Consider the following 72089-nt stretch of genomic DNA (forward strand, 5'->3'; position numbering starts at 1 on the left):
ATGAAGAAGTGTGGTAGTAACTAGATTATGTAACAACCATGAAGCTAAAGATATTTTATTGTATTAGTCAAATGATCAGCTCAGCCAATGACACATTTGATTTGTTATTAACAATAAGTTACTTGTAAATGAAGGAAAAGATTAAAATACGGAATTCAGAGCATCTTATAAACAAGAGAGACAGACAGAATGTTTGGTTGTGTATATTAGTAAAGGTAACCCTAGATGTCATTATAAATAGTCTCCACATTTTTAGTGCATCAATATCATAGAAGATTATTTAGGTCTCATGTGTCAGGATGGGTGTCTTTCTTCCATGTAGTGACTCAAGAACCCTGGTTTCACCCATCTTTTGGCTATGCCATCCTCTTCTGCATCTACGTAGCTAAGGAGAAAAGAGTGAATAGAGAAGACATACCCACTAACTCAATAATCTGTACGTATACTATTAGTAGGAACTAGTCTTAGGGCCAAGGTTGGATTCAAGGTACCCTGACTGGGAAATGTTTATAGATGACACTATAGAAACAGGGTCATTATATGACAGTAGTTTTCTACCAATGAAGAGCTGTTAAAATCGTACTGATTCACATGAAAGCAAAACCTATAGTCTTAGCACCTTAACATGAGAATGCTAGAATGTAGTGAGAGGAGAATATATTCTAATTTAAAATAACTTCATCCTAAAATATACAATTTCCAGTTTCCACAAACCATGAAACTGAACAGGTCTGCCCTTAGAGTTCAATATAAGATGGCCAATTTCAAAAAATGACTTCTAGGATTATATTACAAATGTTTCTTTTAATTTTGACTTGTAACTCTGAATTGCAAATGAAAGGAGTCATTTCTAAATCAATCGAGCAAGCATCTTTTACCTGTATCAGATTTACTTTATAAGCATCATCAAATAATCTTACATTTATAGACCGTTTTTATCCTTCTTGGACTTTGAAAAACTTTAATGGATTGTTTTTGATTAAATATTGAAAATATTGAAATCTGGACCCTGGATGACATTTAGCAAAGGGATAGATAAAATTGAATTTTTAAGCATATTTAGTTAACATGTGGAAATACTTATTTCCCAACCCCTAAACTGAGCATAATAATGTATACCTTACCTATCTCATAAGGTTGTTGTTACAAGATTCAAGTGAAAAAAAGATGTGAAAGTTGTTAGGACATTAAAAATGCTTCAGGGGCACCTGGCTGGCTAAGTCAATAGAGCATGTCACTCTTGATCTCAGGGTTATGAGTTCGAGCCCCACATTGGGCACAAAGTTTACCTTTATAAATACAATATCTATCTGTCATGGATCTGTGTGCGTGCGCACACATGTGTGTGTAGTTTGTATGTATACACACATACATGCACAGGCATACCTAAATTACATGTAGTATGGTAATAGAACATAACAGAAGAATCTATTAAGTAAATTGGAAGAAAGTCCAATTTTTTCTTTTTTAAATGAGTCTTGACATCCCTCTGTTCTGTATCATCAGCTGTTTAGTTGCCTAAAGGCAAATATTACACCCAGTGATCCCTCAGGGTGCCATCAACCTCCATTATTCTGTGCAAAAGTACAATGGAAATGATATGGAATTCCATTTCACACACAGAATTGCAATTCACCCTTTCCAGTCTCAGCTTCCACTTTTTCAGCTTTGGTTCTGCACCTCCATTTGTGGTGTTCCTTGCCATTCTTCCTAATCACTCTCTTGTATACCTACATTGGCCTTTCTTATCCTCAGCCTGTTGTTAGGAAGTGCAGTTGTTTTCTGCTGTGGTTCTCTATGTTAGCTTTCATTTGGGCTTTCCAGAAAAGGTCTTGTGTAAGCACTATTCCGAAATCTAAGTTAATCTACCCCAGTTGGACACAGGGTACAGCATTAGAACAGGATACACAATGACTGACTTCTCAACCAAGGACTTATGGCGTGACCCTGAATGAATCACTTAATCTCATCAGGCTTCAGCTAAGGGAATTACATTAGTTACTCACTCCAAGATAGAGATATTGAAAGATCAATGGGATAATATATGCAAAGTGGTCTTTGCAAGGAAGCAGAGGGGTAAACAAGACTTCTTCACATCCTTTCCTTGCTTTTAGAAAGGAGCCATTCTAATGTGCTTTGTTATGATCGCCATGTAAATTGTTCCCTTTCAAACACTGCCACAAATCCTAGAAAAGGGATTGTTCAGCATGTTATAATAACAATCCTAGGAATCATTCTAATAGGCCAGAAAGGGTAAATAAAAGTCATGAATATTCAGATTCTTTATGTTTCAAATCCCCAATTTGATAGAGTTTGTTGGGTTGTTGTTGTTGTTGTTGTCATTGTTGTTGTTGTTTTTAATAATGTTAGGCAAATACAGTGTGACAAGTCTCAGGTTCTGTGTCTCCGAAATCTGGTAAATTTAGTGCTCGTTTCATGAATAATAAAGCTAATCTCTATAAAGTGCTCATTTTATGGAAATACTAAATAATGAAGGGAATCCTCGTATTCTGCCAATTTTCCATAATGCTTCTTGCCTTTGTTCCTTAGACATACCTGTCTTTTTTATTCTTATTTTGAATTCATAGTATTTTTCACTAGATTATTCCGAAATTGTAGTAACCAGAGATAGAAAACCCAGAGCCTGTGTATGTGAATGATACAGATGACGAGGGTAAAAGTGTCTTCAATCCATCAGATGCTGTAGTATCAGGAAATGCCTTTAAAATGCAGGCTGTGTGCATAAATGCGTTTAAGACGTAAAGCCACATGCAAAGCGGAGGGAAGCCAAACCGTCCCTACCCTAACCTGGCAGGGCTTGGATTCCTGGAGCCACAAAACCGTCAGAGAGACTTGGAATATTTTCACATGCTGTATCAGACTGGACTATGAAAAAATAATTTATTGGCAGGGACAATCCAAAGGGTGGAGAGCAGCCCCTCATTACCTCGAGGATGTCAAGAACCCTTGCAAATCTTGCAACAGATACACAGTTCAGAAGGTTTGCTACTATCTATTTCTCCCCTCTTCATCAGCTAAGTTGGTGGGATCATAAACCTAATCATTTATGCTAATTTATTTCCCCTGCCTGCACAGCTGCACTTTTGTAAGTCTTGACACAGAAAGTGATTTGAGTATGTATGGATTTCACAGATCTGTCTAATCAAGGATACTACGATGTAAACTGTAGCTTTAAAGTCTATTTGAACCTTTATTTTCAGCTCTTAAATCTTTAAAGATACCAATTCATTATACGCCTGCTAATTTCATATGGGTATTTAAATGTTTGTAAGTAACCAAGTGGATTAGGAAGTTATCCCTGTATGTATGGGGCACCTGGGTGGCTCAGTCGTTAAGCGTCTGCCTTCAGCTCAGGGCATGATCTGGAGTCCTGGGATTGAGCCCCATGTCAGGCTGTTCCGCTGGGAGCCTGCTTCTTCCTCTCCCAATCCCCCTGCCTGTGTTCCCTCTTGCTGGCGCGCTCTCTCTGTGTCAAATAAATAAATAAATAAAATCTTTAAAAAAAAAAAAAAGAAGTTATCCCTGTATGTAAATTTGAGCTGTCTGGATACAAGGAGAATGTAGGTGCAAACCCTAGCTCTCATTCAAAATCACCTCAAATGCCAGGTCCTCAAATGCCGGAGTTAAGACGTCTCTTATTCATCTGGGGAAAGAAATGGCTTGCTTAGAACTGCCATAGTTCTCCGATGAAGCAACAAACTTCCCGTTTCTTCCTACAGTTACTGCATTCAGGTCCGATCTCTCCCACTGGTCTATAAGGTTCTAAAAGTTAAGTGCTACAATTTATTCATCTCTGACTCAAAAACCAGATTGTTGCTTCCTACTGCATATAGGATAACAACCAAGTCTTTACTGTAGCTTCTGAGTAGAGAAAGTATTTATCTCACCTTTTTGTGTTGCTAATTACTTTTGTGCCGATCAGCGTAAACTGCTCTTGTCCTAGGCAAACTGGGGTGTATGGTTATTGTAGTTAGACAGACTTGTCATGATTTGACCATTACCTCAGTTTCTGGCTTCATTTGCCCATCAGGCTCTCATACCCACACTAAGCTAAATGAGCCATGCTAAATTCTTTGAAGTGCCCACAAGTGTGATGAGCTTGTTCCTGTCTAAACCTCTGTGCAAGACTCAGCCAAAAGAGCAGTTCTCCGTAATTCTTTCTTCAACTCTCAGAGAAGACATTAGCCCTACAGAACTGTGTGCAGGTTCTGATCATTTTTTTCCCCAAAAAAGTTTTTGACTTGCTGTAAGTACACAATTAATGATGGTGTTCAGTAAAAGAATTATTTTAGAAAATTAATCCAAACTGGACCCAAACATTATATTCTGATCTGAACATAAAACTAGAACATTAAATTATATGGCATCAGGACACCTACGTGGCTCAGTCGGTTAAACGTCCAACTCTTGATTTTGGCTCAGGTCATGATCTCAGGGTCATGGGATTGAGCCCTGAGTTGGGCTCCATGCTCAGCATGGAGTCTGCTTGGGATTCTCTCTGCCTCTCCCTGCCGTGCTCTCTCTCTCTCTCCGAGATAAATAAATCAATCTTTAAAAAAATTATATGGCATCAAATTTGGCTTCAAACTGTCTTGAAAGTGACCCATTCATGACCTTTATACCCTGAATCACCAATAATGTTTAATAATTTGTTAAAAGATAAGCAATGTGGGGTGCCTGGCTGCTTCAGTTGGTGGGGCCTGTGACTCTTGATCTCAAGGTTGTGGATTCAAGCCCCTCATTGGGTGTAGAGATTGTGTAAAAATAAAATCTAAAATACAATAAAATAAGAGATAAGCAATGAGATACTTGGAGAAGGTCACCACCTGTTGTATACATGAGCCCATCGCATTTCGCTTGTGGTGAACAGTATTGTGATGGTGCTGTTTCCACTATCCATGTTCAGGTACCTTCTTCAGTTACTAGAAGCTAAGTTCTTTAAGATGACCACTCTATTCTACCTGTGCTTCCTGTCATGAAAAAGTATTGTGCAAAAATCCATGGAGACAAAAAAATTCTACATATGCCCCCAAAAATGAAAATTCCAAGACATACTAGTCTTATCATTTTTAAAGTAAATAAATGTTTACAATACTGAGGATTTTATTTGAGTGTGTAGTAGTCTGTGTATGTTTATATATCTTTACACGGACAGACAACTTAGGGTTTAAATGGATTCTTGGTAAGCTGACATGATTTTTACATAAAAATGATCATGAGCCAGAGCATACCAATTCCACATTGTGAAACATCTCAATGAGAAGTGGAAACATTTCTGTTCTTGGCAAGCCAAAAAAATTGTTTGATCAATAGAGGTGAAATATGAGAAGTAGAGACGTTTCCTGAGAAAATTTTTGCAAATCAATGCTTCTTGAATTACAAAACCGAGAGTGAGCTAATGTCCTAAAAAGGCCAAAGTCAGAGAGAACTAATGAGATGTACTAAGAATAATAGGGCAGCAGGGCTTGAGAAATAAGAGTAGAGTGTGGCAGTAAAATAAAATGTGCAACTATTACGTTGCTTTTTAAAGTTTTTGCTTCAATTTCTTGCTAGCTTTTAAAATGTAACCTAAAATGCCTTTCCTTTGGCATTTAGTCTTCAGGCAGTACTAAATATGAACATAACCTTCATTTGTTTAGAAATGTAATTTCATTTTCCATAATTACCATCCTAACTGCTATTACGGTAGGGCTTTGTTAATTCACGCTAATGACAGGGAGACAATTGCTGAATTTTGCAAATTACTAAGTATGTGAACAAATACAATAAAAGTCACGGATATTTTATCTCAGGATGTACTTTATTCATTTATTTTGACAATTTTAGTTTAGCTCTTCATTATTCTGATAATGCTGGGACTAGTCAATATTCTAATGCATATTCTGTGAAACTTAAAATACTCACGAGATGCCTTTTTGCCAACAAATTGCTTGGGTTAGCTAGTTTAGAATACCAAATATTCCGAAGGGATAATTAATAAGGTTTACCTTCTTGCGAGTGTATTCAACATTTAGGATAGCAAAGCTGTTGTACGCTATACCTGGATAGTGTGACTCGAAACTTGTATTTCTTTTTAAATACTCAGCAATCTTCACTTATTCCTGATTCCCTTCTTTAGTCGTTCTGAATTAATGAAGTATTATCATAATTTATCTTGAACTGTATTTTAGGCTAAATGACTTCTATCTTATGTTAGTTATTGTTATGATTATTGTCAGTTTTAGATAGGATAAATTTTTGATGCCAGTCTTTGATGCCTATTAATTCTTTTCCCAATTGTTTATTTGCTTTTCTTAAATTCAAGTTGTCAACCACTTGAGAAATAACTTGAAAATTATATCTACCAACTATGACTTGGGGAAGAAGTTTTTTTAAAGGCTAGAGCTCCAGAATGAAGATTGAGATTTTTTAGATTCCAAAACTGAGTCATAAAATGTACCGAGGCATGAGATCTACCCCCTCTGAGTATCTGGAATTTTAGTTTCTGAATACTTACACTGCTACTTTCTGGGATTGTTTTTATTTAATTTTAGGGCACCAACTTGTATTCAGAATACTATGACTGTATAGTCTTAAATCAGCATAATAGAAGCGGGTGTAAGTGAAATAAATTCAGACTTCCTGTTTACTAGTCTGAGGGCACAAAGTATCTAGCAGGAAATCCCTGTCTTTCCCCAGGTGGCTACATACTTGGTGAATTCATGCCTTTGCAAGGGTTGAAAGGACTCACACATCTTTTTACACCCTTCATATAACTCTCCAACATTAACATTATACAATCTTTTACTTATGAATGCAAGCAAACACCATCTGCCTCTGTAATGCCATTTATTCTTTCAGTAATCATTTGCAAAATTAATGAGTGAAAAAAGAAAACCTATCATAAATGCTCAGTTGACCTCAGCAAAGCCAAATTGAGACTTCTTATATTTATTTCTATGCCCTCAATCTTGCCTAAATTCTCCTTTAGAAATACAATCAATTTTCCCATATTAATAACCTCATTGTATCCTAATTTTTTTTTAAATTTCAATTCAATTAGCCAACATATAGTACATCATTAGTTTCAGATGTAGTGTTCAATGGTTCATCAGTTGGGTATATACCCTCAGTGCTTGTCACATCATGTGCCCTCCTCAATGCCCTAATTATTTACTGTGAATTTCTAATACTCACAGTCTGGCCAAGCTTGTTTTTCTTCTCCTTTAACAAATGATAATCTCCCTCCATAATTCTGGGATTTCCCTCCATCTCTAAAATCTTCCCCACAGGAGAATGGAAGTCCCTGGCTTTTATCTTGATGCAAAACGTTCTCACCACGTCATACTCCTTACCATACTGACAAATGAGGGTGTTCTATACATTCTCTTTTATGAATTTTTCTCTACAATTCACTAGACATTACTTTTTGATTCTGATTCAGTTCAGAATTTAATCAATATTGATTGCGCATTTCAGAAAGATGGCAGAGTGTAGAAGAAGGAGAAATGGAACTTAAATCAACGTTTGGGATGAATCCCAAGTATGAAATTTATGTGGCTTTGGGGAGGAATAATTCCATTAAACTCTCCTGAGGTTGTCTCCTCATATAGAGAAGGAAGATTGTACTTGAAGGTAAAAATGTAATGATGTAAGCTTTATCTACAATAAACTTCTTAAGGAAGTTTCTAATTACCTTCTTTTGTTCTAGTTGTACCTAACAAAAAATTTCAAATATAGTTCTCAGTACCCCATGTACCCACAAAGAAAACAGATTGAATTAGTTTCAGAAACTTGACAAACGGAACCTGGTATTTTGTTGATTTGTTCATTTTTTAATGTATCAGGCATCCAATAATCGAACAAAATAACTGAGCAATGAAACTTATTGGGGGGAATTAAATCTTAAGGATCAAGTTTCGATAATTACCCATTATATAAAATATTTATCTAAATTTGTAATGGTTCTAATACTGATTTTTTTTAAATGTCAGGATATTCATGCTAGATATACTTTCAACACAGAGAACTCTGACGTTTTTCAATCTTTCAGTTTCTATTGACATTTCATTCATCATCAGAAGTACAGTAAGCTGAACCCCCAAATAAGCATCCAGAATCAATTTTGAGAAGAAGGTAATATGTCTTTCCTATACCTGAGAGCGCATGAAATATTTGACTTTAATTCAATAATAACAACAATGGATCATTTTAACTTTTGTAACCAATAGAGCTCGTGATAATATAATGAAGTACATCAGATTCACTGGGTAATTATGGTGGCACTTTATCAGATCTGTACAATGTGCTGGCTGAGGAGTCACATCAATATATTTACCCTAATGTATATTGTTGCACAGTATATAATAAATTCTCTATTTTATGGTCTTCTGGGAACCGAGGGAAATGATTCAATTAGCAAGAACACGTGAACTGAGGGAAATTAAATCAACTTTAATAAAAACATCTATAAAACATGTTGCAAGTGAAGTATAGTGGTGATTAGGGACCTCATTCCTGGAAATCAATAAAACATTTGAAGGGTCATATCTTTTTATAACTTCTTGCATGTTAGTTGGACTCAGCTCAAGGGCATCCCTAAAACTGCCAAACACCTGAAGACTCCTAACTTTAGGGACACCACATCTCTAATGAGGTTGTCGGGGATGCATTAGCCCTATATATTAAATTGGGCCTGAGAAAGCTTCACAGCAGGGCACTGGGTAGCTCAGTCGGTTGAGTGTCTGCCTTCAGCTCAGGTCATGATCCCAGGACCCTGGGATGGAGCCCTGCATCAGGCTCTCTGCTCAGTGGAGAGACTGCTTCTCCCTCTGTCCTTCCCCCTGCTCGTGCTTTCTCTCTCTCAAATAAATAAGTAGTTTTTTAAAAAGAAAGCTTCATGGCAAGTGATGTGTGAATTTAACATATCATTGGTAGGAAATGCATGCAGAAAGATCAAACTTAGGAAACTTCTTGTTTTCCCGAAATACTTAAGGTTTCCCTGGCTAGAAATGGTTTTCATCCATTTTACATATCCAGATCCTGCTTTTCATTCATGATTGGGGGAGTGTAGATGGTTTCTATTGCTTCTGTATGCATTTATATATTTTTTCAACTTTTCTAAAATAGCTATGTTTTAATTTAATGTTTTTAATTAATTGTTTTTAATATGTTTTTAAATAAATAAATCATGCACATTTAAAACAAAGCAAAACTCCAAGTATAATGTCTTCACTGCTCCCACCCTCCCCCAACCTCCTTTTTCAATTTTACCCTCTTGGGTAATTGCAATTTATGGTTTATTATGTATTCTCTAGAAATATGTCTGTTGACTTATGTGGAGAGAGAATGTATATATATTCTATGTCACTACATATGTATTCTCCATTATCTGGTATTATATTATACTGATTATTCTGATGATTTTTTTTAACTTAATAATATATATACCATGTCTTTAGAAAAGTTCCATTTTATTGCCTAGAATGAATATGCTGTTACATAATTTAACCACTGTTTTTGGTGAATGGTTTGGTTGTTTATTCTAATCTCAAGATTATACATAATTTATCTATAATTCCCTGTGTATTTATAGATTATTCTTTTTAAGTTTACATTTTTTAACAATCAGACTTTTTTTTTTTTAATGTAATGAGATTGCCTCGGCATTAGCCTACTTCGGTATTCCAAGACATTTAGTTAATAATTCAGAAAAAAGCCCATGGTCTTTTTCACTTTTTTTTTTCTACCAACTGCCCCCAGCCCATTCTCCCAGGCTATGAACTTCATTTTTTTTTTTTAAAGATTTTATGTATTTATTTGAGAGAGAGCAGGAGAGCCAGCTTGGGCAGGATGGTGGGGATGGGGCTGAAGGAGAGGGAGAAGTAGACTCCCTGTTGAGCAGGGAGCCTGATTCCTGGCTCAATCCGAGGACCCTGAGATTAGGACCTGAGCCAAAAGCAGACACTTAACTGACTGAGCTGCCCAGGCATCCCTGAACTTCAATATTGAGGTTTCTTCAGGTAACTCAAAATGTTGAGTCTTGATTTTCCTGTGTGGATCTGCAGGTTTCTTAACTCTGATGGACTTAGCCAATTTGTTCCCACTGGTATGATGTCTTCCAGAAACCCCTCATAGACTCCCTTGTTGAAGGCATATCCTCCCCACCCTATCAGAAATTAGGAAGAAACTGGCCAACACAACATAAATAAACCATAACAGCTCTTCTATAGATTTACTTTTATATTTCTTCTGCCATTTCAGAGCTTTTGGAAGAAAAGATGTTTAATCAGCCATCTTGAACCAATAGCTCGTATTACCTTTATAGTTGATACAGGCTATAAAAATTTTAAAAGGTTCTATGCATCTTTTAAGACCCAGCTTAGGGAACTAGCTACCTGCCCCTAAAGTACTTTTTTAATCTTCCTCCTGGTCAAATTTACTTCTTTCTTTGTGTTCCCATTGTTCTTTGCTTAAAGTTCTACCACAGCATTCATTGCACTCTGCATTGTTTATAATCGTATGCGTATGAGTCTCTTTTTCCACACTGGGCCCTTGGTTAATTAAAGATCAGGACAATGACTAATCCATCTTTACATGGAAATCTATGCTCACAGGAAATACAAGGAAGTATGTATTAAATGAATAAATGGATGAATGTATGTATATCTGTGAAATAGAGTAACTACTGTCTACGAAAGAGCAGACAGGGTGTAGAGCAGGGATATTTATCCATCTGTTTTGATCACAAAGAGTTGCTGTGACCTAATTGTGGAAAGTGGTAAAATAAATACATTTTTAAAATGTAGCTGTGATTTTTGTTATTGTGCTATGCAATAATGTATTACAACAATTCAGATATACTTACTTTTTCTCTGTGATTTTATTACTTTTCTGCTACAAAGACAAACATTGTTCCGATACTCTCAGACCCTCAGGGAAGGAAGAATGATTTTCACAGTAGTTTATACAAACACTGCTTTTTAAATTGAATCAGGAAAGCTTCTTTAAAAATGACAGCAGTCATAGAATTTAGACTCTCGATTGCAATATAAAATTAAATTTTCAGTTTTTCCTAGCTGTGGGGAATGATTTAGAGGTTAGATTGCCAAGGAAAACTTGTTACATGTGTAGAAGAGGTTTTGTAAGTGATAAATTATTAAAAAAACAAAAAAAAAAACAAAAAAACAAAAAACAAATTGATGACGTTTTAGAAGGTCACTTAGCAATGAGCTATTCTAATTTAGAGTTCTTGAATCAATCTAATTAAATATACAATTTGGACAAAATGTTAATTTATGGTCATGTAAGGTATTTTATGTCATTTAAAAGTAAACTAAAGTAACACTAAATTAAGACAAGAGTAAATATTTTCTATATTTTTGGACTCTGTCCATCCTCATGTACTCAAGCTAACCAGCACCTTCCAGAACATGGAACACAAATTGGCTAACTTGTAGAGATAACCCAAGTAAATGAAACACAAAAGTGACACAAACTTCCCCTGCAACAATTACACTCTTTACAGCCATGGCTACAGCGTCACAGAATTTTTCAACTCCATACTGAGGTTAGCTCTTTCCCAGTCATGTGTAGTGATAACTCTTGTTCTAATTTGACCACTTTTCTCAGCTTCACTGTCCTTAATTTCAATCCATTGACCAATGGGGCACACTAGAGGATAAAGCTATAGCATTTGGGGGACCTCCAAATTAACAAACCTGTTTATAAACCTCTGTAACTAATTACTTCCTACAATTTTTTCCACTAGCAACTAATACAGGATTCAGCACAGAAAAGGTAGGTATGATGTGTTGATGTCTCTTAAAAACGATACTTAGAAAATTTTTTTGCTTTATATTTTTCCTCCTTGGTTGTTGGTAGCCTTCACTACTAAGGAAGTCTAGTGAAGGTAGTATACAGCAAATGTGTGTGGTGAGTGCTTATCTGGGAGCACATGGACCCGTTTTGAAACTAAGTCTAGGGCATACTTCCTGTCTCCTTAATTCCCTGTCCCTCTTAGGCTCCCATAATGCCAGCTGTATTAAGGTTTGACATTAGGTAGTGCCTAAGTTTGAGTTTAAGTGAGAAAGATACTCTCCTAGTGGCTTTTTCGGCAATGAAACTAAGTATCTGAATTATTAGAATGTAAACGATGACAGCATTTCAGATATACTTGGGCCATTTCACCTTCGCCCTCTTCTCTTCTAGAAAGCTTTTCATGGCAGCCCTCCAGCCGCTTTTCTTCCAGTTGAATTTGAAATGCTGCATTACCTTGGCTAAATTTCAACTATGTCAGTAAAATCCCAAAGAGCAAATCAAGCTAGTAGCAAAAGTGCCTTTCCTAAATAAATAGACTGCTAACCCGCAATATGAGAAGAGACACCCTACCACCAGGATTATTTCATAGACAGTTTTAATGAATGCAGTCATTTTCTTGTGCAGATGCGTTCAATTGTTTAAGTCAAGTTGGAACGCAGTTTAAATGACCTGCCTGTCTTTTTGGACTGAACACGGTTCACAGCAGCACGCTCCATATGCTTCCAGTATGACCAACACTACTGTATTCACCACTGTGAACTGCTGGAGACTAGCCTCAAAAAGGAGGCTATCCATTTTCCCTGAAGAAGTGATCAGTACTAAATCCACCGTGTCATACATCCTTGATTACTCTGGCTTCTATTAGAAACCCGTTACTTTCTCTTCTGAAGCAGATGATTCCAAGCATGTGGTTGTTGATGATTACGTCTGCCCCCCTGCTTTGTAGTAGCTAGGTAACATTATTTTCACTTCCAAAGGCAGCTCATTGAAAAGTTAATATCTGTTCTCTTTCACCATCCTTGGTGAGTCCGTGAAGGTCTTCCATCTAACATTCAGATGCATAGTCGTCTCTTCAAACTAGCTTCTCTTCCATCCCACCTTCTGTACCTGTTCCCAGGGTGCCCCAGACCTGGTCAATACCACTCATCATAGGCGACGTATCTAAAATCCCAATATCAAATATTCCTAGACCAATTTCAAACATTATTTAATTCTACAGGTTCCTGCAATTTATTGATGCTACCAATTTTCTTACTATCCCTCACCCCATTTAACCTTAGCCACTGCCCTTTTATATAACGTAGATTACATGATTCATCATCATAATCATTACTCCTTTGCATATACTTCATGTTCTTTGCCTGTTTTTTCCTTATCAAATTCACTTGTCAGACCCCAGCTTGGGCTAAAAATCTAGCTCTCCTCCTGCTACCAGCCTGCCTGTGACCCTGAACATAGCTGGAGAAAACTAACAGTTGTACTTATTGATGTTAAATTGATGGCCACGGATTTTTGACTCTGCATTGCCCAGAAATCCTACTGTATTTCTGCGCTCAATTCATACTCCCATATTCTGAAATAACTATTTGATACCTTCTCTTCTGCTCAAACCTCAAGTGTCTCCTCCCCCATCCTACCTCTCTCAAGGGTTTTACCTTGATTTTTATATCCCTTTAAAAAAGGCATTCTGTTGATAATTTTCTAATTCTTTCACCACCAGATCTACCAACCTGCCTTTACCTTTACCCATATACTTCCCTTTACTCCTGTTTCAATGGAAGAACTCTCTGGAAGCTATTGAATTCCAGCAGTTTAAATGGCATCCCACCTCTTCTCATGCACTCAAAGTCCTGGCTCTTGTCATTAATTTTCTCTTTCTTCTATACTGATTGATCCTTCCCATCACCATATACACTTTCTGTAATACCCCCACCTTAGGGAAAAAACCTCTTGATCAAATATCCCTCTCCAGCTGTCACCCTTTATGGAAAAACTTCTCAAAAGAGTGTTTCTATTATTACCTTCTTCCTTGATATTTTTTCCAATCAGGCTTTCAAACCCGCTTTCTCCCTGGAGGTTCTCTTTTCTGGGTCACCAGTAACATCAAGGCTGCTTACTCTAGCGGCCAATTCTCAAGCCCCTTGTATTTGATAATTTCTTTTGACATAGTTAATTACCAGCTCCTCTACAGAAGACTTTTTATACATGGCTTCCGTGCCACAACACCTTTCTGGTTTTCATCTTATTTGAATAGCTACTCTTTTAGTCTCATTTCTTGGTTATTTTTCCCATTCCAAGAAATGTTGGAGTTCTGCAGCTACCTGACCTTGGGCCTCATCTCTCTTTAATCTGCACTTACTCTCTAGGTGATCTTATCCAGTCTTCTGGCTTTAAATATTGCATAAATGCTCAGCCTCAAGCTTCAGATTCTCCTCAGTGTTCTGCTCTGCTGTCCAATAGGCATATCAAACAGAACTCTTGATGTATGAGGTGTGGGGATTAAATCATAATTTTAAATTTTATTTTTTAAAATCAGAAACAAATCAAGGAAAATGGTGATTCTTGTTAATCTATGCAGTGATTGCACCAATATCAATTACATTCTAAAATGTTCTCTGTGGTTTGAATGCATCTTTATTATTTCTTCTAAATTAAAATTAAATCCATGGCAATGTTCTTTAAAAATATCAATCAAACATCAATACCTGTGAACATGTGAAAAGGCTACAGAGAAATAAATCAATAAATAAGCTCACATCTAAGTAAGATTTAAAGTATAGACAAGAAATCTCAAAAATCACTTAAACCTAAGCTAAATAGTTATTTTTTAAAGATTCATTTATTTGAGAGAGAGAGAGAGCACAAGTGGGGGAGGGGGTAGAGGGAAAGAAACGTAAGCAGACTCCCTCCTAATCGGAGAGCCAGGGCTCCCGTGACCTATGAGATCATGACCTGAGCCGAAATTACTAGTCAGACACTTAACCACTGAGCCACCCAGGTGCCCCCAATGGTTATTTTTAATATCCTAAGAAAATCAATGTTATAATATTTAAATTGTTATATCCTAATTTTAAAACTCTGTGTTTTATTTTTTATTATATTTTTAAAATTTTACTTTTTATTTAAATTCAAATAATTAACATACAATGTATTATTGGTTTCAGAGGTAGAGGTCAGTGACTCATCAGTCTTATGTAATACCCCATGCTTATTACATCATATGCCCTCCTTAATGTCCATTACCCAGCTACCATTTCCCCCTACCACATCCCACCCCCCCGTATTTTAATTTTTAAAAAGATATTCAGAGTTAATTGTGACATATACAATTTGAGAAAATCAGGATTAAGTACTAACTACAGAAAATGAAAGTATCCCTAGCTGAAATTTAAAAATCATATATTCCTCTCAAATCATTGCAAAAACAAAAGATAAGCAAAAAAACCCTAAAATTTAATGGAAGAATGATACAGAAAAGCAGTAGAATAGGAAAAACATGATAAAAATGTAAGATGGACTATATCAGTTATGAAATAAACAAATGGAATAAAATATCTAATTTTAAAAATATATGCCTTTTACAAGAGTCATATTTAAGACAAAAGAACTTTAATTATGAAAAGTCAGAATAGAGGAAAATTCTCACAGGCAATCTAAAATGAAGACATAGGATAAGCTACTATATAGTCATATTATTGTAATGTCTTATATGTAAGCATACACAGCACACACACCCTCTCCTGGGAGGCTATAAAGTAAATGTTTTTAGTAGTTCTCTGGTGGAAAGTTGACAAGTGATTTTACTCTCTTCTCTTTACTTCTTTATATTTTAGTCAGTAAGTATTCTTGATTTTAATACCAGCAAAAGTTAATGTCAATATATTATTTAAATAAATCATCATCCATCTTTAAAAGCTTTAATCTCAATCCATTTATAACTCATTTCCCCTTAAATTCAAGGGGATGTCTACTTCATTTTTCAGTTGAAAAGTCATTTTTAACTTTTACCAGTCATTTTTCTGTCCTCTCTGTTACGTGAACACTATTCCAACCAAAGAGTTCTACCTTCTGATATTAGGCACTGTACGTGTTCTTACCTTTAGCCAAAGCCTTCAAGGTCCAGCTCACATTTTATTTCCCCCGGGAGGTCCTTGAAATCATCCTACCTTTTAGAAATTTTTCTCTCCATAGATTCTCATAGCATTTTCTGTATTGTTCATCTCACACTTGATAAAATATTTCTGGCATAGTTTTTAATTTCAGTAATTATGTTCCCTCCCTACAAGAGATAGGATTTTAGAAACAGGGAAATACCCTACATCTAACTCAGAGCTCTACCTACAAAGGTCCTTAACAAGTTTTGGTATTGCTCTTAGTAATGATGGCATGTGTGTGAACTAACATAAATCCTTTACTAATATTTGAAAATAATTTCTATTAAACTAAGTCATATATATGTTTACTCTCAGATAAATGGGAAATATGTTGGTTTTACGGGAAATCAGTATAGGTCATATTAATTGGATAACTGGATCTGCAACATCCCACTCTTACCACATCTTGCCAAGATCTGTCCATTGTTCCCTCCATTTTGACATATAAATATTTCCACAGATTTCTCTTTGGGGTCTTTCAGCCACAGTAAGTAAAGGGAGTTAATACTTTGAATATCAGTTACATAAGATGACCTGGTTAAATAATAATTGGTACAGAATAAGTAAGAAACTGACCAGGTTAAAGAAGCATTGACAGTTATCCCAGTAATAAAAGTGGAATGGGAAGGCCAAGAAAAATTCTCTAACTCCCTAGTGCACTATGATATCCATAGCTCAAGGATTTGGAGGGAAAAAAAATAAAATCTTTGTTTTTTTTGCAACATTTCATGATAGTCTGGAAAATGGATATTAGAAATGTCTTTTGTATGACTCTCTTACATAGAAGATAACCAAGTTATTTATGTAGATACTCTCCATACAAGAAGGTGAAATGTAACTCCCACTCCTTGAGTGTAGCTGTGTTTGGTGATATGTTATCTAGGAGTAGAGTATGGAAGGAGCAGGAGCAGAGAATAACTTTACATTTGAGGAGACCTGAAAAACACTACTTCAGCCATGTGATCATCAGTATAAGTCCTATTGATAGCATGAGCCATTGTATTATGAGCTAAGAATGGTGTTTTCCCTCTGCGGTCTTACCCCCCAAACCCCTAACTTCAGTCTCACCACAAGAAAAACAACGGACAAACCCAAATTGAGAGACACTCTCCAAAATATTCAGTTAATATTCCTCAAAACTGTCGAGGTCATCCAAACAAGGAAAATCTGAGAAACTGCCCCTGCCTAGAGGACCCAAAGGATACATGATGACTAAATGTATGGTGTATTCTGGAACATAAAATAGACATGAGGGGAAAACTAATAAGATCTGAACAAAGTGTGGACTTCCATTAATAGCAACGTACCAATGTTGGTTTCTTAATTTATGACAATGTGTTATAGTAGTGCAGCCTGTTAACAATAGTAGAAACTGGGTATAGGGTATATAGGACCTCTCTGTACTATCCTTGCAACTTTTCTATAAATCTAAATCTATTTTAAATCAAAATCTAAGGGTTATTTAAATTTAAAAATGTCTCTTGTACTGTCCACTACAAGATAATATTTAATGTTTATAGAAAATACTCCACATACCACATCAAATAGACTGGAAAAGAAATAATTTTTGATCTTTGATGTGTAATATTCTTTAAATGAAAAGTGTGCTGGTTGAAGAAGAATATAGTCTAGAAAGTCGTTCTATCACTCCAAGATAGTGTTTTATGTATGATCTTTAGTTTTAAAGAGTTGTAACTGCTACAAATACTGTTGAAATACATGTCTCCATAAATAAGAGGGAAAGTGGTTGAATCCCAATAAAACCTTACTATTACAGCAATCTTATGGAGAATTATGGGCTATTCTGTATCCTTTGAATGTCTTCATTCTGCTGTAGCTAAAGTATGACTTAGTTCTGTTATTATTCTCTTTCACAAATAACAATATATACACATTCTATGTGCTTTTCTCATCTGACATGCACAGTGCAACAATGCAAGTTTACTTCTGATTTGTACACTTTCAGTCATAGATGGTTTAATATTATTTTCTCTCTATAGTTACATTACAGTTTCTGGTTTCTTCAGAAAAAAAAACCTACCTTACAAACTTTAATGAGTATTTTGTGCAATATTTAGATGAGGACATGTCCTTTGTTACTAGGAAAGCTTATTTTGGAGGTGGAAGGTAATGTAGACTCTTCACTTGCTACAAAAATCTTTATTCTTCAAAGGAAGAAACTGAGGTAGAGAGGGTTAAATCATTTACCTAAGAGCACATACTTAATTGCAAAGCAGGTCCTTGGAAACCTGACTCCTACTATTCTAACAGACTTCTCACAAAGTAGTATTTACAACAATGATTTTCCCAATGTTTTGGATTTTAATAAAATTATTTGAAATTCTAGTTCTCATAATTTCCAACAGAATATTTGGTGTTAATGTTTTGACAAATGGAGCAACCATTTTAAAATTGTACTGTCATTTGTGGATGATGATAGGAAATAAATGACTGTGCTATCTGCAGCAGGATAAAGGGATCCAGCTGGAGAATAGTCCATGATCCCCAGAAGGCCCTTCAGCATGGTCTGTCGTGCTGAATTACTCATGTGTATATGTGCGCGTACGGGGAGAGGGCACATATGAAAGATAATTGAAAAGAAAATGCAGTCCACTAATTCTTGTCATTTACTTGTTTTTGTCCTAGAAATCTCTAGGTAATTTGGTCACTAGTTAAGCTAGTCATCCATTTGAATTATTTTTAAAATAGACAATAATTACATATAATATACTAATATTTATATATTAATATGCATTAATATATTAATATATATTTAAAATATGTATGTATTATGGGTAGATAAATCCATATATAAGATATCTTATAGGCAAGAACAGAAGGGGAGATTATTACCAAAAAGTCAAATAAATAGATAATCAATTGATAGATATTACAGATGGATATAAGTATATCTTTATCTTTATCCTTCCTCAGAAGCACTGAAATCCTAGCATCATTGTCTGTGTCTGTTAATTGGCATATTTGCCTTAGGAGTTCAGGGGTATTTATGGCAACTATCTGGATTTGGTTGCCCAAAGCCTCCAAACTCATAACCAAAGTCACTGAAGAGAAGGCTCTGAAGAGAGCTTTGGGACTTATAATCAGTTTGCTGATTCCTTACAGGGATATCAATGTCTGCAAAGCATTTGATAGAAAAGCAGGGTGCTCACTTGGAGCTCGCTAAGCAACAGAGAGCACAGGGCAGCAGAACCCTGGAAGGAAGATTGGAACGTGAGGCTCTTAGAGATGCTAATTGGCATCCCCCATGTAATTCCTGAGGTGATGACTCAAGCATCACCCAGAATGGAGCCCACTGATGAAGACCCAGAAACAAGCTTTGGCTCTTAAGTCTTAACCTGATAATATCTACAGCAGCTAGAAATCCCTTTAACTCTGAAGTCTTCATGTCACAGCTCCAGTGATGTGTGGCACTACATAGATGAAACCAAGAAAAGGTGGGGCCCTGCTTCTTTCTTGGAAGAAAATTTTCTTCTAAAGAAGGGCAAGCCTTTACCATGGTGAACCCTATAAGATGAGAATTAGAAAAGGAAGTAGCTAGGACATCAAATGAAATAAGATGTACTTGTAAAATGTTTTAGCAGTAGGTGGTAGGTATTACATAACAAGGAAAATGCTATTTAAGCTTACCTTATGATATAAAATTGTCAGTCGCTTTAAGGTTATTTGTATAAATTTTTGTAGAAATTGTAATGTGAGTAATCAGACCTTGATACATCTATACATTTATGATATATTTTTCATATAGGCGTAGTCTCATGTCCTAATATAGTTACTTAAATATTCTCCAGCTGGTTTGAGAAGACCCATATATAGCATTGTCATACCTTGTTGATAGCACTAGTTTTGACTGTGTTTTTAAAACATGTCAAAATTTAAGAGTGACATTACAGTTTTTCTTAATTAGTCTTGGACATTTGAATGATGCCAAAGACTTAGATAAATATTCATATACAGAGTAATGCTCAAATTTCACACACTTCTTAAGCAGGTCAACTACGAAAGAAGTTGTACCCAATAAAGCTGCCTTCTCAGAGAATGACTGTTAACCCACACATGCAACTTTCAACTACTGTAGTAAAGTCAATCAAAATATCATCAAATTCATCAAAATAATGTGTTGACTTTCTTGACTGATTTTCCTGCATGGGATTGATTCTGTTTCACTAGAAAAGAAATGATAACAGCTTTCACTGATGAATGGCTGAGTGAGTTAGTCTCTGACCACATAACTCAAAAATATTTTGTAAGAGCAAAGTGGTTAATTTACCAACTTGATAGTTTCAGATTGATCTGACTATTCCTTTGTAACCTCTCTTCAATTTATTGAAAAATTTTTTTTAATTAAAAGTCATTAGGGATGGCAGAACTTTGAACAATTTTGTTCATTTATCTTCTGTCTACCCTATTCTCTCTTTCAGTTTTCCCCCAATACTTTTTAAAATGTAGTGGAAAAAATTACTAGAAATATAAACAAAGACATATAGAATGCTACCTATTATTAGATTCAAAAATCATAAACATACTCATCAAATTGCTATTAAATTTTTAAACCTGTACTCTCCATTTCTGTCCTTTTCTCAACCTAAATGGGAGGGAAGGAGTGAACCCTAGTTCCTTTGAGTACCACTGCTATAGAAGAGATCCCTTGTTCCCAAATCTGGCTGATCAGCAGAATCACCACTGGTGAAGCTTTCTAAGATCCAAAGATGAGGAGATAGAAATAATTTCCCGTATAGACTAGGGTGGGGAATACATCATCTACCCACACTAAAAATAGCTGCAACAGTACCTCTTAGAATATAGAAAGACCACAGAGCTTACAAGTCCTAAGCCCAGAATCTTCAGTCTGAAAAAGGATTTTCTTTGCTCATGAATGAGTCATGCGTCATCTAAGCATGGAAGTCCTTTCAGTTGGCTGCAACCAAGACAGGTCAGAGTCTGTTTACTTTGCAGCTGTCTTTGGCCACAAGCCTGGAAGCACCAGATGATGTGAGAGCGAGAGGAGTGTCTTGGCCATAGGGGTTTGTATAAACATGGTGTCATGATTCTTCTGGTCAGGAAGAAAGAGAAATGGACCATATTATATTATTAATCATCAAAATGGACCGTATTATATCATTAATCATCAAAATTGTATGTACATGTGTATATTTGATAATAAATTCACATGCATCCAGAGCAATTCATTAGAAAGTATTTAATAACCAATGTCATCTTGGGTCCTTTCTTCAGCATCTTTCTTTATGATGAAGGAATAGATCATTTTAATGTTTGACTTAGGCACATACCACTTTACAATCATTTGTTTGTTTAATGTGATGTTTCTGTGACCTATTTTATTAAATACTTTTTAATGCTTTAGTATCAGGAACATGAGTCAATTATTTGCTTACTACAACTTGGTGAATTAATGGAGCTAGAAATAGATCCTGAAATTTCAAATCCTCAAGACTCAGCTCTCTGGATTGAAAGGCAATAAATAAATCAAAGACAGTGTCAGTCTCAATTGTCAAACAACAATATCAATATATTGGATTAGAGTCCAATTCATTGCAGTAAGCACTTACCATACATTGGGTAATTTTATTTCATTTTTGAGTGCCAACACCTCTTAAGTGTTTTTAAATCAGTTTTATAACTGGTTTTGGGAGAAACAGTCACAACACTTGACAGTGTTTACTTGGCTAATTATCATGTTGTATTATTAGGATAAAGCAGTTTTAAAGAAATTGACTCATGTTATTCCTTCCCAAATAGCACAGGATTTCTAATGTATTGATTCTGCATTACTGTGAGGAAAATAATAAAATTACCCTGAAAAGTGGCCCAACTTCCAGCACAGCAACAACATTTAGTGAATCAGACCTAATGCTAACATTGTTCTCATTGAAATGCCCAAATCATTCCTCCATGTTCTATTCAGTTCACTTCAGCATGTTTCCTTTTTTTTCCCCCTCAATGAAATGTGTCCTGTAAGTGACTGACCCCTCCAAGAGCCAGTGGAATTTATTCCTAAATAATAGTAGCAATATCTTTACCTTTCCAATAATCTATTGATAGCATCTGATACAATTTGGAAGCCTGAGCACTGTGGCTTGGAAAGCATGGCTAATTTTGAAATGATGTTTGTTGTAGCAACTCTTTGCATTAGGATGCAGCAAATAGCTACTATTTATTGCTCACTTGCTATGTGTCAGGCAATGTAATAAATAATTCTAGATGTTATAACAGTCCTGCAAGGCAAGGGTTATCCTTGTTAACTGGGCCATTTGATCCTACTTGCTCTTCAGAAAGTCAATTTTACTATTTTGCATCCAGAAAAAGATAACATACACAACCATGCCCACACCCACACACAAACACACACACGTGTACCACTCATCCTGGTCTCTGAAAGTACTGAGAAATATTGTATATATTCATTAAAGTTTTTGTGCAGAATATAGATGGTTTCCAATGCATGTGTCACAGAAATTCTTCTTAAAATAAATCTAAGCAATGTTATCTCCATAACTTCCAGTCCAGCCTCTTTCTTTATTTTTCCAGCATCGGTCCCTCTGGCTTTGCTCTGTTCTGTCCACTCCCCTCTCTGGCTGCTTCAACTGTCTCCTTCTCAGTCTGCTTTCATACTCTCCAAGATTTCCTCAGTTTTCTCAAGGAGAGCGAAACGTTCCTTGTCTTCTCCAGTTGTTATCTCTTTACATATCCTTTTCCAGTTCAACAAAGGACTAGCAACTTTTCTGGTTTAGAAGATAGGAGAAGGAGAGGATTCAAACTCTTACAATATAAAATGCTTTGTCACGTTGCCATATCACAGATAAGAAAAATGAAGTTAAAAATGAGGTTCTGGGGGGGGGCCTGGGTGGCTCAGTCGTTAAGCATCTGCCTTCGGCTCAGGTCATGATCCCGCTGTTCTGGGATTGAGCCCCGCATCAAGCTCCCTGCTCAGTGGGAAGCCTGCTTCTCCCTCTCCGACTCCCCCTGCTTGTGTTCCCTCTTTCTCTGCCTCTCTCTCTGTCAAATAAATAAATAAAATCTTTTTTAAAAAATGAGGTTCTGGGGCACCTTAATCAGTCGATTAAGCACCTGCCTTTGGCTCAGGTCATGATCCCAGGGTCCTTGGATGGAGCCTCCCCACCCCGACCACCAGGTCCAGGCTCCCTGCTCCATCGGGAATCTGCTTCTCCCTCTCCCTCTGCCCCTACCCTTCCTTGTATGCTCTCTCTCTCTCTCTCTAAAATAAATAAAATCTTTTTTAAAAATGAGGTTCTGATAGGTGAGGTACCTTGTTCAGCTGCTTAAGTAGTTAAAATACTACTCAGTATTTTAGTACTAATACTGAGTAATATTTTAATAAGATTTTGAATAAAGTAGTTAGATTTCTAAAAATTATGGTTTTTTTCCCCACTGTGTAGCACTATCTTATTGTGGTAGAAATTATATCTAAATCAGTGAGCTTTAAAAGCCAAAGATAGTTGTCTTACATACAGGATGTATCTTTTATTTGAAACTCCTGTTGATTCTCAAAAATCTATCTGTCCCTTTTATCTTCCTTTTTAAGCCATTGTTGCATTGCTCATCTAAACATCTAATTTGCAAAGAAGCTGGAAATTTTTTTCTCAGCCAATCTGCCCTCTGAATGATAGATATTATTGAACACAGCCAACTCTTACCCATTTCTGATGGATGCCTGCATTTAGGGAATTATAATCTTCTAAAAAACGGTGTCACCTTATAGGACCTTCCTGGCTATTTGTGTAGTTGGAATAGACCACCACACTAACCAGTTAATCTGAGAAACTGGCAGAGAATGGACAAGGAAGTGATGATCACGTGACTCTTGAGAAAGCAGATATTACTGTCTACTCCATGACCAATTTGAATTATATGTTTGACACGTAAAAAGATTAGAATTCATATGAAAATGTTTATTCCTCTCTGAACTGGCTACTCCCCAGAAAGATAGATTTGGTTTTTTTTTAAGATTTTATTTTTAAGTAATCTCTACACCCAACACAGGGCTCAAAGTCACAACCCCAAGATCAAGAGTTGCATGCTCTACCTACTGAGCCAGCCAGGCATACCCCAAGAAAGATACGTTCTAATTGAGGAAGGAGTATATTGTGGAAAAACAATTTTGTGAAAGGGATAATGTTCTATATTAAGGCAAATTATACTAGGTTATGAGCAGTGGGAAACAAAAAAGCAGGAAAACTACAGCTGGGAGGATTAGCAGGAATTCTAAGGAATGGTTCGTACTTGGATTCCATTGTATAATATAGGTACAACTTATCTCATACACAATTGGAAGCAAAGAAGTAATTTAATTTAGATGTGTGCTTTAATATTTTTCTTTATGATGGAATTATAAAAAGTAGGATCATCATTAAAATATCTTATTTGGGGGCACCTGGGTGGCTCAGTCATTAAGCGTCTGCCTTTGGCTCAGGGCGTGATCCCAGTGTTCTGGGATTGAGCCCCACATCAGGCTCCTCTGCTGGGAGCCTGCTTCTTCCTCTCCCATTCCCCCTGCTTTGTGTTCCCTCTCTCGCTGGCTGTCTGTCTCTGCCAAATAAATAAATAAAATAAAAGAAAAGAAAAGAAAAGAAAAGAAAAATAAAAAAATAAAATATCTTATTTGTTTTATCCCAAAGTGAATTTTATCTAAGGCAACATTTTAAAATTTGTTACCACTCACAAGAATCTGAAAACAATTTCATGAAGGATTAAAATCAACCTGAAGTTAGCAGTGGTCTCTTGACCTTAGCTTTGCAGTTGTTTGAGCTTTAAAAAAAAAACCCTATGAATCATGGCTCCACCTGCAAACATCAATTCAACAACACCAGGATTAGATTCTCAGGATAGATTTTGCTCTTCTGCATTTCTGTCCTTGAAAATAATTATACCAGTGCTGACAAAAAAGCCAGACTCGATGACCTTTGCTCCTGTCTTAGTTCCTCAGTGACTGAAAAAGCTAATCCGTTAGATGAAGTAGGAGTGCAAAATCACCTGGTTGTCTTGGGAAGTCAAGTAATAAGAGATGATAAGAGCAACTGGGTCTAAGTCTGCTGAGAATTCCATCAGTTACCTTGGAAATAAGAACTCACCTGAATATAAAAAAAAAAATGAGATAGCTCCTACTTAGAGAAAGCCTCCTCACATACTCAATACTAGTAGTCCTTTCATGGCTTTGCAACCTGTTTTAGAGATCTTTTCATATCTGTATAAACTTATTCCCTCTTTTCCTGCCACGTATATCCCACCAAACATTGCCATAGATGTAAACTAAATATTTAGATTCTAATCCTAGACACATCTTTGAAAAGAAAAATGTCTTGCAAGTAACTCGGTTCATGCTGGCATCATATGCAGAATTTACTTCTACTTCCCACCCGTCAGTCTCTGCATTTCTATGTGCCTGCCTCTGCAGTAGTTAGGCACTGAGAATGAGTACAATCAAATAACAAGGCAGATGTCCATTTTCCTAATCAACCTTCACTGAAGTTAAGCCAGAACCCATAGAAGAAAGTGGAGAGCCTCAACTCATAGAAGATTATTGGCACATTTGAGTATTCAACTGTGTCTTACAGGGGTTACAGAAATAACAAAGTAGGGAATAAATACCTATAGAAAGAGTTTAATTATGTAAATTACATGAGTAAAACATCCTTTCCTGATTCCATAAAGCTTTACTCTTGAATATCAACTATTTATCAAGTCAGTTGTGAAAGTTGTTAAGGGAAAGAATCAGAACAATTCCTATGATAAACTAGCCTTTTAGGCAGAAATATTTTTCTGTTTTTAATTTTTCTCATTGATCTGATTGAAATTTCAGGTATAATCTGTGTAGAGTTTCTTTGTACCTATAGTTTACAAATAATAGATCAACAGCCAGCATAGGATTGATCCACTATGAAATGAAATGTAGGGCTTAGCAAGCATGACTTTGAAAACAAGATAGAAATGATTGGTGTTAAAGTGGTTTAAAAAAAATAGAGTTACAGAAAAATATCATCCTGAAAATAAACGAAGAACATGTTCTAACCTGTCATTCAGCAACTGTTCTTACAAAAACAAATAAACAAACAAAAAAAATCAAATTTGAAATAAATCTTTCTTAGACAGCAAGCTGTTAGAGCTCAAAGATTATGGAATTCAGAATCCAGCGTTAGTTTCTTGACTCTGAGTTGACCACATATCAAGAAATATGCTTAAACAAAGGGGGAAAATCATAGTCTACAAGGAGAGATTGCTCAAGAAATTTAAATGAAAACATGGAAAGCCAAAAATATATAATAGCTTATTTGCAATAAATGGAAATGTTTGATTTTCCTCCCAATATTTTGACAAGATAAATACCATTTGATCACCAAATGGTGATCATCTGACCTCTGCCTCTTCCTCCCACTGGTGCCCAACAATTCAGGAAAGTAATGGTCTAATCTGTTTTGAAAATCAAATTTATTAGTCAGTCTCAGTACTTGCTGATTGAACACAGTTCTAGCACTGTCAATGCAACAGTGTATGTGGGTTGAAAAGAAGAAGATAGGTAGGATAAGGACATCACCAGTAATACTCTTCTCTGTTTGAATTTTAGAGAAAGGATCTATATAAGCCATCTGAGAGAAACCATGTTATGTGCAATTTTCAAAGTGATTCATATCCATTGTATTACATGGTCCTCTTACTAACCCTCTGATTTAAGAGAAAGAAGGTCTATCTATTTCTGTTTTTGAAATTAGAATTCCAAAACTCAAAATATTTAGGCGATTTTCCCCATATCAATGACTATTAAGTCAGAGATACAAAACTAGAATCCACCAGAACTTCTGACTGTAAGTGGACGGCATTTTCTTTTAAATCTTTCTGCTTCCTGGAAAACATCCCCTCTCACAAACTCATCCAAATTGTGAGTTGGAGAGTTGATAAACTCTTGGACAATAAATAATTCATTAGTGCTCAAAAAGTAATTGTGTAGCTAGGAATGCAATTCAGATTTTAAGTTCTATTTACCATTTAAGTAAAGTTATCCATTCTATACACTAGTATCTGGTATATTTCATGCTATCTATGATGTGCTACTCTTACGTACAAATATCATGTTTTAAAAATTGTTTGCACTTTCAGTTATGAATTCTTAGTCAGTATAAACTAATATTTATATTTTTCCATTTACATCCTCATTTTTCCCATGGAGTCTAGATTTCGTTCTCAAAATCAGAAATGATAACCATCATTTTATAATCAATGTTCTTCAGCAATTATAAACCATAAGCGCTGACACTAGTATCAAAACAATTAATTGAAAATAAAGTACATACTATACATAGAGTTACAAGAAATTCATCTGAGTGCCTAGTAGTTACTTATCTGTAAGTCTTCACTCTGTTAAATTAAAATGAGTCTTAAAATGTCAAAGATAGAGAGACAAATTGTGAATGAATCAAATTTAGCCAGCCTTGGAGTTACTTGGCCAAAAATCCCTTGGGCTTGCGTCATGAACTTCAGTAAGAGCTCGGTGACTGAAATCATTCTCTGTTCTACTCTGATGTTATCTGAAGAAGTTCTGCCTCTGATTTCCCTTTCTAGGAAAGTGGATTTTTGTGGGTCATGTTGTCCCTGAGCCTCCATTTTCTTTTCAGTTCTTACTGCAAAAGAATTTTTTCTTCCCCTATTGCTCTGGCAAAATGGCAAGCAGAGACTCGGGGATATGCTTGTTGCAGTCCTGTAGAAGCTATTAGAACTCTCAGTTGCCTCTGCTTTTTCTCTCTGTTGTTGCTATTAAAGGGTCCAGGACATCCAGGGGTGATATGGATTTCACAGTCAGCCTGAGGATGTGGATAAATTATTCACTCATCTTAAAAAAGTACTTTACTTAAAATAACTCTAGGCAACTAAGAATTATGCTGTTCTTCTATGTTTAATTTTAAGTGCAAAAAAGACTAACAGGTGCTTCCTGAATGCTCTTTGTATTGTCAGAGGTATAGAATGTCACCCCATGATTGATGCTACATTAATACTGACTTGAGACTTGAGTAATATATTAGGAGTGTGATGCAGTCAGCTTTGTTCACCTTTATATGTCCTAGAGATTTTTAGATACAGCCTTTTTTTCCAGGATGGAGAGAAACAAAAGTCTATCAGACAGAGCTTTGGCCTCAGACTGTCACAAACAAGTTCTGCGACAGTGACTAAGAGATCTAAGCTCTTTAGGACTCAGTTTCCACATTTGTATATTGAAGCAGTTGTTCTGACTATCTGACCTTAGAGCATTTTGTAGTTTCCTCAGTTCTATAAAGAAAAAATGTTTCTCTAGCCAGCAACTGGGTGCTCCAGAGATTGCCTAAAAGAAGGGACTGGTAGGATTTCCAACAGAGCATGCATTTACCTGGGTAATCAAGACCCACTCAGGAACCATAGGAGTTGTCTGGAGACTCATTCAAACAGCCACGCTCTCACTGTTGTTGAAGTCTGCCTCACTTGTGACTTCTTCATAGTCTGCATTATGTTGTGTCAGAATGAAACTGACCCAAATCATAGTGTTGGGTAGCGGAGAAGGAATGAAGGGAGGAGGCAGATAATCTTATTTATGACTAGATGAACTAATTAAAAGTACTGCTGAAACCATCTTCTTCTTTGCTGTCTTCTACTAGGGCTGTAAGCATGATTTTCCTTAGTTTAAAATGGTGTCCTCAGTTTCTATGTGGGTTGAATTAGGAGAATTTGAAAGCCTTGAGTCCTCCAAAATTGCTTCCCTTCCAGCCTGGCTTTCTCCTCTTGGCCAGCCCATATTCCTCAAAGAGACTGATTTTCTTCTTTCTCCTCGATCAAACAAAGGAGCTCTTGCCTCCGTCAAGTTCTTAGTGTGAAAGGAATATTTCCACAACAGTACCTTAGCAGTACATGCTCATTAAATGTTTGTCGAATGAATGAATTGAAAAGAAAGAATGGAGCTCTCAGAGCTTTGCCTCAGGAAGGAAGCAGAGCCTGATGAAGGTGCTCTGGTACGGAGGTTACGTTGCAGTGAGTGGGAGAAGAAGAAGGGGATTGTATCCGTTCAAGCTCCATGGCTACGTGTGGCTGATGAAGACTGTAAAAAGGTGGCACCGGAAAAGCTGGCAAGGGAGGTGCTGAGCACTGGACCGGAGGGTAAGCAAGGGACGCACCTCGCAAGACTGACCAAAGAGGGCATTGACGTCATTGACCATATGGCAACACTTTGTTTCAATGACCATTTCTGTTTGATTGTGGCATTTTTATGTCATCTCTTTACTAGACTTTGGATTCAAAAGAAGCACACAGTTGTAGGAATTGAATTTTAAAACAAGGTTGGTATCTCAGGAAAGACCGACCCAACATCCATTACGAGGTCAAACGGCAGAGAAACAAGGGCTGGTCCTTCTGGAGTGAAGGCAGAAGCAGCACATTGGCTTTAGACATGGACGTTCAGAGGCGAAGTCATCTTCCAACTGTACTGTGATTGAGCAAAGTTGGAAATTAGAAAGCGTGCCATTTTAAAGGGGATTTCTATCCTGGTATCTGATTTAATAAAACATTCCTTTCTTTGCTATAAATCAGTCACAGTGTGCAGAAATCAGCCATTTTCTGTTGAGGACACAGTGAAGTGTAGAATGGGAAAAGTTAAATGGGAAGAGGAAGTAGGAGAAAGCAGAGAGATGGAGAAGAGTCATTTTCTCTAAGTATAATGGCACGCTCCCGCCGAGGCTGCAGTCTTTGCACACTCGGTGTTTGCGTGTTGATTAACAGCGTTATAGTATATCTGTTATTACTTAACTGACATGTTGCTGCAAATTATAGCTAGAGCACTGTAGTGGGTTACAGATACAAATAACATTTAAAATAATTTCTTTCCTTTATACCTAGAGGAATTGTGAACTCAACAGCAGGTTTTCCCTTTACTCTAAAAGCATCCATCCTGCTAACTGAGTAAAATAGCTGTTTTTCGGTTCATGCTGAGTTTTAAATGTAATGTGTTATAAGGTGTTTATTCTCTCACCGATTAGCTCCCATTATCATTAATGGGAGTTGCCTGAACAAGTACGCCATGAAGGAGTGAAAATATCATCTGCTCAGGCTGCTTTTTGGGGAAATATTTTCTTTCGGAGAGCATTCGTTTCTTAACTTCAGCTCTCGTGAAGTGTCACATCATTTGTCGTGTTTGGGTTTGGGGTTTTTTCCCTATAGTATTGGCAAAACAAAATGAAGCTAGCCACATCAAAAAGGATTATAATAAAGGGCATAAAGACAATAACGGATAGTTGGGAAGAATGGATGAAAGCGTGGCTAATTTAGCAATCTCCCCTGAGTGCAGAGCCAATCTCACACATAGCTGGAGTTAGAAGCGGCCTCTGCAGCAGGAATTTAGGTTTGCACAGCACCCACCCCCCATAAACAGCACCCCCCGGTTCTGCTCGTCCTATAGCCTTTTGGTCGGGAGGTATTAACACTGGAGTTAATTTTCCCTCTGTTTTAAAATTTAAATACCTCTTAAAAGCAAAGCATATTACCAAGATGATTTAGTGAGACATACAGTGAATAGCATTATTATTCTCACGTTACCAATGGGGGAAAAATGAGGTAACATGAGATTCAATGACATGCTGACCAGAGATTATTATCTCATGGCCCAGTGATCAGAATAAAATGGTTATAATTGCCCCATCTGTCTATTTCATATTTATTTAAAACAGGGAGACCCACAACTTGTGGCCGAACTAAAGACACAGAATTAATAACATTCGGTTGGTCAAATCCCATTGTGCACTGACTGACGTACCTGCAGAATTTCTAAATGGTACTTGATTGTACTTGATTCCATTTTATGTTAAGAAACAGGAAATGGTTTTGCAACCAAGCACTTTGTAGTCAACCCCAGGAAGCTCCTGTTGTTTGTATTCACACATGCTCTTCATGGTCTCCAGGGAGCCCTTTCCGGATAAAACATGCCTTAACTCCCTGCCCCTAGAGTAAGAACAATTTGCCTTGATGTTTGTGGAATCTTCCTATCAGTTTGAAGAACAAATTTTGAGGAAAGAGACAAAGTAGTACCTCACCTTCCTTTGGACTTTCCTGGTTAAATAAACACATGAATGGAGTTGGAAAACAACCTCTGCATTGCAATTCCCAAATGGAAGTACCTCCGTTGAAAAGATTAAATTGGGGTGTTATGATCAGCCTGGGGCCAGCCCCGAAGAGAAGATTGTGTTATGTTGGAAGTCCACAAGGAAAGAGGAGCAAAAACTCAAGAGAATTCGCAATTATTTATTGTAGAGAACGGGAGATTGAAAAACACCAGTCGGCATTTAAGTACAATGAAAGCTTGTAAGTTTCTTTTCTTTTCATTCAGAATCTTTAATTAAACTTGCAGGAATCTAATGAAGTTCTTCTTCATACTATTTTCAAAAGATAGACTCTAGGAAAGAAAGGGAACAGAATTGTTACTTGGAAATATTTGAAAAACTCAAGAAAAAATGATTCCCACTGTCTGTAAGCATATAAAAAATTTCTGCTAAAATAAATTACTACGCAATGATAAATCATTCTTACCTGTTAAAAGCAGGTCCCTGAGAGCCCCTAGAAGTGAAAACGCTCCACACATAGCTCCCACATTTCCTTTATTTGTTCATATGTGTTTACTCATTCATTGTTCAGTAGTTATTATGCACCTGTGTGTGCCAGGCACTGTGCTAGGTAATGGAGATAGGAAGTTGAATCAAGCAAGGCATGTGGAGGAAATCTGAAATTGCGTTTCTGTCTGGTGATAGCGTTGTACCTGTGAGTCAGGGTTTTTCACTGGATAGAACTCATCAGCTTTTCTCAGCGTACAAAAGGACATGCTATCACATTTGTTTTATTGAAAGTCAGCTTTCTTTCACACTTAAAAAAGTGTAAAAGCCACATGACTCCTCATTAGCTAAGCCATAAGAAATCTAGATTTTTAGAGGTATTCTTATCTTTCCTCCTTTCACACTGTGTCTGCTCTAAACAGGATAGCAGTGTATGCCAGCCATTGTGTGTAATCTGTATATCCAGTCATTCATTCATCCATCTAATATTCATGTCATGTTTATTATGAGTCCGGCACTCACTGTGCTCAGGTACTGAAAGAAATGAAGATGAACAGGAGAGAAAAGCCTTACCCTCAAGTAACCTCTCGAATCGTAGCACTTCCTGGAAGATACTGGATAACCAGAGACAGAATGCTGGTACTGGCTATAATGCATCGCTCTTCTGCCGTCTTCAGGGATCAAGACACAGGATACAATAAACCAAATGGGAAATAGACTCTAAGACTATATGGGCTGCAATAACTGTCTACCCTCCAGGGAAATTAAAGTTTCCTATAAGGATATGCAAATCCTAGAATGGAATGTTTTCTTTTAATATCATATATGTAAATTATAGTGAGATCCGAGTGTATTAAAATTCCAATGATACTGGACCAAAAGAATTCACAGAAGTTACTTTCTGTTGGATGAAGAGAATGGGCAGTTTATGTACTGATTGTGAAGAAGTAATTAACAGTGAGAGAAAATTGCTAAAATCCACACTTTTTTACAAGTTCATACTACCCATTCCTGGCATTTACCATTCCTTTGAACACCTTACACTGTTGTCTGTAATTTTTTTGTAATTGATACTTTCTGTTTACAATTAAGTAGTAAGTCCCTTGATGGTGTGGTCCCCATTCCTATACACAACATCCCCCAGACTGGGTGTTCAGTATGCTGTTTCTGCTGCTACAGCTGCTGACCACGAGATTGATAAATTATCATCTGAATCCATCTCCTGGATGGAAAAACTCCCTGCATCTTGTGGAGATGATTTTAGGCCAACCTGTGAGCACAGAGATTAGATCACCCGGCAAAGGAAAATGATTCTCAGAGTATTTATTGGCTGAAGTGAGATTTTTAAAGAGATGGGCTGGAATTAAATGCAGGAGAAAAGGAGAGTCTGGCAGCTTTTTTTTTTTTTTTTTTTTTTTTTAAAGATTTTATTTATTTATTTGACAGAGTTAGAGACAGCCAGCGAGAGAGGGAACACAAGCAGGGGGAGTGGGAGAGGAAGAAGCAGGCTCATAGCGGAGGAGCCTGATGTGGGGCTCGATCCCACAACGCCAGGATCACACCCTGAGCCAAAGGCAGACGCTTAACCGCTGTGCCACCCAGGCGCCCCGAGTCTGGCAGCTTTTTACACCCACATCACATAATTTGGAGACAGGTGTGAGTTGAGCTCCCATCCTGGGCATTGCTAATTTTCCTGCTTTTCCTTCATGAAAAAGTTTATTAAGCAGATTCCTTAAGAAAAAGCTGGAGGTCTTTTGGGATCATCTCATCCTGTGACTTACTGACCTCGATAAGCAGCTCACATCCTCATGGGCCTTTATGTTTAATGTGCTTCACATGGGAATTCCTAGTGTTTTGTATTACTCCCAACAGGGTTAGCCTACTTTCCAGCAGAGCTGGAAAGAATTCAAAGCTCCATCTTGGCCACAAGTACGTATCAAATAGTAAAGAGTAACTTAGGACCCAAGAGGGAGTCACTCACTTAGTAGTTAAAAGAATCAACTCAATTAGACCCTTTAAAGTAAATACAGTATGTCCTTCCTGCTACTCCTGGCCAGTTTCACATCATCTTACAAACTCGTAAGTTAGAGCCACGGTTCTCGAACATTTAACAGGCATCAGAAACACCTGGAGGGTCTTATTAATCACAGATTGCTGGCATTTAGCCCCACAGTCTCTGGTTTAGTAGTTTTGGGATGATGCCAAGAATTTACGTTTCTCATATTCCCAGATCCTGATGCTCCCGGTCCTGGGACCACACAGGGAGACCCGCTGGATTACAGAAAGAACATCTGCTAGATCTTTGCACTTAGTCACAGAATGCAGCCTAGCTCGCTGTGCTTCTAAGATAGCAGGTTCCACCTTCCTTCATTTTGCAGTTGACTGGCTTTCTCGATTTCTTCTAATCTTCCTCCATGTATTCATTTACATACTCAAAGGCAGTGAATCTAAGGATGGAATATTGAGAATCTATAAAGTCCTGATAGATCCCACATTAAGATGCATGGTACTCTTCTTTCACTACAACCTGAATTAAAATTGGAGTGTGTGCCAGGGAACGACAGGGCTGTACACCCACTCAGAGATCTGTAGGTCCTTTATCTTGATTCCCTCACAGGGACCAGGATACCACGCATTCCCGGTGTCTGCTGACCCCTAGTGGCTTACGGTGCCATCCCCTACTCCTCTGTCGATTTTTACAAACTGTAAAACTAGGGGAGGATTGGGGGTTGAGGTGACGGTAACAATGGATAATTCATCATATTGACCATCATTTTCAAATTGGGGAGAAAACATGGACATGCAGTCGTTTCCTTTTTTGTACTTTCTTGGTAAAAAGGAACAATGACTGACATAGTCTTCTACTCCATGAAAATCAGATCTGTCAAGCCATCAAGACCGACAGCTCCCTGCAAAATCCAGCTGTTTGCCCAGGATTTACTGTCATATAACCGTAGAGATTAAAATCTGGGTGTAAAGGAGGCTTTATGCGGTTCCAAAGAAATGTAATTTAAAGGCATATTTAAATAGGTATACGGTGTAAATCAAATGTGAAGATAATGACAGTTATTTCAGGGAACATTTAAGTCAGATTAAGTTTCCAATTGAGTTGCTCAATATCCCCGAATATGAGCAGATCCACCAGAAAATTTGCTGGCTTTAGTACAGTACATCGTTGCTAAATCAGTATACCCATAAACAAAATTCAGAGGTGGTTTTTTTTTTCCTTAGGGACCAAAACAATTCAAAGGAAATAGCTTAAAATGCATTAAATATACTATATGGTTTGTATTAAAGGATCATAGTTTTTGGTTTAAACATGGGAGAGTTTAAAATTGAGAACAGTATTAGAAATTACTGGCTCTTCAGCAATCTGTGAATTAAAAGCAAACATGAATTGACACACACGAGATACAGTAGAGTGCTAATGACTTCGATAAATTCTTTCATACCATCCACTTGTATCTGACTGCAAAGAGATTGACATTAAGCGAAAAATAGTGACCCCCCCCGCCAAAAAAAACCCCCGAACCCTCCAACACTATTTGTTGTCTTCCTATCCCTCAATGCCTTAAAAGTAAAAGATGCAGAGAACACTAAAATGAATAAATTCTTCTGGTGAGCCATTGAGAAGGAATCTTCTTCACAGTGAATAATCTTTAAATCAAGTGCTAGCCTGACTGCCCCTGAGCGCACACACACCCAGAGCCTCTGATTTCAACCAGATCAAGGTGACCCAGCTATTCGTATGTATTATTAAAAAGAAGAAGAGAACAGAACCCAATGAGGACTCTCTCCTCAAGGAGCACAGAAGTCTGCTCAAGGAGAGCACTGGGGTCCCATTGTGTGGACACTTTCAACATTTTAGTCTCTCCCCCTAGAACAGACAGATCACTGGCTGGGAATTTGCTTCTTTTTTATCACTATTTCAAAGTCTTTTTCTGGCAGGTTCTTTTAGGACCTCATCAGAAATGTAGCTGTAGTGCTTTATTCACTATGACATTTCATTTTATTGGGATGCAGAATGAGGACTCACTACTAAAGCACAGATTTGGAAGAGAGATTTATTGCACGCATGCACAGAGAAACAGGATTACCTGAAAAAATATGTGCTGGCAAACGACCTAGACTTACAATATTAATAAAACAGATTTACCTGTATAATAGACATGTAATATAAATCATTCTAAGGAATTTGTGACATATTAACATTGCATAAAGCAGAGTTATCTTGGGTAGAGATCTTTCTATTACCTTCATCCCAGTTGGAGAATTTGCAGTGTCATTCACTAACATTTTACAGGTGTTACTGTGCATATCGTTAAAACAACAAGTGTGTTAATCTGTAAAAGGTCCCACCACTTGAAGTTTGTAACCGAGACTGTTATTTCTGAATCTTGCCCTCTGGTTGCTGGTGTTAAGTTGCTCCTGTGCACGATAACGTATCACTTGCTCCTACCAATGAGAAATACTTTCCAGAATATTTTGTGTCACTTTTTAAAAAAATTATATACACATATCTTTAAAACCGTATACTAACCGGCGGTAGGAAACAATTTGTATTTAAGTAGTAACTCAGATTCTCTTCCATGACTTTAATCATGCTGTTGGCCACACTTGAAATATCCTTTTATTTCTTCTGGTACAAAGTCCATCTTTTCCAAGGAGTGCTCCCTAACCTCTTCAACACCTGCATTTTTTCTTGTTTTTATGACTGATAACCTACTTAGTATAATAACATGCTTACAGCTTTCCTATTAAAGCACATCCATATTTTCAATGGATTTGCATATCTTTCCAACTATAGCCTGAGCTCCTTAAGAGGTTCAGGATTTGTTTTCTGTTGTTCCTGGATTTCATGTAATGAATATTAACACTTAATAAGTGCTCAATAAAAATCCTGTGCATTAAATTTCATATCAACACCCAGCCTAATCCTAGTTACTGTGGCAGTTGTAGAGGCACCTAAGAAATAATGAGCAATTAAAAAAGAATCATTCTTCTATTGTGGTTTTCAAGTACCAAACAACTGAAGAAAGAGAAGATCTGAATATTCACAGTTGTCCTAATTGGCTAACTTCCTGCAAACTGGCTGAGAAAATTAACAATATAGGCCTCTCGAATTTTTACTAATGTTTCCCCCTGATGCCTTTGTTATTAATTTTCTTTTTGTAGCTCTACAGAATATTCAGAGGCCTTTAGAAAATTATCACATAGATTTTTGTAACTAATTATGTTTTCATATAGTTTAGAACTCAACAAAAGGGTACACCTCCAAAAAATTATGATCTGATTCTCGTAAGGTTTTATTCCAGGCTTAAGTAATAAAAGTAACTAGAAAACTGTGCAAAGGAAAAAGAATATAAATGGCCCTGATGAATCACAAGAGGAGAGGCGTTGCAATCATAGGTATTGGGATAAGACAGTCAGAGAAGGACAACCATCACACCCTTAAATTATAGCATACTTGGTGACATGAACAGCTCTGAAAACCTATTCCTCCTACACATGGACACACCCTCCCCCTAACTGTTCACCCTCAGAGATAGAGGGGGACATTAACACCTTATTTTCAGCTCAGAATTAAATTAATTTTATCTATCTGTGCATAACTTGGGATTCTGGGAAGAACTAAATGGAATCTGTAGGATATATGTGAACAGCTAATTAGCTACTCTGTTTCTTATAATATCTTCACTCGAATGATTCTTTCATTGAAAATAATGGTCTATGTCCTATGGTGAAACAGATTGAGTCAGCTGTTCCCTGAGCTTTTCAAGTGATGAGCTGATGAATTTGTCCTTTATTTGCAGGATAATTTGGATCTTAAATTCCTATTTTTTCTATATAATTGTCTCTTCCCTCAAAATATCTACTCCTTTTGTCAATGTAGACTCAACCTAGTCTGGTAAGAAACAAATGCAGGTATGTAGAAAATCATTATATCCAACAGGGCGCAGTGGGATAGAAGGGGGTAGGTAGTCCAAAACCCTTTGGTTTATGAATTATCTGAATAGGTGAATGATTGATAAGTGAGATAGCCAGAGTTCACAGAGTAAATACCTTTTTTTTTTTTTTTTTTGCATTACTGACATGTAGACATAAATACTGGTTTAAAATGTAAATGTTAATATATTCCTCAGAAATCAAGTCACCTTTTATGAGAACATGATTAGCCTTAATTGCAGAACTTTATTCCTTGATTAAATGATAGCCGTAGTGCTGCCATTAGCAAAATAACATATTTTCTAATATTTTTAAATTCAATTTCATGATGATAACCATATACCACTACTACTAATAATAATAGCTAGAATTAGCTATTATTTGCCAGCCATGGTGCACATACCATCTCACATTGGATCTGACAAATAATCCCAAGTGATCAGCACTACTAAAGAGTAGTCAGGTCCTCCCATTTTACAGATAAGAACACGAAGGCTTAGGCAGACTAGAGAATCTTCTCAAGATTATCAAGGTAGAAAGGGGAAGACCAGGGACTCAGGGCTAAATATTAGCCACCACCCTTAAAGATTTACTTTAGAGATTACCATTTGATTATTATGTATCTAGTTATGGCAATATCTTCTAAATGAAAAAGCTTAGGCAAGTGGTCTGATAGGAACAAAAGTATAGTCAGGAGAAGGTGGGGCAGTATGTTTGACCTTGAGACTCTCTTGGACAAGTATTGCTGTGCTATCGCTTGTGTTTTGGAGCATGCCATGAAGCCCGGTCTGTGACGCAGCTGAGCTGCCATACGTTAAGCATTTGGCTTTAGTTAACTACAGTCTTCGAAACCCGGTATGTTAATCTTTCACATCAGAATATGAGTTCATGAATTAATTTCCTAATGATAGCCATCAGATGATTAATCAAGGCCTTACTAAATAGTAACTCTGATGTCCTATGGATACACTGTGAAATATCCACCAGTCCTTTGGAGCAGAAAGTTCTCAGATGAAGGACAACACTAACGTAAAATAAGTGACTTAATGTTGCATTCAAAGCAACTTTCTATGGACTATGATAGAACTGGAATGACTTTCCTATTTCTCTACTGAAATCATAACGTGACTGTCTTTCATAAAATTATAATTTTAAGCAAACAGTGCATGTGGGCCAAAATTGTTAGGTTGTTCTCTGTTAAAATTTAGCATTAATATGACTGACTCATAAATAATTCAACACTGATATAAACACTGCTGGTTTCCCCAGGAAAGTCTTTTTCCCAGGTCCCAGAAATCATTTTTGCAGTCCATTTTTATTATACAAAATGCTTGCCGTGGATTAATCAGAAGAAATTTTAGGTATTCAATAGTTTTAAAAGGCAACATTTAAAAGACTTGCTACTTGAAGTGGAATGATGAATCAAATTTGATTTAAAATATTTTGCCTTTTGAAAAACCTCCAGTCAAATAATCAGGGAGAAAAGTGACAATAAAATATTGGAACTAGTCATTTTTAAGAGCCAATATAATCTTAAATGATAGGGATTCAGTTTCTATAGAGCCCTTTCTGGGCTCAAGGTCAAAACTTTAATGTGGTAACCAGCTTAAGCTAAAATCTTTTGCACTTTTTGGAGAGAAGGTTTGGTATTTGAAAGAGATGCAAATGAAAGCTAAGACAGGGGAGATCTCGCAGAATTAAATTTAAAAAGCTGTCTTTTAGAAAACCCTGTCTACCAGCCTGTCTCATTGAACTAAGCAACAGGCTGAGAAGCCAAGGTCATTAGTTTAATATCCCCTTGCCTGAAATTTTCTACATGATGTTTTTTCTCAGTGTCTCATACTTCAAATTTTGAATAATTGCTCAAATCTACTGAAATTATAAATGTTAAAGGATCATTAAGATAATTCTAGTCCAACTTACTAATTTTAGAGGAAAAGAAAATGCAGCTCAAGGGAAGTTGTATGTGACTTTCCCAGTGCCGCAAAAATAGTAGGGAGCAAAATGTTCCATTGCTGCACCCAATGTTGATTAGCTGGTGAACTGGCCATTCATACTGTGACATCACAGCAGTTTTACAAACAGTTGGACTGATTAACAAATACACCAATATGCTTATATCCCAATGATCACTCTTTCTGAACAATTACTTTAAGAGGATATACAGACATTCCAGTGAATACCAAAGAGTTCTGGAGATCCTTTTCCAGAGTCAGATTTTACAACGTGTATACATTAATTTAGTTGTTACTTAATAGTGACTGAGAGCCTACTAGTATAGGGTACTGCAAGTAAAGAGATCAAAGCCACTATGTCCTTGTTGTCAAGGACAGTAGTAGAAGTAAAGATGGACAAAAGGTGGGATGAAGAGGAAACACAATGAATAAAATCAGAAGATTGAATTTAAGGCCGGTAAGAGAAGGTGGAGATGAATAATTACTTATATATACCTGTGTCAGGCACTGTTCTAAGCATTTGTAAAGACTCAGCCTCAAACCAACACCATAAAATATAACAAATCCATCTTGATTTGACAGATGAGCAAACTGAGACCCAGAAAGTTTGAACTACTTCCCTCAAACGAAACAGACTCTTAAAAGACAATTTTTGCCATTATGTGAGACCATAAAATGTGTTATAAACTAACATAATTCCATAAAATAAAACTCAGTTGCATTTTAGTAAATGTACTTAATATCACGTCACTGTAGAGATCAGTAATGAGCAAAGATGGACACAATCAGAAAAGACTTGGTGAACACAAGTAAATATGTCAAATTATTGGGAGATTATGAAAAATACTATATACCACTAATAAATTCAAGAGATAAAGTATCTTTGTGAAAAAGTATTTGAAAGATATAATAATGTTCAGGAACAACCTTCAGACTATCTGCAGTACAAACAAATTTGAATTTGAAATGTCAAACAGTATGAAATTTTTGCATTCTTGGTTTATCTTAGACCCTGATCAAGCCATTTATTGTTTACCGTAATTAGAGGTTCTAATTAATGTTTCTTCGAAAATAGGATCCTGGCATATCTGTTGGGGGAAGACTCAACATAATCATTTTCCCTAGTAACCAAAGAATGTTACACCATTCTGCTTTGTAAGGAAATGCTGTCTCTTAAAAGTTGAACATTCTGTGAGGATACATGTGGTGTGAAAAAGAAATAAAAGGAGTGCCTGTCTAGTTCCATGAGTTCAATCAAGAGCTGGCTGAAGAATGCTATACCACGTTACAGCCAGTTCACCCTTAGAAACCGAATTAAACTTTCTTCCCTTTCCGCTGTGAGGAAGAATACGCACACAGCAAGTGCAAGAATAATTTAGAAGAAAAATATTGAGATAGTGAAGGGCTTTTTTTTTCTTACCATGAAAGCCTTTCCTCTTGTATTTCCTATCTCAGGTGGCAAAGCTCTTCACCCAATCACCCAGCATATGAGATAGCATTTTCTACTCCTCATTTTCCCCGTCACCCACACCCATCACTAAGCTCTTTCAGTTCTACTCCTTCTATGTTAAACCTCTCTGTCGTCTGTAGCCCCGCTGTCCCTACCTAGATTTGAATTATTTTTTAAGCTTCAAAGTGGTCCCATTGCTTTCAATTCTGCTTCTTCCCAATCCCTTTTCCACAGTCACAGGGATCGTTCTAAAATGTAAATATAGTATCTTCCGTGTCTTGTGCTCACCAACAGATTGAAGTTCAAATACCTAACGCTGATGTACGGAATCCTTAATGATCTGACTGATGGTTTCCTCCACCTCTGTATCCAGGCCATAGAGAATGCTCCGCCATGTCTCCTCTCCTTGGAATACCCTAACTCCCATCTTTTTCTTTTTTTAAGATTTTATTTATTTATTTGGGAGGGGAGTACGAGCATGGGGAGGGGCAAAGGGAAAGGTAGAAGCAGACTCCCCACTGAGCAGGGAGTCTGACCAGGACCCTGGGATCATGACCTGAGCCAAAGGCAGCTGCTTAACCAACTGAGCCACCCAAGTGCCCCTCTAACTCCCATCTTTCCCACTTTTTTTACTGGGCTAACTGCTACTCTCTAATTTGTCCACGGGGGTGTCTTCCCCTTCAGGAATCCCCCTACATTGCCCAGAAACTGAGTTAGGTATCTCTTATATGCACCCCTGGAAGCCTGTACTTAACACATTTGAACATTTATAAAACTACATTGACATTGCCTGTTTATATCTCTGTGTTTCTATTTGATAAAGATAAAGGATATAGGATATAAGGATAATGAGTGTGTCTTCTTTACTTTTAGGTGTTATCTAGCAGAAAAAATTAAATTATACACACACACACACATATATATAATGTATATAATATATATAATATATATATAATGTATATAATATATATATAATATATATAATGTATATAATATATATATGTGTGTGTGTGTGTGTATGTGTGTGTAATTTACAAAACTTTTGGATAAATAACTTTTTCTCCAGAATCCTTTGTTTTGTCATCTATAAAAGCACAGGATTACTGAAAACGTCAAAAGGGATAGGAAGCCAGAACTGATGAATAATGATAAGGCAAATATATAATATATATTGTTGTGATTTTTGTTCTTTTTAATGATTCCTTGTGAAATGGTGCCGTGGATACTGTTGCTTTTGTGAGCAGCCCGGTTCAGCACACTCTGCTCATCTGTGCAGGGCTCCATACCGTGGATCTGGGCTCTCCCATCCGCATTTTGGCAGCCCATCAGTCAAAGGGTTCCCTGGAGGAAACCTCAATAGTAGTCCACAAATTAATGACTGGTTACTAAGTATTTGCTTCAATAAATTAGAGCTGTTTGATTAATAAAGATGTTACTCAACAAGATAGAAATGCATATACTTCTGCAGTACAGTTCTTAATAGAGTGCTATAACATCAGACTTAACCTCAAAACCATCAGAATTAATTAACTCTTTGGGGTCTTCTCGATAGAATTACTGTAGGTTGGAAGTTTTACCTTAGAAGGGTTTACACGCATTCTAGGAAAGTATATAAAATCAAGGGAACACATTTTTTTGTTGTTGTTTTCCATGAAGCATGAGAAATGTCCAGAATTGTCTCTAATAATCCTTATGTAGTTGTATAAGCCTTAAACATCTGATTCGCAATTTTTCTGAGCCTAATTATTCCCTAAGACTTACAATAAAATATATAATTAATGTTCCCACTGCTAGACATTCTGATTCAGTACTCTAGTTCAGGGCTGAGGACTTTGCATTTTAATGAGAACCTCAAATGATTCTGATACAGGTTTTAATAAGTTCACTCTTTAGAATCCTCTACCAAATGTGCCCATCTTCGTTCTCATTTTCTTACAAAAGACACTGTATTTTTAATCATATTTAATAGATTGCTGAACATGCCTGTTCACGCAAAGTAACATTTGTAGACATTTGTAATGGGGGTGAGGTTCTCATTTTCAAGCCTGTGTTCACACATACTCAAGTTACAGTAATATAAATAATATATTTCTCTTACCTTTTAAGACTCTATCTCCTCATGAATAGGTACCCACAGAATAGGCAAAGATAATATTGTTTTCATGTGACTATTTTCTTATTACTGGCATTATATTGGAAAATGGACTGGTGAGACCACAGTGGACTTGAGGAGATCTGCCCCCGCCACCACTTCTGTGACCTTAGACAAGACACCTAATGGTTGTAGACATTGAGGTCCATATCGGCCCAAGGAGCTTGTACTAAATATTCTTTAAAATGCTTTCCAGACTGAAGACGATGACATTCTCTTGCATGTTAAATCATTTTAATTTATAGAAGCAAATTTTTTATGCCTGAGAATGGTTGCTAATCTGAATTTCAAGAGGAAATACGGGATATTTTCAAAAGCACCGCTGCATTGTATATCTTATGTATTACTTATAGTCTCTCCGTCACAGAAAAAAGAGGGAATAAGACTTGGTAAAAATAGTCATTCCAGGACCGTAACCGCCTCTCAGATTGTATGTCCAGTAAAGGGATGGTGGCAAGGCCCTATCAGATATCCACCCAATGGTTAAGGTATCAGGCCATAATATAGTTGTGTTGAAAGCTTTTCTTTGAAAACCCTTTTTCTTTCAGTAAGTCCTAACACCTTTGGTTTAAGGAATTCTGTTTGTGAGAATCATTCTGCACAAATGTGAACTTACAGAGTGTTCTGTGGACAAGAAAGAGGGTTCCTGAGCAGCTATGATTTTTAAAATGAAGTGCATGTTTGTTAGTTAAGTCGGGAAAAAGAGGCTTAGAAATCTCTTCCTACTGTTCCTTCTTTAGGGATAAAAATATAGCTGTATATCTTTGTGGGATATCTGAGAAGAAATTTGCAAGACTCTGCTTCTGTCCTACTTAGGAAATCAAATCCTGCATTGTTGACAAATACTTTTAACTTTCAGAAGTTCTGTCAAGGTGGGAATGATTAGTCAGTTTGCCAATGATCTAACACAAGGATTACACAATTATTCTCTAATTCCCGAGTGTACATACCATCCTATTCATCAAAGCAAACTCAAGGGACTTCATATTGAGGCCACACAGACCATAACCCCTGTCCACAGGGGATGCTGATGGTTGTCATAGACAGAAAGAGCCTCTGAGAACTTCTAGTCCTAATAAAAGTGCTTGCTCAGGACTTTGTTTTTTGGTTTTTGTCTCCTTACTGACCTGTGTGTTGAAAGTGCCACTTTGGCATTTGTATTCTTCTACTCTGAAATAGAGAGCAATGCGTGGATTAGAGTGAAGGGGAAGAATTAATTGGGAAAATTACTTGAGGTAAAATAGTCTAGATATTAATACATCTTTAAAAATATGTGTCACCTCCTCAGCAAGAATTGCCATTTATTGCTATTTTATAAGACTCACTGTGGCTCAGAGAAGTCCAAAAAATCAGCATAACAGCAGAATATATATATATATAATATACATATGTATATATACACATATATAATATAATTATATATAAACTACAGGATATATATATTATATATATAATTATATATATAACTATGGTTTCCAAATCTCATTCCCATATATTTTGTTTTCATCGTTAAGACATTAGTTCTTCCTAATGTTGAAGTTATCCATTTTTCTTCACACATGATTTTCTTTTTTTTTTTTTTTAAGTTTTTATTTATTTATTCGACAGAGATAGAGACAGCCAGCGAGAGAGGGAACACAAGCAGGGGGAGTGGGAGAGGAAGAAGCAGGCTCATAGCGGAGGAGCCTGATGTGGGGCTCGATCCCATAACGCCAGGATCACGCCCTGAGCCGAAGGCAGACGCCCAACCACTGTGCCACCCAGGCGCCCCCACACATGATTTTCATAGAGAACTTTATACAAATAAATTTAAATATATTTACATTCATATCTAAATCTTAAGCAATAGGCTAAGTTGCTGGCTCCTTTAGGAAGTTTCTGATTATGCTTACTAATGAGTGCATTGAAAAACACCATTTTGTTTGTGTATAAACCTGTTTTGCATTTTTAGAAATAGGAAATTATTTTCCATCAGAACATCTATTTCAGATTTATTTCTGTGAAGGAAAAAAAAAGTCCTGCAAAAGAATCTCCATGTTCTTGCCTCTGTTATACTTGACTATATTCAAAACTATTGGAATCAATCCTTTTATTATCTCTTCAGCAATTGCAGTGACTGCCATGCTTTCACATAGAATATGAATGTTCTCTTTTATAAAAACTCTATAATAAATATAACCATAGTCTGGCCTAGCTACTCAATCTGTGAACAGCCATATATAATTGTATGTGCTTATTATAATTCCCTGGTAATCCAAACTTGCAATACAAATGTTATTCTGTTTATATTTGTTATATTATTCCTTCCACTCGATACAAATCACTGCTGCCAGTAGTATATTCCTTGTTTGAAATCCATGTATCTGTCATCTGAAAATAGCCCAGGATCTGAGAAGAAAACAAATTTCCCACACTTGAGAACTCAGAAGTTCATTTTCTTTCAGGTATACCTAAGAAGCTTCAGGTACAGTTCTCTGTTTCAAAGAGCAATATGGTAGAGCACTCTCAGAATTTCAGCTCCCAAGGTGAGAACATCTCATAAACTTCTGCAATCGCTTGTCTTTATATGCAAATATTTTCAGAGAAACACAAATATCTAAAATGAATAAGTGCTTTTCTCCTCCCAGTATAAAGCACTGCTTATAATTGCTTCCTGACATGATAATTACGCAGTATAACATTTTCATTAAGATTAATATTTCTGCCTGCAAAGCTGGTTGCAGATTTTAAATCTCGCACTCTGACATCACGCATGCCACCATGCTAGTAAAGAAAACCAATATTTAGGGAATACAATTAAATATTTCTAGATGAGATCACACTGGGTAAGCACCTTTTTTTTTTTTACCTTTGCAGTTACGTAGGTGTTGCATCAATGATGCATGTATTACTTTTGAATTTAACCAATCTATGCACAAAGGATTAACGTAGCACTTTCTTACATATGTTTTTGGTAATAGACCTATAAGAAAAATGGCTGACACAAGTCAGTTTTCAATTTAAAGCATTGCAAAAAATATCCAGGAACATTTACGTAAGTTTTTTCTCAACACAAGTGAAGGAACTAAGTTTAATGACTTTGAGGCAGGCAGCAAATACACCCTTTTCTAAAACTGAAAATTAATGTAGAAAATTCAGTGGGGTTACATAAAGACTGCCATATATTAAACTAAAAATCTCAGGTCTAAAACCCCGTAAATATTTTGTGATGAATTAAAAATCATTTGACTCCAGAGCTACTGAGATTCTAATGAGACTTACCAGATATCTATTTATCCTTGGCAAAATGTACATTCCCAGTATTGGGACAAAAGACTAATCAAAGAAAAAGTCTTACTGAACTTCAAATAATTCCAATGACTGTAAATGAATGAAAAATTAAGGGATTATGCTTCTTTTCAAAACACATTTGTACCTTACTCCAGGGCAAAGATTTTATTAAAATGAAACACCAGGACTTTCAAAAGAGTTACTTAAGATTATGTGGCAATATTCCAAACATGGAAATATGGCTTTGAAGTACAATTAACAATCAGGATTAGAGCAATCAGGATTACAATTAATATTTGAGAAAGAAATTAACACATGGATTCTGGGCCAGCCTGCTTGGTCTCTAACATTACTTTGATTTGTTACCTTCAGCAAGTTACTATACCTCTCTGTATCTCCAATCCCCTTATCAGTAAAATGAAGATAGTAAGAGGATCTACCTCTTAGAATTTTTATGAGGACAGAATGAGTTAATTTACACTTTCGAACATGTGTAAGCGTTTGCTATGATAAAGATGATAAGGATCGTTAATTATTTGGTATTTTGGAACTGAACGTTCATCTATTCTGTGGGTGGGGTGTATCGCATTTTTAAAATTGTTGTTTCCCCTGGCACTTTCTAAATAAATGCTCAATGACTTTGGCTGAATAGGTGGATGACTCTTTCACTTCCAGTCACCCTGTTTCTCGCTAGCACCACCAGAGATGGAAAGGGTAGGCACAAAGGGATAGAATAAGAAATAAAATTTTAACTTTGAGGCATAATTCTGATTTCAAGTTGATCCAGGAGGAAGATTGCTTTAATAGGTACATTTATTTTTCAACTCACTCATGTTGTGCTCATCCTTTCTATATAAAGGTATTTCTGAGGTGACTGCATTGTATGTTCCAGTTAGTATCTTTTTAACCACAGTATTACTAAAGAATCTTTACAAATGAGTGGATGCTCTAATTCCAGACTTGATGCCTTGATGAATCTCATTCCTCAACTAATGATAAGAGAAACACAATACCCGCCAGTGCTGTATGCCTAACAATACAATTTTTAATTGTTCATTGTTGCCTCTGAGAATTATTTATCTAATTATATCCTGATTACAACCCCTTATTTACAAATAAAACTTAATATCCCAGATTATCTATTTCACTTTGGGGTATGTTATTATTAATACAAATCAAAATTAAGAACTCACAAAAATAGACACATGGGTTAATGGAACAGAGAGCCCAGAAATAAACCCACACTTTATATGGTCAATTAAGCTACTGCAAAGGAGACAAGAATATACAATGGGGAAAAGACAGTATCTTCAATAAATGGTGTTGGAAAAACATGCAGAAAGAATGAAACTGAGGGGTGCCTGGGTGGTAGGGGCGCCTGGGTGGCACAGCGGTTAAGCGTCTGCCTTCGGCTCAGGGCGTGATCCTGGCGTTATGGGATCGAGCCCCACATCAGGCTCCTCTGCTATGAGCCTGCTTCTTCCTCTCCCACTCCCCCTGCTTGTGTTCCCTCTCTCGCTGTCTGTCTCTATCTCTGTCGAATAAATAAAATCTTTAAAAAAAAAAATGAAACTGAACTACTTTTTAAAAATACCATATGCAAAAGTAAACTCAAAATGAATTAGAGACCTACGTGTAAGACCTGAAACCATAAGACTTCTAAAAGAAAACGTAAGCAGTAGACTTTTGGACATTGGTCTTAGCAATACTGTTTTTGGATCTGTTTTCTCAGGCAAGGGCAACAAAAGCAAAAATTAACAACTGGTACTGTATCAGACTAGAAAGCTTTTGCACAGCTAAGGAAACCATCAACAAAGCGAAAAGGCAACTTACTGAAAGGGAGAAGATATTTGCAAATGATCAATCTAATAAGGGGTTAATATCCAAAATGTATAAAAAGAACTCATACAATTCAACAGTAACAACAACAAAAAAACCAGATTAAAAACCTGAACCTGAGCAGACATTTTTCCGAATAAGACATCCAGATGGCCAGCAGACACAAGGAACGATGCTTAACACCATCCTCAGGGAAATACAAATCAAAACCACAATGAGATGTTATCTCACACTTGTCAGAGTGGCTAGTATCAAAAAGACAAGAAATAACAAATGTTGGCAAGGATGTGGAAAAAGGGAATTCTCATGCACGGTTGGTAGGAATGTAAATGGGTGCAACCATTGTGGAAAACAGTATGGAGGTTCCTCAAATAATTAAAAATAGAAATACCATGCTACCCATTAATTCCACTTCTGTTTTATTTGTCTGGAGAAGGCAAAAACACTCATTTAAGAAGATATATGTACACTTATGTTCACTGCATTGTTTACAGTGGCCAAGATATGGAAGCAACCTAAGTGTCCATCAATAGATGGATAAAAATGTGGTAAATATATATACAATGGAATACTAACCAGCTATAAAAAAAGGAATGAAATCTTGCTGCTTGTGACAACATGGATGGACCCAGAGGGTATCATGCTAAGTGAGATAAGTCAGACAGAGAAAGATAAATATCCTTTGATTTCACTTATGTGTGGAATCTTAAAAACAAAACAAAGAAACAGACAAAACAAAAGGGAAAGACTCATAAATACGAGAAATAAACAGGTGGTTGCCAGAGGTGTGTAAGGGTCGGAAAAATAGTGAAAGGAATTAAAATGTACAAATTTCCGATTGTAAAATACGTATGTCGTGGGGATGTAAAGTACAGCATAGAGAATATAGTCAATAATGTTGTAATAACTTTGTGTGGTGACAGACGGGGTAACTAGACTTATCGTGAACATTTCATTATTTACATAAATGCTGAATCACTAAGGTGTACACCCGAAACTAATATATTATGGAGTAAAAACTGTACTTCAGTAAAAACAAAATTAAAAACTCAGACTGGAGTAAAAAAGCCTTTAGTGCTCCGCTCACTTACAAGGCGCTCTTCCACCTTCCCACTCACCCCCGGACACAGTGCTCCTGCATCACCAAAAAGAAATACAATCAATATTACACACACACACACACACACACAAAACTGACGTTGCATCAATAAATATAAAATATTGTCATAAGGGAAAATTTCCTGATGTTTGCCAATTATATCCCTAGCAGGTGTTACTTAAAGAAAACCTAGTTTGGAGAATAGAAAAAAAAAATTTTTTTTTAGCTTAAATGATCTTTCCAGCAAAATTTAGTATAATCTCTCTCTCAGATGATTTTGTGAAGTCTCGTTTATAAATTGGGATTCTAAGATAGAGGACAGTTGAGGTTGATTTGTTACTGGAGAGCAGCCTGCGCAGGGCCACAAGAATGACAGGCTGATTGAGCGGTAATGGAGACAGGGGACCTTTCAGATGGGGATTGATTTTTATTTGACAAATGCTAATGATGGTTGAAAAAAAGATAACTGAAATGCTCCAAGCCCTGTCTCTGTTAGATTATACATTAAGGATATTTAGAGAAGTGTCAGTCTTTCACTTTGTGGAAATACTACTTGTTCTAATTGATGGTCCTCTTACCTCTTCACATTTTGTAAATAATTTGCGTTTGTTAGAACAATATTTCAGAATATCTGCATAATATAAGGAAATCAGATGCTTGGAAATTGACAATGGAATGCTAGTGATATTTGAGATTCCCTTTTTCTTTAATTTTTCTATTACAGATAATCTTGTTGTAATCCTTGCATTTTTCTCTTTCGTTCTCTTGGAAACAACTAATTTTTACTAAATCTCATGCTATCCTCTTCTATATGCATGTATAAATACTACCCTTCTCACTAATGATGCTTCTCATGAAGGATTTGACCATTCCTTTATTTATTATAGTTTTATATAGTTTATATAGTTTTATTTCTATTACAATTTTCTCCCTTCATCTTCACATTTCTTGAAATTCCAATCACCAAGCAGTATTTCTTTCACGAACGTAACAACACCAGTCCTGTTCTTAAAACTAGGTATAACTTTTCCTTTCCTGGCTAATATCCAAAGTGGTATAAACAGTTGCTACTTATTACATGGGTCCTGTATTGGTCATGTTAAGAAGGTTTGAAGAATAGAAGTGCCACGAGGATACAAATAACACTGAAACTTTGTTGATTTTGAGGACTTTGGCCATACTGTCCATATCTTCACCCCCTTTCTTTTCCTGGGACTATAACCACTGCGGGTCCTCTAGCAGCCACACCTGCACCCCACCTTCACCAAAACAGAGCTTCTGAGTTCCTTTCCAGGGCAACCCACATGCAGACAGTTAGGATATAGTTGATATATGGACTATGTGTCCCCAACCAGCTTTTCCTAGCTCAGCATTTACTATATTTAACCTTTGTGATTAATAAATCTATCTAGCTTTATAACTTTGAATTAGAGAAGCTGAACTATGAATAAAAGAGAGAAAAGGGATTTAGAAAGAAAATATTATTAGGTTTACTAAGGAACTTAAAACTGAAAACAGGAAAAGTAATGAGGAGAGAATCACGGCCCAACTTGGGCCCAGTTCTTTAAGCTCCGAGCCTTGCACAGGACTGTTATTCAAGATGGTGGGTCTGTGAAAGGGAAGGAAGGAGGGACAGAAAGAAAAGGCTGAAAGGTAAGGCAGCCTGGCTCTTCTTGGAAAAAGTTCCTGGACTGAGGGAAGACTAGATTTCATGCCTCTCTCACTCTGTCCTTAAAAAATGGGCAGGAAACAATTTAGGCTTAGATTTTTGTGTTACGTAAAGCATCATGACAAGAAATTACTCCTTGGGGTCCTTTCACTTGTTCAACATCTGTCTTCCCTTTGAAAGCTATATAAGTCTTTCTCAGTGAACCACCTTGTACAATATATATCGCCTAAACATCTGGCTAAATAAAGCCAATTATACTATTAAAAGTAAACCAGGATTTACCAACAATATGATTCACTTGCCTGGTCTTCCTCAAAGTGAGATATATGTACTCCGAATATAATTGTGTGGATTTGGTGGTTGCGTTTTTCACCTAGAATGTGTTTCCTCTTTTCTCTGATGTCATTTCACTCTTACTCCCTTATCTCAGAAACCTGATTGGAGTGATAAAACAAGGAAATAGTGACAGAAAGATGAACAAAAGTAAACAGAAATGCTTAGGCTTCCTAACTGGGATTTGCCCACGTTAATCTTTGTGACCAGTTCCTTATTGGTGCTGTTTATCTGCTTAGCTTTCATCCATCTATCAGCTGCTTAAACGAGAAGAATGATTTCCCTGATTCTTACCATATAGGTTTAGGCAGAAGCTGAATTTGGAGCTGTTGGTTGACTTCTCTCATCAGAAAAATGTCTGCTTTTTTTTTTCCCAAAGTAAATTAAAATAGACTTCATTGATTGGCTTAAACAAGGTACAAGGCCCATCTGTTCAAAAAATATTTTCCTACATTAATATGAAAGTAGTAAATGTCTAGGTGCATAGATTGTGGTATGGAACTAAAGAATGGATCTCAAAGGTAATTCATTCTATACTACTACTATTTGCAAAAACAGTGCATGCTGTATGGATTCTACATATATGATTTCTATACGGTTTATTATTTATACAAATGCTTTATGCATGCATCAAGCAATACATTCCCTTACTCAGTGGGACATACTCTGATGATTTGTTACAATTGGCGGTTTGGGAAAGGGTAAGCATAATCTGTGTAACCAGTCTAATAAAATGGTTTCAAATGAGAACTAAAGAGACATAGATTAATAATTGTACACACACATACACATAAACACACACACAACACCAAACGCACAAGATCTTTTTTTAAAAAAATACTGTTATCCTTTTGATTTATAAAATATTTATATGGTTAACATGAAATACTTCCAGGTTTTGATGAGAAATGATTTGTTAGACTGTAAGAATTCTTTTTACATCATGCATCCCTCAAAATATTCTATCTGAAATATTATGGTATTTTCTTCTCAGTTACAGTTCTTTAAATTCTATCTTTAAAAACTCTGCTAGAGCAGCAAACCTTGAGTACTTTAATCTCCCACAACACTCACGCTTGCACATATGAGAAAAATAACTGTTACTCGTGTTGTAAGGCTTCACTTTTTTCCCATGTTTTTTGTTCTTTATTACATATTTTCCATCAGGCTTCAGATGCAATTGTGAAGACCACACTGGAAGCTTGGCTGCCATTATTGTCCTTGAGGTTTGACTAAAGTGTTGAAAGTCTCTATGAGAGATGCAGAAAGAAGCACGTTTCCAAATTTAGCCCATCTGAAGTCCCCACAGCACTGCAAACCAAAGTGAGGTTTTTCCCCGAAACAATTGTTCTGCAACTTGCAGTTTTTCCCCTGTAAGTTTCTTTGACAGTTACTGTCTTCTCCTCACCAAACGTGGACTGCTTCTCCTCATAATCCAGGGCACCTAAAGACATTTTTCCGAAGAAACGAAGGGAAAGAAAGAAATCAAGGGAACAGAAAATGCATTACCAGTGGGCATTTAGAATCCCGTGGCAAATCCTGTCTTCACTTTCCTGTATACTGTTCTCATCTTTAAAGGACTTAAATTTGGGCATTATAAATATGTGTGTGTTGTTAAACACTTAAATCTCTGCACTTCTATTCTCGTGCTAGTATTAGGCACTTCAAGAGAGGCTAAGTTAAAGATCCTCTGAGAAGGAAAAAATAATAGAACTAATTGAAGTGAATCCTAGGAAGCATTAAGGTTTAAGATCCCTGCTTTTTCTTTGTTCTTTTATGAGAAAGAAGATAGTATTTGTATTTTTCCATCACAGAATTTAATCCAGAATGTGAGCAGAAACGACACTGTGGACAGTTGGTTAAAATGCGGTTACATGTATTCAGTTTCAACAGCTGACGGACACTCTTTTAATTGCCTCCAGAGGAGTTGGTTTTAGGTGTAAATTGACCAAGGCAGCTTGAACTCCATCACTGTCAGGTGTCTTGTGACCATGCATAGGCATAGAAATACTTGCCAACAATCAAGTTCCACACATCCTATGTGAAAATAAAAATGAAAAATGATTTAAAATGGCAATGACTATACTTGAGAAGAAACAAATGCAAAGAAAAAAGAGCAGTAAATGTGCCCTGGGTTATACTATCTGACAAAGGACCCCAACATTGAAAAGAAAGAGGGAACCTGGACATTTAGTAAGGGGCTATTGCAGCAAAGGATAAAGTATCAAAGAATTAAAAGAAATTATCAGAAACTGCTAGACTGGTGGTTCTCAAACTTGGCTGAAATTGAAAATCACCTGGGGAGCATTAAAAAAATTAAATAACAGATACCAATGTCTGATTTCTCTGAGAGATTTTTTTGATTGGACTGGAGTGCAGCCTGGGCATTAGGATTTTTACAGCCTCCCAGGTGATTCTAATATGCAGCCAGGGTTAAAAACCACTGTTCTAGATTATTCTTCTCTGTGTCTGTCTCTCTCACTCTCTCTCAAACAGTTTTTGCAACTTCAACAATACAAATAGCAGTAGTTTGATCTTTGGGGGAACTCTATGATGGTTTTTTTGTAGCTATTTTCTTTGAATTGTTTAGAATTTCCTTATTTATAAATAAAGCTGATCCGTACCGTGAAGTTGAATTCCACTCTCCACTTTTAACAAAGAGCTATCTTAAACAAATGAATAAGTAATTACTCCTATAGTAGTTTACTTACAAAGTGATTCTGCCTCCCCCAGGTCTGTGCACCTGGCTGTGTGGTGGTCAGAGTTTGGGAAACTTACAGATCAGGAGAATATGCTCATATTCAGCCCTGATTCTCAAGCTGTGTTTGATTGGACCGGAAGCAAGCTGGTGACAGTGGCATCACCGTATGGACAAGTACACTCCTAACCCACATGCCTTTGGAAGAATTTTTTTTATCTCTTACTTAGGTTTCTCATCTTCAAAATAAATGAGTTTTGACAAAGTCACAATTAAAGTTCCTAACAATTCTCAGATTCTATATTTCATTTTGTTCACACCTTTGTGAATTTCTTTTCCTTTGTGTAGGTACATACACCTTGCTCTGCTAGAAAATTGGGATCATGATGTACACAAAGTTTTATATCCTAATTCTCCCATAACTTTGTAGTGTGGCTGATTGTGAACACATCATGATCATTGTCGGAAATAGAAAAAGTTATTTAAAAAGTCAGCGATGGCTCTTGTCTCACCACTATATTTTGGCATATTCTTTTCCAGTCATTTTTCAAAGAATTATCTAGATTGTGTGTGTGTGTATAGAGTTTGTATGTACAAAAGTTAATAATGTTCATGATATAAAGTTGGATAAAAAGAAAAGAATTGAGTGAATTGATAAATATCACAAATAATCCTACCAATGACAATCAAATATTTTGAGGATTTCTTTCTTCGTTAATGAGAATACAAAATACGAAAGTATTTTCCAGTACCATGCAATTTTAAAATACAGCATTTTAATCAATACAAAATGTCCCATCTTACAAATTTATTTAGTTCTTACCCTACTCAAACATTTCAGTTGCTTTCAGTTTTTTTGTAGTCATAAATAATGTTACGAGGAGCAACTTTGTGCCTTTGATTACCTCTAATTATTTCCTTGGGCTAGATTGTTGGGTTTACAAGTTCAAAAGATATGAATGTTTTGAAGTTCTTTATGCATATTGCCAAACTGGTTTTCAATTTGTGTGTTGTTGTTGTTTTTTTAACAATTTTTTTTGAAGGAGGTTCCATGCCCAGTGTGGAGCCCAACGTGAGGCTTGAACTCAAGACCCTGAGATAAAGAGTTGGACATTTAACCAACTGAGCCACCCAAGTGCCCCTGCCCCCCTTTTTTCTTTTTACAAATTTAAACTTCCTCCAGCAGCATGTGAAAGAGCCCTAGATACCATCTTCTCACTAAAATGGTGCATCTTTTTTGTTCAGTTGTATACATGAATGGAAGATTTACATCCATCTGTTTTCTTCATTCTCTTGAAAAACAGTCTACTCCAGTCAGGCCAGTAGTAGAAGCTGAGAACCACAGATGATTACAGCCTGATAAAGACTGATGTGCTTATTGAATAATGGCTTACTGGTTTTTAAAGGATTTTGGCCCCAATATCCTTATGAAGAATAGGCAAAAAAAAAAATTTTTTAAAAAACCTTAATGTTGAGAGATTTTAAATGATCATTTTCATATTTTAAGAAAAACTAAATGATAAATCTGAGAAGATAGAACAGTACTAGTAAAGCTGGAAGGTCATTGGATTTTTTTTTCCTTTTGATTTATACAAGTTTTTTGTTAATAAGTTATTATGAATGTGCCAATTGTGAAATATGTCTTTCTTGGAACATACATCATTTCTACAATTCTGTTAAGTGACTTTCTCATGGCTGCAGGAATAAGAATGGAGACCTACTTGCGTGCCATTACAGCCTGTGGGAAGCAACACTAAGTTAACTATGCCTTCCTGGACTCTAAAAAATTCTGTATTTTTAAGAAAAAACATTTCAGTTAAATTTTTTATTCATTCAGAAAATATCCTCTTGCAAAGCAATGAAACACTAAGTTAAAATTCAACTCATTTTATATTGCCATAAAAAATGCTAATCTAGCACTTTAAATCTTATCACTTATGGTTGCCCCACAGGCCTACCGTTAGCCAATAATTGCTTCATAATTATTTTCCATCCTCAGCAAGGTGAGTAATAAGATATACCACTCTAGAAATAAAGTTTATAAAATCTACATTTATTCTTCTTATAAAATGAAAACTACCCCTAGAGATCCACTCCTAAATGAGCACTTTAATAAAGATGTTTTTCCAAGATGTACAGAATTCATATATTTCTATATGAAATATAGAAATTTTACTTCAACTTAAATAAAAAACATTTATTTTAACCATAATATACCAGAAATAAACTGTAGAAAGAGTATAATATAAAATTGGGCAAGTTTCCCCAGGGGGTATAGTAAAACTGAAGACAAGTTAAACACTGAGAGAATGGTGGAGAGGACCTGCATATGGAATCCACCAGCAAAGGGGCCTAAGGCTGGACACCCTGCCTCCATCTTGGATACTGAGAAGCGTGTGGTTGAGGACTGAGTCTTAGATATTCTAGTTTTCCCTTGATTATCCTCATGCCCATGGATAACATTCTTGCAGATCCTAACCAATCATGCTATCTCCAGCAGGGTTCACTTTTCAGTAGAGCCTAACCCTTCTCAGTAGGTCAAGGAAAACAAAGAGAAGAAGAGAGGGTGAGATGTTACAGAAGACAAGTGAACTGTCCCTCCTCCTCATCCCCTTGTATTCCCTGCCCTCTTCCCTCTCCCCTTCGATCCCCAGACAGTCAGCAAAGCAAACCCACAACTTGGGACCCAGCAGAACCCACGAATCAGAATTAGGGCACTGCATCCGCATCCCCTGAGTGATAATTATGCAGGCCATTTTGTGTTGTTTCCAAACACCTGCCCCTGCTCCAAATGTCTGATGTTCTCTTTTGATTCTTAAACACATTTACAAAATTCACCTTTTCTTACAGCTTGTGTTCTATTACTAAGAAAGACATGGTCAGATTATAAGCAGCCATTTCTACATCCAACAAACTACATTAATATGCTCTCTGTTTTATAATATGCAGTCAGAATCTGAAAAATAACTTGCATCACTTTAGTATGTGGGCTGGTTTTTATTCTGACATAATGATCAACCTGAAAAGGTAGTAAGCTCTCCACCTCTAAAAGCACTCAAACAAACAAAACAAAACAAAACAAAAAGCCAAATGAGGGGCGCCTGGGTGGCTCAGTCTTTAAGTGTCTGCCTTTGGCTCAGGGCGTGATCCCAGAGTTCTGGAATCCAGCCCCGCGTCAGGCTCCTCTGCTGGGAGCCAGCTTCTCCCTCTCCCACTCCCCCTGCTTGTGTTCCCTCTCTCGCTGGCTGTCTCTCTCTCTCTGTTAAATAAATAAATAAAATCTTAAAAAAAAAAAAAAGCCAAATGACCTTTGTGAAGGATAGTTGAGCACGGATCCCTAAATTCAATAAAAGCCTGGATGAAATAATTTCTACATGTTATTTCAATGCTAAGAATTTATATATGATACCTATTTCCAACATTATTTGAGATAATAGTAAAATATATACTGTAAGTCTGCTAAACTGGAATGTGAAACTAAAACTTCTGAGAACGCAGGATGAAATGATTTATCCCATAATACCTGATTAGAAAATGTAAGGGATACTCACTGGGTAGAGTTTTCTCAGCTTATTTATGTTGCTCTGAATAGATTCGCTAAGTGTAACAATGTCAACAGATTGTAGTTTTTAGAGCCAGTGTAATGTTCCTTTTTCGAAAAGCACGTTTATAGTTGTTTCTCACTTGCCTATAGAAGCCGCATAGGAAATATTTAATTTCTGACTCTTGCCAAGTTTATATCATGGTCCGCGCTTACCATGGACAGTGCCTTGCCCCCAGGAGGTGCTACACAAAAGTGTATGGATCGTGATACTAATACTGTGCTGTGTTTACTTAACTACAATTTAAATACAATCTTGAAAGAACAAAAAAAGCATATGGATTGAGTCGAAGAGCCTAAGACAGAAAGTCCTTATCCTATCCTACCTTAAAATGTCTTATTTCTCGCTGAGGAGTAAAATATATACCCTGATGGGGATCTAATTAGATTGTAAAAGACAAATAAAATACAATAAGGACCAAAAATAGCAGCAATTCAGTTCCCCTCTGCGTGGAGAGAAGCAATCCTCCACCTACATTTTTTCCTCACAGAAGAAAAATGTGGCTTGTAGCTTTAGGATTCCGCTCAGAGAGTGGGCAAGATGAGCACAAGCAGCAAACTATTTGCCCGAATCCAAAATTGGTAGATCTTAACAGCTCTTCATGTAACCGAAAAAGAAAAGAAAACCCTCGATCCTCTTAATATTTAAGGATAATCTGTATCACTCTTCATCTGGAAAATACAATGTAATTAATTGCTCCTGACCTTTGCTCATTGAGTTTTTCAAAACCCTTGTCCCTGGCCCCTTCTAGCCCCTGTACTGTAGCTATGTTCATTCTTTTCTCCTCACTGCCCCTCAGAGATCCCAACACCTCTCCATCAGGATAAAGAAAATCATGTGACTTTTCTAATAGCCCCTCTTCCATTTTTTATTTCTAGCAAACCTAAACTTTTCTTTTTTTTTGCCATCACATGGACCCCCGCATTCTAATACTGTGCAGTTACGTTTCTGTCCTCATCCTGTACTAAGATTATTTTAAAGTCGTAAATGATCATCTGCTCATTAAAGTAGTCTGTGTTTTCCTTCACCTTTTGGCCACATTTTCTATTACTAGCCATTCCCTGCTTCCCCATGCCTTTGATTCTGTCACACCCAAGGCCTTGATTCTCTTCTAAGCCCTCCGATGACTCCTCTGCCTCTTTCCCTAGAATTTCTCTACCCACCCATTCCACAAAGTCTGCTTTTCCCTCCAGATATTTACTTTTGTTCTCATTTTTTTTCCTTTCCCCTTCATCCTCAGAGATCCTATCCACTCCCAGACTCCCAAGGATTAAGTCAAAGTGACAGCAAATCTTTAAATAATATAAATATAAATATAAAAATACATGTAAGTATATAAATAATTTTTCTCTGAAAACATCTCTTCATCTTTTGGTCAACTTCTGTCTTATCCTTGACCTCAGTCCTGGCCCAGCAGGTGTTTTATTCTTTATAATATTCATTTTCTTTCCTTCCATGTTCACTGATTTCCCAAATATGTAATCAAAAATATTGTTTTTTCTTATGAGTTGTATATTATTGATATAATGTTGTTTAATTTTTGAAACTGAACTAGAAATTGTTGATTTGGAGCAAATACACACAGGCAGAGTTATTATGTGCATGTATGTTATACATTGTATCATTTTGCTAGTTGTTGCCATAACAAAGTACTACAGACTGAATGGCTTAAACACCAGAGACTGATCTTCTCACAATTCTGGAGGCTAGGAGTCCAAGATCAAGGTGTTGGCAGTGTTCCTCTTTTCTGAAGTCTCTGCCCTTGGCTTGTAGATGACTGTCTCCTTCCTGTCTTTTCAAATGGTCTTCCTTCTGTACCTTGCTGTGTCCAGATTTCTTCTTCTGATAAGGACAACAGTCATTGGATTAGGGCCCACCCTAAGTACCTCAGTTGAACTGGATTACCTCTTTAAAGACCCTAACTCCAAGTAGTCCCATTCTGAAATACTGGGAACAGAGTTCAGCCTGTACTCACTGTGTGTGTGTGTGTGTGTGTGTGTGTGTGTGTGTACAGTGAAAGAAATACAAGTAAAAAAAGATGTATTTAAAGATAAGAAAATGCAGAAGTCCTTAAGCTTTGAAGGAAAGGGAAAAAAAAAAAAAAGGAACCACACAGAAATGTAATCATCCAGGCTCATGTCTGAGGAATTCAGCAGGGAAGGCACCCAGCACAGGACATCAGGGAGGTCACTGGATTCAACGCTGTCTCAGTAAAGAAAAGGAAGTAGCTAATATACCCAGTGGAATTTCAGAGGGCCTTAATCAATTTTTATTCCCTTGAGAAATTCTCGTGAAACTGAGGTAAATATCTGGAATGCACCATCGACAGAGACATATGGAGTGCATGCTTTAATAATATAAATAAGCTTCCCATCCTCTTTGGGAGCATAAGTTACATTTTGAATTACCTCATAGCACATATGCTGCCCTTGTGGATCACCGGGTTTAGCATTGCATGCAGATCTATTTCCCAAAACTGTCCCTGGACCCGGGTCATTTATTGATTGTGTTCGGCGTGGCTTTTACTGATCATTTTTAGTCTCGCATTTTGGTGGCTCTTTCAGCACATTTTAAAGTTTCCTTGCTGGTATCCCTGCTGTTATTTCTTAGATGACTCATGTTGTAATTTTCCAAACTGACTCTCTTAACAGTAAGAAGAAAAGCATTCACTCAGCTAAGATGAATTTTATGTTCAGTGCCATTCTAAACTATCGGTGCAAAAAATGGAACATGTTAGTATTTGAAACAGGTACATTGGGAACAAAATAAAGGGAGCCATTTAGGCGGTAGTTGCCTGCAAAACATCCTTGTGTTGGAAAGACAGTCCCCCCAGGTTTCCCCAAACTCTCACAGAGACATACTGTGACCCTTAGCAGTCCTCATCCTTGCAGGGAACCCTAAGCGCATGGCTCCACTTTCTTGCACATCTCCACGTATGACCTTCTGCAGACCGTGCGTGCACACACATGCATGCACGTGCACATGCACACTCCGGGGAGAAGATGAATAGTAGCTAAAACAAACAAAATAGCTGAAAATGTGCATTTGTATTGGGCTTGTTGAAAAAGCATACCTTATTTATTCTCATATCAGCATTGAAATGAAAAGTAATTCAATGGTAGGAAAAGAAGAAAATTACAGGGAGATGGGATTTTTTTTTCAAGATTTTATTTATTTATTTGAGAGAGAGAGCACATGAGCCAGGGGAGAGGGGCAGAGGGAGAAGGAGAAGCAGACTCCCCACTGAGCAGGGAGCCTGATGATGCGGGGCTCAATCCCAGGACCCCCGAGATCATGACCTGAGCCAAAGGCAGATGCCTAACCGACCGAGCCACCGAGGTGCCCCAGGATTTTTTAAAATACATATTTGTATGAGTTAGATCAGCAACTTTTTCCACATGGGTGAGCATACCCTCTTTAGGCTGGCAGCAAATGAGAAGATTTGGGTTAGGCAGGGCTTTGTCGAACTATAAATGTCCCTCTGAGCTCCTGATACATGCATAGTGCCTCTCCTTGGGAATGACAGTACTCACGCTTGCTTTTTGTGCACATGAAGTGTAGGCACTCAAAAAAGAAAACGGGACAGTAGTATGAAATTCAGCTCAATGAGGACATATCTGTCCCTTGGACTCACAGGGAAACAAGGATGGAAAGCACAGGCAGAGTGGGTGAGAGTAAGGAAAGGCATCATAGTGACACAGGGGTTAATGTGGTCCAATTTGAAATTCTTAGAACATGGGAAAGGGAGTGGTCTGTGAGTTTGCTCGCTTGGTAGGCATGCCTTGGGCAGACGGGATAAACAGAGGAGAGAATGCGGAGAAATATATCATGCCAGGACTTTGTAGAGGAATCCAAGGCCTGAAATTCAGTAGACTGGAAGAGGATTTGTTTGCACCGTATATTAAGGAAAGAAGAAATCACACACTAGGGACCAAGGGGAGAGAGGAAGGTAGGAAACAAATAGAGGGCAGGTGCCATCCTCATAAGTATGTAAGGAATGAATTCCAGGAAGCGGGGCAGGGATTCAAGAAGCCGGGTCAGGGGACTATAGACAAAATGTGGTCCGGGATACAACTCTGTGTGTGCATTTTGAAGCTGTATTTGGACCTATACGCCAAAACTGATGTTTGAAAGCAATGGTAATGTGTCTTAGTCTCTTGTATGTTCCTCTCTGGTAAATTAGATCATCTTTCCTGGTGTCTCTGAGCCATCACTGGCTATTCATTTAGTCCTCATTAATGAGAAAATTCCTCAGGATTCACTGGGTTGAACTGGTAGCTTTTTAAGATCGATCTTTTAATAGTCATATGGCTCAGTCCAGCTGAGCCTCTAACTTCTGAATTCACTCTCATAATCCTTAAGAAAAATGCCAGGACTACTCTTTTTAATGTCTATATGAGGTTTGGTTTTTTTTCTATTATGAGTGTTATATGACCAGATTCCTAAATATTTTAGGTACCATACAATATAAAACATACGGTAACTGTAAACAAATGCATAAAAGCCAGGTAATTGCAAAATACAGACATTGTACCTATTTCCTATGAAAATCACCCCTATCAGGATGTCTACACTTGTGAGCATAGCTTTCTGTATCGAGATGTGGCATCCCTATGCTGTATACCTAAAACTAATGTAGTATTTGTGTGTCAGCTATATTCACGTAACATTTTTTTAAAAAAAGAAAATCACACCTATATATTCTAAAGTTAAAGTGATATGGTCCTTCATTTATTTTTTACTGAAGGCTTTTCAGTTCTCATTTTCTCTATTCAAATACTGAAATTCTCACCATTATTTTTTTGTCTCTGTTCTTATCAAAGGACAAAAGAGATTTTTAGTTACACTTAACATTCATCAAAATCTTTATCCATAATTAAACTTATAAGATATAGTGTTATTATCAAAATTACTATAAATTGAACCTATGTTAGAAATTGTCAGGCATAGAAATTATTCTGTTACTTTTAAGCAATTCTCCCTTTACGCTTCTAAAAGTCTATACAATTGTTTTGCATTTTGTAGCCCGACTGTCAAATAGCTAAAGATAAATTAGTAGTGATTTGCAGTATTTTATTGTTAAGATTTTCAGTGCTTTCTCAATGGTTTCCTGACTTTCAGAGGATTTTTTTCCTTCTTTTTCTTCTCATTTCCTACCAGGGTAGCATTTTAAGTAGATGTTATAAATCTCTGCCAAAGGCACATTCATAGCCCTGCTTGAATGGTTTCATTTAGACCAGGACTACCCTTACTTTTCATGTTTCTTCAAGATCTTTATCATGGTGAAATAACACTTTGTTTTCATTAAAGAATCAAGCGCAACTTCCTAAAAAGCCCCCAGAGTAACTAAATATAGATGATTTCTTTGATTTTGGAACAGATCCAATACTATACCACATTATTAAATTAACTTTAAACTTCTACTTGAAATACAAACATGGATTATTAATAGTTTTTTAAGAGATAAGGGGACACTGTCTGAATATATATATTTAATACATCCACCATCTTAGCTCTATAAATTAAACATGTTTGATGCCTGACTGCTATAAACATTTTCTACAAAGGCAGACAGGAAGCTGCTATCTATTTTTGCAATTTTAGTCAAACATTTTCTAAAAGACTAGTGATGACTATGGTATTTTTTTCTTAAAGTTTCCAAGACCTCTAATTCAGGCCACAGATATTTCTTTAAAAATATACCAAATCTAGCTGAGAAATATATTGAGTCAGAGATTCAGAAGGGGAAAACCGGAAATAGAAATCTTTCCCAGATTCCATTTCTAACCTAGCCAAGTAGACACCAGGAATACTAATTTTTTTCAAAGGTGTCATAATTTTTCAAAATTTTAGCCTGAAGGCAGCTATAGACTATTCTTCTTGATCTGTTTCATGATCAGTAAGAATGGCTTATTCATGTGGTTATAAGTGACAAGGGAATGCATATCCTGACTTATAGGAATTTTTTTTCCAGGTGAATAGATTTCCTAACAGATTTATCTATCTTTTGGACCAAAAAAAAAAAAAAAAGAAGAAGAAGAAGAAAAAAAGAAAAAAAAAGAAAGAAAGAAAAAAAGAAAGGAAAGAAAGAAAATTAAGTGAATCAGAGATGAGATAACCTTTCTCTTTCAACATTTCTTTTGTAACGCCACTTTGTTCTCTCCATATAATGATGAAAAACAAGCACTTTCAATTTTATAAAAGCTACTGTCTTTGCAATGTCCCGTTTTCATGAAGCATTACCTTGCCTTTATAATAATGCACGTGGTCCATACTACCGTTCCCATTTATTCTTGTCACTTTAATTTTGTGGGGTTTCAAATAATAGGAAAAGTAATTGAGTTAGTATTCACACATGCTAATCTATAGACACCTCCAATAGATTTTGTGATAGATCCTCAAGTCTGAGACCTGTGTTCAGATGTTTGCATGTACTTTTACAATATATGTTGCATTCACGTTCATTCGTGAGTACAAAAATGTCAGTCAGAGAAAGGACAACACCTGTTTGCCCGGTAAATAACAAAACTATCTGTTTTTATTTCCACGATGCTTCCCTCTCCTCAGCTGAATGTTTCTACAGTTATAATGTCCATGATTCCATCATCCTCATGTAATAAAAATTCACATTAAAATAATGAGACTTTTACCCAAGTTAAGTGAGGAATTAGTGGCATTTCTGACTTTAAGTGCTTTTCCTATTATTTCATTATATCCTAACAGGTGATTGGAAGGTAATTTAAAAGAGCCTGTCTCATTATAGCTCACATTTTGTAATGCTGGATCCCAGAATTAAATGTTTTGAATGAATTGTGTCCCTTTGAAGGGCACATACAGCGATAGTTGATTTTTATTGCAGCGAAGAATAACAATAGAGGGAAGTAACTGTGCAGGTGTGTGTGTGCATGTGATATTTGCTGCTTCTTTGATTTACTTATATTTCTAATACCACTTTATTGCACAAAAGGCTCAGAGTGGTCAAAACTCCAAAGACATTGAAACTGGGATCAAGAGATAGAAAAAGGCAAGAGCTGCAGGCTCTTGCAGCAGCCCGCCAGGCAGGTGACCAAATAAGGATGTGAACCAGGTGGGCCAGGAGAGGCCATGCAGTCCCGGGGGTCAGCTGCTTCCACTGCAGCGGCCGCTGCCGCCAGAGAACAGAGGCCTAGGATTGCCGTACCTGATTTCTCAAGAGATGGCAGAAATGCAGAGTTCTTGATTTATAAATGTTAGAAACTCTTTTTCTTTTTTAAACTTCAGGCTTGAATACTTGAGATTAGAAGTGGTTTTCCTTGGAAGGATGGGGACGACCAGGAGGGGACACAAATGGGATTGTTGGGAATGGTGTGCTCTCTCTCTCTCTCTTATATATATGATTCCTGATCTGTATCAAGTATGTTAAAACTGAAGTGGTGCCGATGAAGCCCAGTATGGCAAGAGATGGGATTCTGCGTCTAGGAGCAAAGGCCCTCAGGGGCTAGTTTAGTTCTTGGATGTCCCAGGATTTGTATCCAGGGCCCTTGCTGGAACAATAATGAGCATCTCTCTCCTCAGTGGGTCCCTCAAATTAGAATCCAGGGTCAAAACTTACTTTGGGCACACTATCTTAAATCTGAATCTAACAGGAAGCTGCTTATAGAAAGGAGAGCGCTCTTCACCCCACTATTCATGGGGGAAGATGGAACTTAATTCTGTGTCGCAGCTGCTTTCACTCCCACCTCCCCCTGACAGCATGGGCTACAGGAACGCAAGCTTGTGAAGAAAACTACATCCACTCACCAATTACAATGAAAACTTTATAAAGGGGTGGAGGAAGGAATGGCAAAATAGGAACAGGAAGAGGGCTGAATTAATTTTATACCGTTGCCTAATATATATTTTAACATTTTCCTTATTTAATTTCTTTAAGTTTGGGACATAATTATCCACCTGCCTGTCTGGCAGTATTTTATTCAATAATGCTTCATACAGCAATGTCTTGGGGTTTCTCTTGTGCTAAGCTTGAAACATCAAAATTAAAATGTGTGCTGTCTTAAAGCAGAACAAAATGTGTGCTCTCGTAAAGCAAGGCAATGAAACATTCATCAAAAAACACCTTCTCATAAGCCGGCCCCGAAGCTTTCTTTGAGGACACAGGCCCAAACTGACAGACATTATTTAACCCTACCATTAGGACCTAGCTCACATGGGCTGACAATGCTTATTTTGACAAAGCTGAACTCAGTCATGCAATAGTTAGAGAATCTTCTTTCTGAGATTAGAATTTAAGTTAACATAAATAATGGATAATAGAATTATAAGTACATACTAGAATAAATACGCCTGGGATATGATAAACTCATGGCATGAAATAAATATCTGACATGAATGATGAAGATGCGTAGCACAGGAGCAAACAGAAATTGAGACTTTAAATTTTAATTAGGACTGTCACCAAAATATACATTTAATATATATAATACACATAAATATATTGAAAAATTTGGTAGACTGTTTTGCGAGGTAAGGCTGTAGATTTTTAAAGCCATAGGACCAGGAATATTCAACAATCATTTTCTACAATTCAAAGCATTTGCAAGGGGACAGACAGAGTCACTATTGAAGTGCTTTCCAGCTCACTGAGCCTACAATCCTTGAACAGTAGGACAAGGCGACAGGCAGTAAAATAAATCTTATGATTGTTACTTTTTTATTTTGACATCCATTTTATACAAAAGTTTGCCTTTTATGAGTTCAATTTATTTTAAAATAATTGATTCTCTAGGAAAAATAAATGCTGCATTTTTTTTAAGTATAGCACTGAAATCCTTCCAAATGAATTTTGTTAATTCAGATATTACATCTGGAGTCATACCTTATACAAGTTACTTGCCCTCATTGTTCTTCAGTTTATTCTTATGTAAAATGAATATATTGATAGTACTAACTTATGGAGTTGAGTGGAAACCTGAGTTGGGAACATCTAAGTGTTTGATAATGGCATTGTTATTATTCTTTTTACTGCCATTTTATGCACTTCTAGTCTGAGAGAGGCCTCGAAAGTTCATATGTTGGTTGTGTTCCTTGATTTTCATAAAGGCTCTTTTTTAAAAAAAGATTTTATTTATTCATTTGACAGAGAGAGAGCACAAGCAGGGGGAGCAGCAGAGGGAGAGGGAGAAGCAGACCGCCGCTGAGCAGGGAGCTCGATGTGGGGCTCGATCCCAGGACCCTGGGATCATGACCTGAGCCGAAGGCAGATGCTTAACTGACTGAGCCACCCAGGCGCCCTCATAAAGACTCTTAACTCCATCCTTTTTACAGTGGATTCGGTCTCCCTTTGATCAATCACCAAAAAATACAGATTTTTGTCAGAGATTTCAGCCTTATTAATTCTTTTTTTTTTTTAAAGATTTTATTTATTTATTTGACAGAGATAGAGACAGCCAGCGAGAGAGGGAACACAAGCAGGGGGAGTGGGAGAGGAAGAAGCAGGCTCATAGCGGAGGAGCCTGATGTGGGGCTCGATCCCACAACGTCGGGATCACGCCCTGAGCCGAAGGCAGACGCTTAACCGCTGTGCCACCCAGGCGCCCCAGCCTTATTAATTCTTATCAAAAGCTTGGTTGTGGCAAATATTCACGGGACATTAAAATTATCCATTTATCTATTGGAGGGTTTCCAGATGTGAGGAATGGGCTTCTGGAAATAAAGAATACCACTAGATCTTCAGTTCTTCATAGAATTTTTTTCATTAAACATATTGCAACTGTAATTCTGTATCCATGTTTTTGGAGTAAGAAGTTCCAATCAGAGCTGTCCTCTGATTCTCAATAGGATAGGTGGCTCCACAACCATATTTTTTAGGGGGAAGGAGGGGTAGAAGGAGAGGGAGAGATAGAATCTTAAGCAGGTTCCATGCCCCGTGTGGAGCCTGACACGGGGCTTGATCTCACAAACCTGAGCCAAAATCAAGAGTCAGACGCTCAACAGACTGAGCCACACAGGCACCCCTACAGACGCTGTTTGTGTGTGTGTGTGTGATTTTCTGAATATTCTAATATTACCCTTAGATCCATTCAGGCCTTCATAAAATTGTATATGTGAACCATACTGGTGTTGCCTTTCATAGAACTCTCTACCCAAGGAAATTTAGGCAGTATATCATTGCCATCTGATTTCTTACATAGGTCATTGTCTAGAACTACCTTTACAATACGTTTTATAAAAGTCTTATTGTGAGGACTTGATAAGATAAATTTTACTTATGCCTTGGTTTCATGAAAAGTTCTGAGAAGTTGTGTTCCCCTTATAGACAGATAAGAAAATTTTCCTTGGACCACTAAAATATCGATACTACAATTCATATGCAATTCATATACATTTAAATTTATGGCTTCATTATCTTCCTACGATGGTATTGCTTCATCTGGATTTCTCACATATTTCCTTTGAAGAAGTAGAAACTGAATAGACGTTTCCCCAGTGTATAGCACCACTCGTGTTCAGTGTCTTTCAGTAAAGTTCCATCTCAACTTACCCATCTAGTTATGGTTACAAATAAAACATTTCTTTACAAATTTGATAAATGCTTATGAGCTATTTGGAAATTTGGGGTTAAAAATGTAGCAACATTAAAGCGTACTGTTTTGTAGCTTGCTTTATTCTGAATTTTGCCCACTGAATATCAGAGATAGCGAAAGAATGGATTGGCTTACAGAGGGTGACAGTGTGGTTCCATGGAAAGTGCCCTACTCGTGGAGTTAGTAGATTGATTCTAGTCCTAGATCCTAGTCCTGATTCTAGTCCTCTCCATGAGTAGAGGAAATACTGCTACACCTATACACCCCCTCAAATCGTGCTAGGATAAATAATACAGTGGAAAGTACAGTAGAAATACAAAGTATTGACACAACCCATAATTTGAAAAAATCGATTCCCCAACTGCCCTGCTTAACAAAGAGTCAGAACCATGCTCAGCCTTGTACTTTGAACCTGTGGTTAAAAAGCTGTCAAGTCATAAATTTATTTAGTCTATTATTTAGTTTGTCTTCACCACCTATTAGGTGTACGATCTTGGGCAAGTTTTGGAGCCTGCCTGCCGTCAGTCTTCTCACAGGTCCTTCTCACAGGTCGTTGAGAGGAATAAATGAGATCATACCAGTAAAACCCTTAATGCCGTATTTGCCACCCTGTGTGAAGTTCAATAAATCATAGCCATTGTTATTAACATGCAATTTCTTTGCTTTGTCCTTAAAGTTAATAGGCATTACAAGATGAAAGGCCATTTCATTAAGCTAAAATATATATGTGTAAATGGTTCCATAGAGTAGCAACCGGTGACTGAGGAGGTTTTGTAAACAAGAATTAATGAGATTCTAGGCTGATTAAAATGTAAGGAAAAAAGTTTTAGTTTAACAATTGCTATTCAGAGGATCGTCGTCGTCACCCAGTTTTAGTTTAGCAGCGGTAGGTGTCGTGAGGGACTCTGATGAGGTGGCCGTGGGTGTGATTGTGCTGTGAGGTGTGTTCAATCACCGAGCACATAGCCAGCCAACTCTGACAAAACACAGTTGTGCAATAACACAGCCAGGGTCCCCTTCTTGCGTACAGAAGCCAGTGGAATAGAATGGTTTATTACAGTTGTAATTGCGTACACAATTTCAGGCAAAGTGGACAGAGTTTCTTGTAAAATCACAAAGACATGTTGGTAACCTCGGGATTCAGTATGCGTGCCACAGCCTTTGTTCACAGCTCCTTTATTACACACTAAATCTAGTTGGACACAATTATACAAAGTGTAAAGACTAGAAAATATTAGTGTGTCCTGGTCTAATATAAATAAGTTCAGTTGTATCTGAGGAACATTAAGATGTACAGTCATCGGAGTCCTTAAAGTGCTACTCAGAATTTCTTCACGAGAATCCATTTCCTATCAGCGCATGCTAAGAAGATATTTATGAATTTTAAAAGGAGAAGGAAATGTCTGGTGGGATTACAACATGAGCCTGATAAACACTCTTGATATTTGTATTTTCTGGGACAGTAGAGAGTTGTCTGTTGCCACTCTCATATTACAAGCAAACAGTTTTTGTTCAGATGTTCACAGAAATTGGCCATCACGAATACCAGCGAAAACAGTTTGACTATATAAGAACAAACATAAAATTGTTTCAAAATGATCCTGTGAAAACCTTGTTTAGTTTAGCTAAGTACTAAGATGAAATGAAAGAAAAGCTCCTACCTCTCAAATATTCCTTCCAGAGCAGGCGTTGGAACCCAGATAAGTTGTAGTGAGTGAGCTGATCCAATCACATACTAATTTATCTCTTCATTGTTTCTAAGGAATACTTGACTTGGGATTAAAAAAAAAAACAAAACCCTCCTGATTGATTCTCCAAACGGTATTAACTTAAAATGCATAAGCAAGGAGCTAAGTAAATTTCTCTCTTGGATGAGGTCCATAGGCACCATCCTTCTGTATATTGGAGGAGAATGTCACAGAATCCTTACAAATATAAACTCCCTGTCACTTCCCACTGTTATTACAACCAGACTAAGAAGTTGATTGTGATAAGAAAGCCACTTCCTAGCCACAAATATCCTCACCAACAGCCAGGTAGGAAAAAGTCATCTAAATAATTTTGGCAGCAAGAGATCTTCCTACCATGGGCCTTATTAATGGTGTTCGATAGAGTTATCTAGTGACAAAATGGAAGGATGAGGAAATACGTACCAATGACCTAAATAAGCAAAGGTGTAACCAGACCATTAGCCACACCCAAAGGATGAAAGTGACACCAACAGAAACCAAATGTTGATTCTCTGATCCCTTGTCCAATCGAAGGAAATCAAGCCTTGCCAGCAGTCTTGCCCCTCAACCCAGATGTTCCTCAAGGAGGGAGAGGGGAACTTTTTTCTCACGTATCATTAGAGTAGTGCAGCCCCTTTATTTGAATGCTCCATTGACCACTGTTGCCTGTGGGCTCTGAACTGGCTGCCCACACTCGGCAGCTCTAGTTCACAATGGGATGCTCCCGGGGGGCCCCAAACCTCATGGAACATCAGGATCGTCTGCTAAACCTTTTAAAAATAGATCTGGGGAGGGGTGCCTGGGTGGCTCAGCCAATTAGTTAAGCATCAGCCTTCACCTCAGATCATGATCCCAGGGTCCTGGGATGAGAGCCCCATATTAGGTTCCCTGCTCAGCAGGGAGCCTGCTTCTCCCTCTCCCTCTGCCATTCCCCTGCTTGTGCCTTCTCTCTCTTTCTCTGTCAAATAAATAAAATATTTAAAAAAAATTTGGTCTGGGCAGTTCATCTCTGACCAATCTAATGTGAAATTCTAGGAGTAGATCTCAGCTATACAGCCTCAAAAGACAGATTAGCCTCTAGAAATCACAGTTTACACCACAGCCCTTTTCTTAGAATATCTACTTCTTTGCCCCAAATGTACAGAGACAATTAAAGAGTTCCTTTGACATTCAGTAACAGACTGGAGGTGGGTGTGTCAGAAGTACACAGAGTACCTCTTAGGAGAGATGTTGCCTAAGTCTCCTGCATTTCAAGTGTAATAGTCCCTCTCCAGTCCCCATTAAAACCCGTAATGGAAATCAGTACTTAAAGAATCCCCCTTAAAGAAATTGCCCTGTCATTGCCAATATCTCAAAGAATACATTTGGTCTTAGAAATAGCTAAATAAAAACAATATTAGTGACACCTCTTAATCCCATTTTGAGAGGACACAGTGTAAAAAGAACTGAACTTTAGAATGATCAAGTGTAGAAGCACCTGGCTGGCTCAGTCAGTAGAACATGTGACTCTTGATCTTGGGGTCATGAGTTCGAGTCTCACGTGGGATGGAGAGATGACTTAAAATGATCGAGTGAGTTTCCCTGAAAACTACACTAAGAGTTTCAAAGCACCTTTACCTTGCAAAGGTAAAGCTTTGTATTTATAGCACGCAACACATAAAAGGCACTCAAATCATATGCTCTGGAAGAAAGAAAAAAAAGGAGGCAGGGAGGTGGAAGGATTGAGAGACGGAATAATTTCTGAGTGAATGAATGAATGAAAGGCTTTTGTTAACATAGATCTATATTTGCCTTTGCTAATCTTTATGAAAACAGAAGGTAAAATTTCTCACCCTCGCCATTATTATGATGTTAAGTGAATTTTTCCAGTTAGTCTCTTTTTTGGTAGGTACAGCATTGTCTGTCTTTTATTTACTTGGATTTGCTGTATTACTCAATGTGAGACAGGAGGTATCCATCCAACTTTCCCTGAAGAACTCTTTTATAATTATTCTAACTTTTGGACTTTTTAACAAATTAGTATTAGCCAAACTATTGCCAAATTGTTATTCATGTATGAAAATGGTGAAACCAGCCAATATATGCCTAGAGAATAATAAAGCAAAAATGCATTGGTTCCCAAAACATGAGGGATCTGAGTGCATATTTGTAGTAGGGATTTATATAATAAGGGAGAAAATAACATTTTGTATTGGTAAAAAT

This window comes from Ursus arctos, unplaced genomic scaffold, assembly GCF_023065955.2.
Source record: "Ursus arctos isolate Adak ecotype North America unplaced genomic scaffold, UrsArc2.0 scaffold_3, whole genome shotgun sequence".
NCBI lineage: Eukaryota > Metazoa > Chordata > Mammalia > Carnivora > Ursidae > Ursus > Ursus arctos.